The sequence below is a fragment of the Daucus carota genome, chromosome 2 (assembly GCF_001625215.2).
Source record: "Daucus carota subsp. sativus chromosome 2, DH1 v3.0, whole genome shotgun sequence".
Classification (NCBI taxonomy): domain Eukaryota; kingdom Viridiplantae; phylum Streptophyta; class Magnoliopsida; order Apiales; family Apiaceae; genus Daucus; species Daucus carota.
In genome coordinates this window covers 54,224,274-54,296,362 of record NC_030382.2, presented here as the reverse complement: position 1 = coordinate 54,296,362, position 72,089 = coordinate 54,224,274, and the positions used below count along the sequence as shown (strand labels likewise).

The following is a 72,089-nucleotide window of genomic DNA, read 5'->3' as shown; positions in this document are numbered from 1 at the left end:
ATATAACCATTGATGTGAAGCTAAATGGTGATAGATGCGGACATGCAGGAGCATTAAGAAATATGAAACACGAAGTTAGGTAACCATGTTTTTACTCTTATAACTTAGTGGAAACATGATTGTGTATATATCGGTTTTCAGAAATTTCTGATATGAGTTAGAATCGAACTCAAGACCCGAGAAAATAAATTTTATTTTTTTATTAATTGAACACTAATAAAAACAAAATTTAGTATGTGACCAGCAGAATTAGAAGTTTAGAACAAGTTTAATATTTGATGAGAACCATTGATAATTATAAATTTCAATTATACAGACCTGATCAACTTATCTTAGTCACCAATGATCTGTGGTACAGTACAAGATTAATGTATACATGCTGTAGTATGATAATACGTAACATACCGTCCTAAAAATAATTTCATTTCACGTTGAAGAGAAGAAAATGACATTGTGGTCCTCACAGAGACACTTGCTACTTTTCAAACGTCCACTTTCTTCTCAATTTTGGCTTGCACACTGTTCTGTGCTAACTTACTTTGCAGAAATGGAAATCACTAAGCAGGAAGGGGGTAAGCGCAAGAAGGAAATAAATGAAGAAGAAAAATATGAAGACGAAGATGAACAAGAAGATGATAACGAGAAGAAAAAAGCACAGAGTTACTCTGTCAGTAAAGAAGCCGGGGGAGGGTCAACGCAAGCTTGTTGTCAGGTCGAGTACTGCACGGCAGATATGGGTAATGCCAAGTCATACCACCGGAGGCACAAAGTATGTGAATTTCATGCAAAGGCACCAGATGCTCTGATTGCTGGACTTCCGCAGCGTTTCTGTCAGCAATGCAGCAGGTTTCCTTTCTCTAATTTTTTTTCTGAAATTTAAGCATGACATATTGATTAGTTTTTGTGATCTGTGATATTTAATTTACTTGGAATTATACACCTACTGATAATAAAAAGACAGCATATCCACACTGAAGCACGTAGATGAAAGAAAGACTAGTTTCTCCAGAGACCAGCCAAATTTTGTGTCAATGATATTAGATCAGTTTAGTGGCTTCTTCCAAATAAAGACCTTCTGGATTGGGAAGTGTTACTAAAATGGTATCTGAGCTCAGGTTTAGGAGAGGTTTCAAGTCCGGACCTTTCCCTTTAGTGATGTTTGGGTAGAATTGGTATCATAACAGATATCAGTTCTATAAACTATTCTGTAAAAGAAAGGCAAAGACATATCTATGCAAATAAGAAAATGGACAATAGCAAAATTGACAGCATAGTGGTGTTCAAATAATCATAATTTTGCACATGTGAGTAATGCTTGATTTCAATCTGTGCATATCAATATGATATGAATTATACCAAAGATGATGGTGCAAGAACATACAATTCTTATACTAGTAACAACATATACTTTCTAGAATCATCATGTTAATTAGCGAGATTACACGAAAGAATTGTCTTGATCAGGAATAATAAAGAGCTGTATTCCCTTTGCTTGAGTTTTGGTAATGTACATGGGGTTCTACAGGTTCCACGAGCTGCCAGAGTTTGATGATTCCAAGAGGAGTTGCCGCAGGCATTTGCTAGGCCATAACCAACGTCGTCGCAAGGTCTCATATCATTTCCAGGGAGAGGAGTGACATGAATATAATAGAACTATCAACTACTAGCAGATTATCGAAGTCAACTAAACGACTCTCTCCAGTTTCACCTCTCCCAGTTCAGTTCAGATAATACCGTGATCGCTCTCTATCTTCTGTCAATTCTCAAATAAGTTCTTCCCTTCAGCTATATGGAAATCATTATACCAGTGGTGCGCATTATAGTTCCCGTAATATTGGGATCACTGGTATGCTCTCTGTCTTCTGTCAATCCTCAGACTCCTTCAAAACTTTTACCATTTAGGTGATCAAGTTCGACTGCTTTCGAATAAAAGGCACAATGCCATCGATGTAACTACTCATTTCCAGAACTCCTAAATTAGCGAAAGTTAACATAGCAGACTAGCAATGTAACCTGTCTCATTTTCTAGTGAAAGATGTTCTGGTCTAATTACCTCGAGGAATATGATTATTTTTAGAAGGCATAATTTAAGGGAGGGAAAATGCTAGGTACCCAAAAACTGTTCCCGATTTTTTTCCCCAAATCCAAGTGGCAATGTATAATTGGTTCCCAATTAAAAATAATCATATGTCTGCCACGTCATTTGGTAAAAAAATTCGGAAACAAATTTTGGGGTGCGTAGCATTCGGGCTTGGCTTCGCTATCGCTCATGACTTGTATTGTAGTCTTGTATCCCCTTTTTGGCACGGTTGAAACTAAAATGTCCAAATTTCCAAAATGATAGCACAAATCTTCATGCACATTGAATGTAATACTCCCTCCATCCCGATTTATTTGTCTTGACTTTTTATAGTCAAGTTGACCAAACTTTGACTGAAATTCACATATATAAAATAATTAAAAAAATTTTAAAAAATATATTAGTAGAATATACATCTATTCTACTTTAAAATGTTTTTTTTTCGATTTTCATGATGATTCATGAATAATTACTAATTATCAATCAAAGTTTGGTAATTCGGTGACAAAAAGTTAAACAAGACGGATTGGGACGAAGGGAATAGATGAATACTAAATTGAAAGCAGATCCTACATTCACAATTGGAGAATACACCTGGTTTATAATGGAAAACATCCAACGGCTATATGCTAGAATTATGGCTGATTGATCATATCAGGGGATATGCTAACAGCTGTGTTTGCTATATATAGTAATTAATTTACTTCACTGATATCTGCCATGATTATTCCTTCCTTTTCGACAATCATCAGTCAGAATCCTTTCACCCCTTCAAGGTTGGCGATATGCCAGATATGGGAATGCATACGCCAAGCTTGTTACAGATAAAGAACTAAAAGAGAATTTCGGCAATTGCTTTAGTAAACACATCAGCAATCTGTTTCGCGCTAGGAATGTAACAAATATCAATTGCTCCACTTGTGGCCTTCTCACGAATAAAAATCATAAAAGTGTAATCGATTTCGTTGTGTTTCGTGCGAGCATGAAAAACAGGATTATGTGACATGTGAATAGCACTCTTATTATTGCAAATGAGTTTTGGACGCCTTTGAAAAGAAATCCCAAGATCTTGAAAGAAATACTGAAGCCAGGTTAATTCTGCAGCTGTTGTAGCTAGAGAGCCAACATGTTAATATGTTATATGCCCAAAACAGTGTCCCCTAACACTAAAACAAATACACCAATATTCTCTCTGTTCAGTAAAATTAATTGACAGACAAGCACTGCTCGAAAGAAATGGTGATTATACAAACAGAGGAATTTTAAGAAAGAGTGTAAGTACTGTTACCTGCTAAAAAGATTCAATGAAAATTACACCAAAAGTGAAGCTCCTTGCCAAAAGATCTCCCTTTTCAATAAGAGTGAAAATTCTCGTCTTCAACAAAAACTTGAAACTAATGATCAAACTTTTACTCTCCAGATTAATAGGCTGAAAAAGACCAAGCAAGAGGAAATTGTAAGGTTGTACATTGATCATATGACCCGATATCTATAAACTACTATGCTTATGTCGTAAGAGTCTTAAGAGGGATGGATTGGGATTTTAAAGCATTTTTTTGCATTCATGAAATCATTAGATTAGGATCTAGAGGTATTCAATTGAGATTTCAAATTATGCTACAAAATCAATTGGGATTTTAAATCATGCTTTAAAATCCGATAGTATTCAATTGAGATTGTTTAAAATCCATTAAAATCTGATGGTATTCAAATGCTGATGGATTTTTTTTTCATTTTATAAAATGATGGATTTTGTGGCATTCTTTAGTGTATTTTAAGTTTTTTGAAATCCCACCAAAATCAATGGGATTTTGAAGCATTGTACCTAAATCCTATCAACACTACGACATTTTATTAAGAATCCGCAAAAGATCAAAATCCCATGACATTTTATCAAGAATCCGCAAAAAATCAAAATCTCATACAATCCATTAAAATCCGTAGACTAAAAATAATCCATTAAAAACCCGTTAACAGATACATTGGAAATACCTCTAAAGTGTCAAAGGACTCTTCCTTTTTACTTCCTTCGGGAGTTTTACACCTCTGTTTTCCGTCTCTTCAGGGTTCAGGCAAAAGTACCAAACATACCGAACACTGAACAGAACTTACAGATTAGATTTAGAAAAAAAAAAAAAAAAACATACAAATTATTATTATTTTATTTAGAATAAAAAATGTAATAAGAATTTAACTTGTGGGAAATATTGAATAATAAGAATAATAATTTTTCGTATACCATCAAAATACTTAAAAATCTCGTCTTAACTATCAAAATTTCATATACCGAAAATATTATGACAACACATATGATATTTATTTTTAAGAGTTTATATGTTTTTAAAAGAGATTTATTATATATTTTTTTAATAGGTGACCTTTTCTTCTAGTTCATGGTTTAACTAAACTAATCTCTTTAAGTTATATTTAAATTTATTTTTTAAGTTTTGTATTATTATATATTTAGTTGTATGTAAATTTTATTTTCACGGCTCATAAAATTATTTATCCTATCAAAGTTTTTTATATCTTCCGAGGTGGTATTTAAGTTTAAATTTAAATTCTGCAAATAATTTTATAATTTGTACGTATTATTAGTTTACTCAAATATATTTAAATACTTATATATTTTTATGATCACCCTTCCCAAAATGATTTGGTTATATTATTTATATAATTAATTCAACGTAATTTATTATTATTACACTGCATATATTATTTTTCAAAATATTCACTACATATATTACACTATATTTCAAAATTTCATACTCAAATAAATATATTGTAACAAAATTATCATATATATTCAAATAAAATTTCATAATATAAAATCTTTTATTTCTTATTCGATGAATTAAATATATATATTGAGATATTGTCTACATAAGAATAACATAGTGTTAATAATCAAATCCGAACCTAACGTTAGTGACAAAAAAAAAAATCCGAACCTAATATTAGTGGCAAAAAAGAAAAAATTTATAATTCAAGGGTAGGTTTCTAAACAAATAATAAGTCGGGTGGCAAAAAAATCTATTTTCCCTAAATAATAAGGAAGAATATAGATATACAATGCATCGAGAAATAAGAAAAATAAGTATAAAAACACCACGGGAAGCCCACAGTGCTGCCTCTGCTCATCCGCCTCTCCCATATAACAACCCTCTCTCTCTCAAACGCACACAATTAGTCGCTGTGCGTATCGTATCGATCTCCGGCGCATCTCGGTCGCTACGCCACCGTCACTATAGATACACATACAATGCCTGCACAGAAGCGTTCTGTGAACAGTCCTGCTGGCTCTGACGATGATAATACAAACCAAAACAACAACAATTCTTCCGTACAGCGTAACCAGAACAGCGATGAGCAGCCTCAAGAAGAGCAATCAGGTTTATTAACTCGAGATACGTGATAAATTTGTCTGATTTCAGTCAACATTTCTTGCTTATTTGTTATCTCTAGTCTTTTGTTTCTGTTTTTGAATTTTTTGTTTTGCGATTGTTTTGTTACAGATTCAAACGGAAGCCGTTCTTCGAGTCCCGCTGGCGACGATGAAGAGTATGATTTCTGTTTTAGATATGTGTATATGTGTTGTGTGTGCGTTTTGTTGAGTGTTCCATTATGTCGAGTGTTTTCGTGTTTTGAGTTTATTCTGTTGTGGTGATTGTTAATATGATCGATGTGTGTGCGGATCTGCATGTGTTAAGTGTGGTTGATTGACTGTGTTGCTGCACTTTTACGAGTGAGTTGTATAGGAGTTGTTGTGGACGGTTTCGGAGGATTTTGTGTGTTTTGTTTGCATCTTGCCACAGGGATTGGTTGTTTAAGGGAGTTGAAGATAGTAATTTGTTGTTGAACGTTTTTTCTTCTGGTTTTTGTGAAGTTGCTGTACATCCGATGGAGTGAAAAAGGTCTTTTTCTTTTTTAACACGTGTGATTGTTTTATCAGTGTGAACTGTGAAGTGTTCGAATTCCAGCTGGAATATTGTTCGTGATGGTGTGTTTTCCTTGTGCAATGTTTCAATTGACGGTTTTTATTGTTTTTGATCATTAATGGGGTCTACTTAACAATAAAAGTCTAAAAGAACTGTCTCCGTACTTGGTTTCATAATTGTGATATCGCTCCAATCTGTTTTCTCTTTTTGTTAGTATGATGGTCAAAATTCGTTTCCTCAAGGAAGGAGCATCTGAATATGCTATATAACCTATACATGTCTGTGTGATGTCAACTTAAATGAAATTTAGTGGCTCAACGTGCAAACAGTAAAGTGGTGAACTATAGAATTCTAGTAGCATGGTCTAGATGATTTTTTACTATTGAACTTGTATCCTGTATTTCTAATGTAATTTTACAATCTTAAAGCTTGTCCATGTGAAAATTTTCTATTTAATTCGTGCATACTATCTCATCAGGTGACATGAATTTGCATCTCTGGCATCAATCCATGTTTTGCTTCAGTGTAACAGTTATCCTAATGACTTGTGTTGATTTAACTGTGTCTGTCTTTAAACCACTGTTAGTGCTGGCGCACATGGGGTGGTGCTTTTAGAGGAGAAGTGGAATCATGTACTTGTAATTCAAGGATCGCTATCATTCTATAGTATTTTGTACTTTAGTACCTGTGCCTGTTAAAGTCATGTTGTTTGTAAATTCTAAGTTTTTAATCATGAGTGGTGTTGGATGGTTGGTTCGGGATTCTTTAGTTTCAGACCGAGTGTCTGTACATACTTGAGAACATCTTCAGAAACTTAATTTATCAACATTAATTCATTATCTCGTAAAAAGGCATCCGTTTCTATGCATCTTATATACTCCGCAATCTGCATGGTGCCTTGTATTGCAAATTGTGCTTACTCTGTTTGCTGGTGTTTCAGATATATTATTGTTCATTTGCCTGATATACGCAAGGAAGTACAATGTCCAATTTGTCTAGGTACTCTTTTGGCTCTTTGATATAAATGATCATCTGGTATTTAATGTGGCGGAGCATGATGTTCTGTACTGTACTGGAATCTTGTTAGAACTACTTGTACTATACACAAGTAAAAAGCTGTTTATCTTCTTGTTTGACAGTAGGCTTAAAAGATTTGTTTGATAATATACTCCCTCCATTCCATTTTAAGTGTCATTTTTCGACTCGGCACAACTATTAAGATGTGCAATTATTAGGTTATATTGTCATTAATGTAAGTTTTATTTTCTAATTTTATCCATCAAACTACCATGAATAAATTTTAATGAGAGTTTCAAAGGTAAGGGTATTGAGGTAAAAGGAATATACATTTGTATTGAGAACATAAATAATTGTCTTGAAAATATAAATGTGACACTTAATTTGGAATTCAAACCCAGTCAAAAAATGACACTTAAAAAGGAATGGAGGGAGTATATATATATATGTGTGTATACATGTGTGTGTGTGTGTGTGTGTGTGTGTGTGTATTAGGGACGTTAAAGCAGGGTTACAAAATATTACACACTATACAATAATTTGAATAGGGTGAGCCGGAAATTATTATTATTGGTATGAGGGTGTGGATCTTATATATGAATTCTTATAATCTATGTTGATTTTGTGTTATATTTCCCAGATCTGAATTGTATTTAGCAGTCTTAACTCATGAGTTCACATAAGTTATTGAGATGCGGAGATTGATGACAAAAAAGAGACATTATTGTATTGTAATTTTTGCAGAAAAAGAACAACTCTTTCTCTTCATTTCCAAGACAACTATGACTGCTTGCACTTCTTGTATTAATCTTCAAGAAATCCGATACCCTTAAGTATGCCTTTAACCTGGTTGATGAAATGCTCTACACTCCATCTAATCTATTTAACCAAATTACTCTCAACTAAAAAGTACCACCAAGTCGAACAATTATGATTCTGTTTTTGTTTAAAGAAAGTGTGAGTCTTGTGACTGCTGATTAGTTTTTTCACTATGACCATTGGTATCAAATTTAATTGTAACTTACCTTCACACATTATTTTGGTTTGAAAAATGATTGCATGTGTTACAGCCCGAATTTTCGGACCATTAATTACAACTGAATATCAAAATCAAGTATGAACAATATCAAACTTAAACTAAAAAAGGGACAATAATAATTTTAATGAATAAAAGTAGTTTGAAAATCTCCAATTGACACTACATAAAAGAAAGTCTGAAATCAATCAACTGAATTCATCCATAAATTATGTTAAATAATCTAAGACTACAACCAAAAACTAGATGACACTCGTCTCAAGGCCCGCTTACTCCTGATTACCTGCCGAAAAGAAATAATATGCATGGCCAAAATGCCCAGTACAAATATAATTTAAAGGAATGCAAAAACTATTATAACTGAGTGGATTGTATCTTACCAACCCAAGGTAACAAGCCAAATATCAGAACAAAAGGAGATGAAGTTGATTAGACAACGAGAAGATAACCACAATATATCCAAAATAAAATGGACCAAATAAGACGGAGTATACATAAGGCTGAATCAAGAAAGGTATGTATACAAAAGGGTCTCTTATGCAATTATGTACTTGCAGAAAACAAAGCACAAAACAGAGAGTTCTCCTCCGGTAATCCACGAGAAGAGTTGACATGAAATGCACAAAGCATTTCTATAAACAGAGAATCATTCTCCGATAATTCACGAGAAGAAAACATATAATAGTGATCATGATCAATACATCATCTCATACTCTAGAGACGTGCTCGTATACACACAGGACATATACGAGTAAGTGCCGAGTTCATCAGACACTCCAAAGTCCTTGAACTCGTATGTGATTTAACCACACCAATAGGTTTAAGAGCCCGCACACATAGGTTATAAAGTGTTGCCAACTCACTCAACAAAACGGATCAATGTCGCAAAACAAATGCGAAACAATAGAGATAAATATTAATGAGTTGAGAATAATAATTCCAACAATAAGGATACGAGATGAATAAAACAGTGTGTGCCAGAATGTTGACGATAAATATGACGAGCAATAAAAATATAAATCAAAAGAAAAGAAGAATAAAATTCGTATCTGAAACAATAATAATTAATTGCTCAATATCAGAATAGCTTCCGCGGGCACATGACACTTTTATTCCTTCCACTCACATCTAAAGAATAGTATAATAATATAATCAATAAAATTATCCAAAAGTGCACATGTCAATATTTTATTCTAATTAAAATACTAAAATTGATCATTGTGATAATAATATAGATTACCAAAATATTTTAGGACTAACATAAGGGTGAGCTCCACACAAACCAAACAACTAGTCTTGCACCATTAATATAAAACAACCAGCAGAGTACTTGTAGAGTGGTATATAATATATTAGCATGAGCTAAATATAATTACCATCATTAACTAGTCATTAATATGCTCCTTAACATTAACAATAAATTCTTTATTCTAATACAACTACTACACCTTGTAAATTACATGCACGCGTATATGAATTTAATAACCTTCATAACTATTAGCTTAGCTTACAGAACTACAAGCTTAGTCAGTGTATTTAATGCCGCATGTTATTAATAATATTAAATGAGTGCTATTATATTTACACAAAAAATGTCACAGGTTTCTATATATCATATTTAGGATGATTAAAATCAATTTACATAACAATAATGACAAATCAATTTATTTGAATATCAAAGTAAAATTATCAACGATTTATTAACTCATCCCAAGCTAAATAAGTACATGTACAAGGAAGAATGGTTACAAGTTCTACTAATAAAAACATGAAGATAATGAGTATATAAATAGAAGACACCTAAACACGCCCAGATTGTTTAACCTGAACTGCTGCGTAGCAAAAGATAGTTTCCTTCTCTTTTCTCTCTTCGTTGTTCACCTCTATTTTTTATTATTGTTCTTTGAGGTCTCGAGCTATGGACCTCTTACGTCTCTCTTCTCTCCTGCTACTAGTCTTGTACATGTATTTATAATACACTTGTAGGGTCGCGCTCAAGAGAGAACCAATGCTTAAAATAGAACCATTGAACCACTAAGGTTCTGCTGCAAAATCCGATATTTTTCATAGATTTTCAAGATCTAAATCTAAATACATGGTTTTTTGCATTGTTGTGTGTGTTCAAAAGTAATTTCAAAATATAATACATAAATAAGACATTTTTTTCATGTGCAGTTCGGCTGCAAAATCCTAACTAATACTAGAAATAAGGTAGTGGTTCTAAGGGTTCTCTTCCTAATGGTTCTCTCTAGAACATGACCCTACAATTGTATTCTTTTTATAAAAATATCAATATTTAGATAAGTCTTTTGATTAAGATAAACCAAAATTGTGTATATACAGTTTCCCACTAATCCCACATATATAGATTTATAAACAAACCACGTAACCATACCTATCCACATCTAACAAATTCACCGATCAAATAATCAGGGACGGAACCAGAAATTTGGATTGGGGTGGGCTTGACAAGTCAATAACGAACAAAAATATACCCACCGGTATATTTATGAGGTCGAAAGACCTCATGTGCTGAGATCTAATAGAGATATACTCACTCTGCACTATACTAGGGATCGAAAAAAATAAAACTCCACCTAGTTACTCCACATTTTCTATTCTATTCCCTGTATCTAGTTGATTATATTGATGGGCAGGACCTAATTGATAGTGGGATTGGATTCAAGTAACACATAAATTGCATAATATATATAACTACTAGACTTTTTTTTCAAAAACTACCCTGGGCTTAAGCCCAGGTTAGCCCTTGAGTAGTTTCGTCTCTGCAAATAATATTCATCAATTCTATATTTTAAAATTAAATATGAAAAAATATTAATTAATTAATTTAATATGTGAAATCACTGGATGTTGCAGCATGATTGTAGAACATTTTACCATCCAATTTTAATTTTTTTTTTGTATACGAGTGCTTGAGGTGCATCCAAAGAACTTCAAAAGGCACGTCTTTCCTTCTGCTTAACTTTCATCTAATTCTAATTCTATATGGCGTGCACGTGCACGATAATCTTATCACTCAGTAAAATGCAGATCTCTTTCAACACTGAAATATAAGTTCAACAAAGCATTTTTTTTAATAAAATATTTTTGCTAAATTTGAACAGGTGTGTTATGTTTTAGGTTAGGAATTATGTATTTGATTTATCCTAATATGTAAGAAATATTATATTCTTCTCAACTCATTATACATATCTATACTATCTTATTAAAGCCAAACATGCAAAAGTTGTTCGTTGGTTTGTAGCCCGATACAATGCAATGGATCACTTAAATCAAATTGATGAGAACCGTTAGATTGAATTTTTTATATTTAACTAAGATGCTACTACAACTCAAAGGTTGGAATCCTGCCAACAACATACTAAAACAAATTATTAGTTTAAACATATATAAAAAATTTATTAACTAAAATACACCCATGCATCGCACGGGTTAAGGCTAGTATTATATAATTGTATAATTATATATAAATTCTCAGTTCCGTAACTCTATCCAAAATGAATTATTTACTTGATGACTAATTATATTAGGAGGCAATAATGTCATCTTCATCATTATAAACTCCTTGCTTATCATTTGCAGTTAACTGATATTGTAGAATGCTGATATAGTGGTTGTTCTGGTCAATTGTATTATCCAATATAATAAAAAAATTGAACTCTCTCTATGTTCTAATTCAGAGAAACAATGGTGTACCTATGAGTCTTACTGGAGATCATTGAGACATCATGACACAAACTTTGATATATTTCTTGCATTAAAGCAGCTGGCTGGTTATTAGTATCTATAGACCCTCATGGATTCATGCTGTTTAGAGATGTGCAAGACTGCAAATCAGATCTATGCAATTATTAATACTTGAAATGGAATGCTCTATGTAATCTCTAGTATGAATTAATATAAAATAGAAACAAAATGATTTATAGTTTTGATTCATGTACATATCAGTTGCTGTGCTTAGTTTCTGAAATCTGAAGTCCATATGCACTTTATTGTCATAAACGATGCTTATCTATGCTATGAACTACCTGGAAAAAGTTTAAAAACATTTTATATCACGTAGTAGAAGAATATTTTTTTTCCTATCTGAATCGAGCGGTTTGTAAATAAGTTCAACAAACTAAACTTAAAGAAATTCTGTTTGCCCCTTGTTCTCAAGAGTACAGCGAGCATGTTTCAGGAACTGTACTCTCTTTCTTGCCAATATATATTTTTTCAAAGGAAAATATTTGATATCTATTATGATTGATGGATAGGGATTATAAGGAAGACAAGAACGGTTATGGAATGTTTGCATCGCTTTTGCAGGGAATGCATCGACAAATCAATGAGACTGGGGTAAGCTGAAAAGCAGCAGGTGTAAATTATTTTGTGTAAAAAATATAATCTCTCTTATTTAATTTTGCTGCAACTCCTGTTTAGAAACAATGAGTGCCCTGCATGCCGTACGCATTGTGCAAGTCGTCGTTCTCTGAGAGATGACCCAAAGTATGATGCACTCATTTCTGCTCTTTATCCGGACATTGACAAGTATGAAGAGGAGGTATGACTTGGCTGATGCTTAAAGTACACAGTTTTTAGTACTAGTCAAATTCCTACTTTTTTATCCCACTACTTTCACCCCTCGATCAGGAACTAGCTTTTCATGAAGAGGAGAGGACTCGCTATAAGCAGGTGAGTTATATTGGTTCATGCTTAAAGTCAAAATCCTTATGTTATTCCAAATATTTTCTTTTTTGTATGTGCGCTGAAGAAGATGGGTGGGGGGTTGATGACTGTAATCTACTTCCATTGAACTAGTCCATGTACTCTGAGGTCATGTTGCAGACTGTAATGTTGGCATACAGTGAACTATATACATTTTTATTTGTGTTCTCATGCATATACTCATGCTTGGGCAGATCCAAGATTCAATTGCCCAGACTCAGCGCCGACAATCTGAGGCACTAGGCAAGAAACGCTCAAGTGCTAGAGCAACAGCTGCTGCATTCGTGAGGAGATCACAGGTGTATCGCAATTCCAGAGGAAGGAGGATCCAAAGGGAGCAGGAGGCATCTGATGAGGAGAATTATGCTAATGGCCGTGATAGAGGTAAGGATCCTTCTACTGTTGATGAGTAGGTGACCGAAGTCAAACCAAAACAATATAAGAGATGGTGAGGTTTCAAAATTCTCAGATCTCTTTAGTGCCAGGGAGTGCAGATAGAGGAGATGAAAATGATGCTGAAGTTAACAGAGATTCCTTGGGCGCATCCGCTGGACTTGTTGTAAACTCTGAAATGCTTGCTTGGGGTAGAGGGGGCATGCGGAGCAACACTCGCCACAGCAATCAGAGTGCTGGGAATATAAAGATTGCAAGGAGCAACCGCTTGTCTAAGCTGCTTGAAAGTCTCCAAGATACAGTGGAAGAAGATGCGGTAATAATGAGATGCAGAACTGAGTGTTCACTTTCTCACACACCTGTCATATGCCTTAGTTCCTCATACTTGGTTGTGAACTGCTAAACATGGCTGTAGTCCCAATCAAATGAAGAATGTTTCCCTTTGTGGCAGTTATTTTTTTCATTGTGATACTATATCAAAGAGACAAAGATCACCCTCTTCAAATTAATGCTTATTCTTTCAAGGAAGCACATACTGATTCTATCTCTTAAACTTTCCTCAGTTGAAAATACATCTCATTCTCATGCCCTTGGACGAACAAAGACTACCAAGTTTGCAGCAACCACACATGCGTTGTGAACCCACTGCAACGGTTAGAAAACTATGCCAGGTATGATCTTTATACAAATCCAAATCGATTTTGCCATTAATAATCATCATTAAATTAATTTTGGTACTTTCCTCTACTAAGAAATTCTGGTAAAGATGTTGCTAATCGATTGTTATAACAGATGTTTTTGTGAAATGTTTTTGCTTATGTTTTTGCAGTATGTTGCTTCGTACACTGCTGCTGAAGTTCATGAAATTGAAATTTTTCTGGTGCAACAAAGCAACAAAGATGTATTGCGTATCCTGGAGGGGCATGAAACTTTGGCAGAACTTCGAGCTATGTATAGCATTACTCAGCATGATATGGTGAGCTATCTGATGAGTAAAATTGGTATGTTTAGCATGCAATTCCCTGATCATTGTAATTTTTGGACGTGACATTGTTTGTCTTTTTTCCAGCGTTTTGCATACAGGCAGAAGTTACCAGCTTCAATGAATTCCGTTCGAACTTGATTATGTACGGCATCGAGGATGAACGTTTATAATGATCAGGCAAGAATGGTGAATGGAAATATACTCTTGGAGAGGATATTAGCTACTGCAGGTTTAGGACCAGAAAAGAGGGTTGTTATTCTTGGTTCTTAAATTTTAGTTGAGGTTACAAAATTTACCATCACTTATATGCGAAGCATCTAGGAAAACATATTAGCGAGTTGCTTCTGCTGCTCGTGGAAGTCCCGGCCTCCATCCGTCTTGAAAGCATCTTGGTGCATAAAGACCAATCGAAACTCATCTTAGATTAATGAAACAAAAGACAGGCCAACAAAATTATAAACGATTACATAAGTCCATTTCCTTCCAGTCTCCAGCTATGCATGTACACTAATGAATGCTTCTGTTGAATTGCTGAAAACAGCACAAAAGTTAATATAAATATAAAGAGATGATGATGGTCCAAATAGCTCATGTACAATATCAAGAGGTGAGTGGGCCTTGAGAAAATTCAATAGTATTGCCCAAGCGAGCTCAAAGGCGCTTGGCTATTATTATACAATATTGTGCTCAATTGTTATTCTTGGTTCTTAATTTTTAGCTGAAGTTACAAAATTTACCATCACTTATATGCGAAGCATCTCGGAAAACATGAAATTATTATGATTAATTTGAAAGGAAAACATCTGATCTCTATGTCTTCTTTTTAATCTAAATATCTTCTTTTTAATCTAAATATGAGACTCTGAACTCCTTACTTGGAAAGCCTTCAAGTGACCAGTACCAAAGTTAAAGTTACAGGTATGTAGCAAAATCAAACTATTTATGCTGGATCAAGTTGAACACATTTCATTAATAGAATTTTAGAAAATTTTCATAACAAATTTGGTTTTTTAGATTCAATAGCCACTTATATTTTTTATAAATTATAATCATTTAACCTTCTTGATGAACTTATACATTGATAATCACTTTAACTTATTATATAATTTTAAAAATTAAAAAAAATTAAAAAAAAATAAAAATGAGTCATATTTTAACTATCATTTAATACATTTTAACATGAAAAATAGGATTATTTATAACGAAATATATGAGTATATATAAACTAAAATTAAAAACAATTATTAATTCACGCAAGTTTTGATTTCATTGAACATTATAATTATTAAATTTTAATACATGTCTAACAATCGAAGATAACAAATTAACATTTTGACATATTGTATAAAATATATTTTAAAATTATCTAAAAGAAATAATTCTAAATATATAAACTATTAATAGTTTCATAAGTAAATGCTATCTAGTATATAATAAATGGTTAATATTAAATTAAAAAAAATAAAATAAATGGTTAATATTTTATAAAAATATTCAATTTAAATAAATTTAAATACTAATAAAATAACGTATATTTGTGTGTATATCATTTGATGAATGACGACAAAGGAAAAAAAAAATTGACCAACACAATTTTATTTTTTTATATAATACATTTTAAAAAAGAGATATAGTAACCATAATTTCTACTGTGGTGATTTATTTAAATAAAATCATGAAATTCTTTATAAAATATATGTTTGATTTTCATTAATATATATTAATTATATATGTAATTCTAAAACATTACATAATTTTATAATAATAAAACTATATTTAGATATAAAAAATAAATGAATTATTGTATTATTAAACTTATTATGTCATATTAAATTATATGAACATATGAAAAATGAAAAGAGTCCAGGAATTTTTCTCATAATAATACTCAGTTTTTCTTCTTAGTTATTCTAAATAATTAACAAATAATATGAAATTTAATAGAATATTGTATAAAATATGTGTCATTTAATAATTATATTATATTTTCATGTATGATAGCTTAACTTAAATTATTTCGATAGATTTGAATTATGTGTAATAAATGTTTTCTGATTCATTTGTTTTGGAGTTATTTAATAAGAAAGAGTACAATATAATTATACAATTCAACAAAATAATTTAATAAAACATATTATAAATATGCATGATTATATTTATAAATATAACTTTTATTTTGTTACCAACTTGACTTAAAGTTATCATAAAATATCAATTGATTATAATATTGAATATGTTAAGAAAATGTGTAAGCGGAAAACAAAGTTTTATAATATTATTTTTGTTAAAATAATTAAGTCGCTTAAGTTATAGTTATAAAAAATAATTAGTATAAAGATAAAACTAACTATTATAGATAAATTTATTATAGATAAAACATTTAAAATCTGTGTGGGGTATGTTTATATGATTTAATTAATTTAAAATAATCCTCCAACCATGATCTTGCTTCTATCCATATCGTAACTAAAATTTTATATAAATTATCTTTTTAAAAAGGTATTTATCAATAATTAATATTAGTTATAATTTGAAATTTTAAAATATCAATCAATTAATTATTTTATTAATTAATGATATTCTTAAATATTATATAATAAGATGATATTGTTTTTAAATAAAGTGATATCTCCAAAGCCATATTACGGGATCTTAAATAATATATTAATATAATAATAATATTTTTATATTAAAATAATGTCTTTAAAACAATATTGATAATTCACATTCTTGATAATTTAAATTCATAATGATAATTTAAAATATAAATATTCTATTATAAGAGTTTACCTCACATTTTGAACATTAGAGAATATTGTTAAAACAATAAATAATCTAACAAATTTAACAATGTCCTCTTAAAACATAACATCATATGTTGATTAGGTGATCTTCTTTGTTAATTAGGTTATAGGTGGAGCGCTGAACTTGCTTAACAATTACGTTATAGTTGAGTTAAATTACGGGGAGAGCAGTTTAGATCGGCGTTGAACTTATTTAACAATTAGGTTATAATTAGGTCAGTTATAAACTGTGTTTGTGAGGGCAGCGCTGAACTTACTTAACCATTACGACGTTATAGTTGAGTTAAATTACGGAGAGCAGTTTAGATCAGCGTTGAACTTACTTAACAATTAGGTTATAATTAGGTCAGTTATAAACTGTGCTTGCAGAGCAGCGGTGAACTTTAACCATTACGTTATGATTACGGTCAGTTTATAACTGTGTTACGATTAGGGTCAGTTTATAACTGTGTTTGTGAGAGCAGTTTAGAGCAGCGCTGAACTTATTACGTTACAATTAGGTCATTTTATAACTATGTTTGTGAGACTTAAAAATTACGTTACAATTAGGTCAGTTTATAAATGTGTTGAGTTAAATTATCATATAGACTACAGTTCAGTCAGTTAGTTCGTTAAAATGTAATTGTGTTAAAGCAGAATAAACCCTATACCTATATTTACAGTTGAGTTAGACTATTAAAAAAATACATGGATCAACATAATAATTAAATTACAAGCATGCTGGATCAAGATATACTTTTTCAATTAAATTACAAACAAATATATTTTAAAAATCATATCGATCTTACTTAGCAATTAGGTTATACTTGAGATGAGTTATATTATGAAGATAGTTATAAGTTCAATTCAATTAGAGAAGTGAACTTACTTCATAATTAGGTTACAAATAAGTTGAATATCAAAAACACACGTGTTAATTAATACGATAATCAAGTCACAATAAAAATAGATAGACTTTAAAAATCATATCATCTTATTTTGTGTAGGTCAAAAATTATCACTATAGATAAACTATATATATAAGATTATATATTACATCAAAGTTAAATTTTTGCTTAATTAATTTTAACAAACTCTTGAAAATAATTCGAACCATATCCAACATTAAAAACATATTCGAAAGAACATAACTCAACAAAAGAAATTCATAAATAAATAAACAAGGTAGAACACATGTATAGATGCATCGAGAAAAAGAGAAAATAAGTATAAATTACGAGCAAACACCACGGGGCAACCAGCAGCACTTCCTCTACTCATCCGCCTCTCCCATATAACAAGCCCCCCCTCACACAATCAATCACTTTGTGTATCTCTCTCCACCGCATCTCCGCCTCTACGCCACCGTCACTAAAGATACACACACAATGCCTGCACAGAAGCGTCCTGCTAGCACTCCTGCTGGCACTGATGATGATAACACCAACCAAAACAACAACAATTCTTCCGTGCATCGTAATCAGAACAGCGATGAGCAGCCTCAGGGAGAGCAATCAGGTTTGTTACCTCGAGATACGTGATAAATTTGTTTGATTTTAGTCAACATTTCTTGCTTATATCTCGTGTTTTGTTGTTGTTTTTGATGTTTTTGTGATTGTTTTGTCACAGATTCGAATGGAAGCCGTTCTCCGAGTCCTGATGGCGACGACGAAGAGTATGATTTCTGTCTTTGATATGTGTATATGTGTTGTGTGTTTTCGAGTTTTTTCTGTTGCGGTGATTATTGATTTGATTGATGTGTGTATGGATCTGCATGTGTTATGTGTGGTTGATTGACTGTGTTGCTGCATTTTCACGAGTGCTTGTAAAGGACTTGTTGTGGTCATGGTTTCGGAGGATTTTGTGTTTTTTTGTTTATATTTCGCTTTTGTTTCGTCTTGCTATGGGGATTGTTGTTTATGGGAGTTGAAGATTAGAATTTCTTATTGCACGTTTTTTTTTTTTTTTTGGTTTTTTGAAGTTGCTGTACATCCGATGGAGTGAAACTGGTCTATTTTTTAAGTTGCTGTACATCAGATAGAGAGGAACTGGTCTTTTTTTTAACCCGTGTGATTGTTTTATATGTGTTGTTTGTGTGTGCGTGTTATGTTGAGTTTTTCGTGTTCCGAGTTTCTTCTGCTGTGGTGATAGTTGATTTGATTGATGTGTGTATTGATCTGCATGTGTTATGTGTGGTAGATTGACTTGGTTGCTGCATTTTTGCGAGTGAGTTGTAGAGGAGCAGTTGTGGACGCGGTCCGGAGGATTTTGTGTGTTTTGTTTGTATTTCCTTTCTTTTCGTCTTGCTACGGGGTTTGGTTGTGTAAGGGAGTTGAAGATCAGAGTTTGTTGTTGAATGTCATGTGTTTCTGGTCCTTTGAAAGTTGCTGTACATCTGACGAGTAAAACTAGCCTCTCTTTTTTTTTTGGATCTGTTTGCTTGTTTTATTGGTGTGGTGTGTTGGAGTATTGTTCGTGATAGTATGTTCCCTTGTAAAATGTTTCAAATGACGGTCACACTTCTTCTTATCATATTTTTAATCATTAACGGGCTATTTTTACAATGAAAGTCTAAAAGAATCGTGTTCTTACCTGTTTCCATAATTATGATATCCCCCCAATCTGTTTCCTCTTTTTGTTTATATGTGGGTCAAAATTCATTTGCTCATGGAATGAGCATCTGAATATGCTATATACGTGTGATGTCAACTTAAAAAAAAATTAGTGCCTCAAAATGCAAACAGTAAAGTGGTGAACTATAGAATTCAAGTAGCGTGGCTTAGATGATTTTGTTAGTATTAAAATTGTATCATGTATTTCCAATGTAATTTCACAATCTTTAAGCTTGTCCATGTGAAAATTGTTGCATATTATCTCATCAGGTTACATTTAATTTGCATCTCTGAGATCAATCAGTGTTTACAGTAGTCATAATGACTTATGTTGAACCACTTGTGTCTGTTTCGAACCACTGATAGTGCTGGTGCACATGGGGTGGTGCTTTTAGAGAAGGGGAGTCATGTACATGTAATTTAAGGATCGGTATCATTCTATAGTGTTTGTACTTTAGTACTTGTGCAAGTGCCTGTCATATTTGAAAGTCATGTTGTTTGTATATTCCAAGTTCTTAATCATGAGTGATGTAGGATGGGTGGTCAGGGATTCTTCAGTTTTGGACTAAGTGTCTGCTCATACTAGAGGACATCTTTGAAAACTCATTTTTTTCAACTTTATATCATAATCTTGTAAAAAGGCATCTGTGTTTATGCATCTTATATACTCCGCAATCTGCATGCATATTTGTACTTATCAGTAGTTTGGTGCCTTGCATTGCAAATTGTGCTTACTCTGTTTGCTTGTGTTTCAGATATATTATTGTTCATTTGCCTGATATACGCAAGGAAGTACAATGTCCAATTTGTCTAGGTACTCTTTTGGCTCCTTGATATAAATGATTATCTGGTACTTAATGTGGTCGAAGCATGATGTTCCTATATTACACTGCAATCTTTTCGGAACTACTTGTACTATACACAAGTAAAAAGTTGTTTATCTTCTCGTTTAAATCGTCTCGAATATGTAGACCGAAGTGAAGCCAAGTCTGAGTTTAATAAAAAAAGTATTATGAAAACCACCCCTGCTAACCATGAATTGATTTATCTCTAGTCTCTACCATCGTAGAGATTTTGGTCAATTCTACTAATCTACTTTGTTGATGTGCTTATAGAACTTTACCAGTGACAACCAATCTTATATTTTATTAATAAATGATATTTGACAATTATTTACTCTTTCCGCATCAACAAAGATAACAAACTATAATAGTTAAGTATCAAGTTGCTTGATTACTTGTTCTCATCATGTGTAGGCCGGAGGGGGTTGAGTTTGTGCCTTTGATGTGCAGTTTTACTAAACTTTTATCAGTCTACCACTCTACATTTCCAAAGAAAAGTTCCTCTCTAGTCCAGTCTTTGTGTATTGAATATTGATAATCCTTAAGTGAACACTGTTCTTTCGTATTTTCTTTACATGTTTTTACTGCTTTGTGCCATGGTGGATCTTGTCAAGTATACTGAAACTGCAAGCAGTATTATAACTTTTTACTCCATTAAGATAAGGCTGTCTCTTGATGCTTTTGCATCAGGTTAGGATTAAGCTCATAAAAAAATGAAGTATGCTAAGGCCTCAAACTTCTGAAAACCCTCCGGCCTCTGCCTATTATTTCATTATCATTGTTGTTGAAGGTTTGACCACGATTTCTCCTAAGCAAGAAGCCCAGTAAACTTGCCTCACCTTGCCAGAGGTGAGTTAAAGGAGGTTTGCGCCTCACCTGACGAGGCACAAGGCAAAGCATGTCTATTGAAGCGAGGTCCATTTTTAATTATTTTAAAAGAGATAGTTGTGGTCTTGCCCTTTCTTTTAACTCTTCTTACCATTGCACAAGCTTCCTATTTCTTCCTATCTTTTTCTTCGCCGCCTCTTATTATGATTGTTCTTTTTGATAATTTCTATATGTATTAAATCTTTAATCTACAAGTATTTATAATAGTATTATATAGCATGAACAAATCTTATAGGTTACAGTATGTATTTAATTATTGCAGACTTGCATTATACATACTTATTTAACTGTACACCTTAAAGATTTGTTTGATAATATATATATATATATATATATATATATATATATATATATGATAGGGATATAAAAGTAGCGCTACAAAATCTCACATACTATACAGTAATTTGAATAGTTTTGAGCTGAAAACTATTATTGTTGTCTTGGCACGTGTTCGCTTGTCCATATAGTTTAAGATTATGCTCTATATAGATTAAGTTTGTGTTAAAGAATACGTATTATTGTTGTTATTAGAGTCGTAATGTTTAAAGCTAATTATTTTTTTTTATTCTACAAGTCCAAAAGCTAATCGTGTTTGTACTATTTTGGTTCAGAATAAATTTTTTATATGCTTAATTTGTTACTTTCTGCACTAGCATTTTTATTTATACGCATATAATAGTTTTTGCTTATTTATTGCAATTCTTGCACCTCTCTTTAAAGGGGTCCGCGCCTCGCCTCATTTGAACCTTCACTTTTCATCTTCCTCTTCATCTTGCGAGCTTCTGCTAATGGATACTTTTCTCTTTACCATTTTTCTCGTACTTTTTCATTTTTTGAAATCGATGCTGTTCTTGTGTTATTATGATCCTAATTATCTTCTTTCCCCCTTCCCTGATTGGGTTAATTTCAGGTAAACCATCTGGAATTCTCTCTCACTTTCCAATAATTTGTTTGCTGTTCCATTCCCAAAATTTGTGTCTTTTGTATATTTGTTTCTATATTCAATCTCCTCCCTTTGTGGTTTATATCTAAATGCACATCAAGTTCAACAAGTAGAAGTTGAAGAATATTGAGCTGTTTTCTCTATTGTGAATGATTTGTCTAAAAATTTGTGTTTAGGGCTTTGATATTGGGATCCGGTGTTGGTTGTATAGATCTATATAGATCGGACTCTTCTTTGGTCTATGTATTGACTTTCTATGGATCACGTCTGACTTGGGTATAGATGTTTATAAGTTCTTATGTTCTATGTTTATGTTGATTATTATTGTGATCAGATGTTCGTTATATAGATCGATTTTTTTTTAGTTTTTATTTTCGACTTGGTATGACTGACTTGGGTGTAGATCTTGTTTATACATTTTTGCGATCTATGTTTATGTTGAATTTGTTTTATACTTTCCAGATCTAAATTGTTTTTAGCAGTCTCATTAGTCGTAACTCATGAATTCACGTGAGTTAAAGTTATTCAAATGTGGAGATCGATGACAGAATTGAAACACCATTGTTTCATAATTTTAGGTGCAGAAAAAGAACAACTCTTCTGTTCATCTTCAAGCTAATTACTACTGCTTCCAATTCTTGTATATAATTCTTGTATTAGTATGCAACAAAAATACCCTTAATCATGCCTTTAACCTGTTTGATGAGATGCTCCACAGGCAGCGTATTCCTTCTGTAATCCATTTAACCAAGTTAATCACCACTAGCAAGTAGCAATCACCCAAGAAGAACAATTATGATTTAGTTCTTATATTATCAAAGAAAGTGTATTTTACTTTGACCATTGGTATCAAATGTGGTTGTGACTTCCCAATACACATGAACTCCACACATTATTTTGGTCTGCTTAGAAACATGATTGTAGGGATTTCAGCATCTCTCTCTCTCTCTCTCTGTGTGTGTGTGTGTGTGTGTGTTTGAGGTGCATCGAATTATCTTTAACAGGCATGTCTTATTCTATATGGCCTGCATAATAAGCTGATCTCTGCAATAAAATGCAAACCTTCTTCAACACTGAAATACAAGTTAAACAGCATTTTTTTTAATAAATATTTGTGCTGAATTCGAATAATTGAGTTATGTTTTCGGTCATGAATTTTGTGTTTGATTGATCTGATATGTGAGGATTATTATATTCGCGTCAACTTGTTATATATATATATATATATATATATATATATAAGCATACAAGTATATATATATATATATATATAAGCATACAAGTATAAATAAATCCTCAGTTCTGTAACTCTATCCAAAATGAATTATTTACTTGATGACTAATTATGTAGGGAGGCGGCGAGGATTTTTCGTCATTATAAACTCCTTGCTCATTATTTGCTGTTAACTGATATTGTACTATGCTGATATGTTTGTTGTTCCTGTTCCATTGCATTATCCAATATAATGAATCCTGTTCTTTTGAACTCTCTCTATATTCTAATTTAGAGCAACAACGGTTTATATATGTGTCTTGTTACTGGAGATCAGTGAGACACCATGACGCAGACTTTCATATTTCTTTTGCTTTAAAGCAGCTGCATAGGCTATTAGTATCTATAGACCCATATTGTCATGGAATCATGCTCTTAGAGATGTGCAAGACTGCAAATCAGATCTATGCAATCAATTTTAAAAAACAGAATGCTCTGCTTCTGGCATGAATTAGTATTTAAAAAAAAAAGGAACAAAATAATCTATAGTTTTTGTCCATGTACATATCCGTTGTGGGTCCCTTGCTTATTATGAGATGCTGCTGCCTAGTTTTTGAAATGCTTTCAGACTTGATTGTCATAGGCGGTGCTTATTTATGCTATCACCTAACAGGCAAAAGTCTAACAACATTTTACATCACGTAGAAGAAGATTTTCCATCTGAAATGATTTTTATAAAATTTCAACAAACTAACTTTAATAAAATCTGTTCGCTTCTTGTTCTTAAGAATACATGGAGCATGTGCTAGTCAAAAATCTTAAATCTGTATAATCGAACTAATTATTTTCAGGAATTGTACACTTTTTCTTTACCAATAATTTTCTATCGAATGACAAATTTGATATTTATTTTGATTGATGGATAGGGATTATAAGAAAAACCAGGACCGTCATGGACTGCTTGCATCGCTTTTGCAGGGAATGCATCGACAAGTCGATGAGACTGGGGTAAGTTAAAAAGCCAGCAGGTGTAAAAATATTTCGTGTACAAAATATAATATCTCTAATCAAATTTTGCTGCAACTCTTTTAGAAACAATGAGTGCCCTGCATGCCGTACGCATTGTGCCAGTCGTCGTTCGCTGAGGGATGATCCAAAGTATGATAGACTCATTTCTACTCTGTATCCGGACGTTGAGAAGTATGAAGAGGAGGTATGACTTGGCTGATTCTTGAAGTACACAATTTTAAGTACTAGTATAATGCTTTTTTTTTTATTATTATTTTATTTATCTCATTACTTTTACCCTTTGTCCAGGAACTGGCTTTCCATGAAGAGGAGAGGACGCGCTATAAGCAGGTTAGTTATATTGGTGCCTGCTTAAAGTCAAATTCTCATGTTTTTTTAAACATTTTTTTCCTTTGTATGTGCACTGAAGAAGGGCGGGGTAGTAGAGCCTTCTCTTTGCTTAATGTGTCCCTTTGAGAAGGGGCACATTCATGACCGTAATGTACATTCAGTGTACTAGTCCATGTACTCTGCGGGACATTTTACAGGCTGTAATGTTGACATATGGTGAACTATATACATTTTTCTTTGTGTACTCATATATTTATTATGTTTGGGCAGATCCAAGATTCCATTGCCCAGACTCAGCGCAGACAATCTGAGGCACTAGGCAAGAAACGCTCAAGTGCTAGAGCAACAGCTGCTGCAATTATGAGGAGATCACAGGTGCACCAAACTTCCAGAGGAAGGAGGAACCAAAGAGCTACTGGGCAGGCAGGATCTGATGAGGAGAATTATGCTAATGGCCGTAGTAGAGGTAATGATTCTTCTTCTGTTGATGAGTTGGTGATTGAAGTCAAACCAAAACAATATAAGAGATGGGGAGGATTTCGATATTCTCTGACCTCTTTAGTGCCAGGGAGTGCAGATAGAGGAGATGAAAATGATGCTGAGGTTAACAGAGATTCCTTGGGCGCATTCGCTGGACTTGCTATAAACTCTGAAATGCTTGCTTGGGGTAGAGGTGGCATGCGGAGCAACACTCGCCATAGCAATCAGAGTGCTGGGAATATAAAGCTTGCAAGGAGCAACCGCATGCCTAAGCTACTTGAAAGTTGCCAAGATACAGTAGAAAGAGATGCGGTAATAATAAATGCAGAACTGATGGTTCACTTGCTCACACATCTGTCATATGCCTTGGTTCCTCATATTTGGTTGTGAACTGCTAAATGGCTTTAGTTCAACCAAATAAGGAATGTTCCCCTTTGCGGCTGTTGTGTTCTTCTTTGTGATACTATTATCTTATTTTTTCCTCTTTAAATTATTTTCGTAACTCCTAGGAAGCACCTACTGATTTTATCTGTTAACAACCTTTTTCTCAGTTGGATATTCAATTCATGCTTGTGCCCTTTGACGAACAAAGTTTACCAAGTTTGGAGCGTCGACACATGCGTTGTGAACCCACTGTAACAGTTAGAAAGCTCATCGAGGTAAGATCTTTATAGAAACACAAACCTGCTTTTGCCATTATTAATTGTCATTTTTAAACTAATTTTACCTCTACTAAAAAATTCTGGTAAAGATGGTGCTAATCGATTATTATCACAAATGTCTTTGTGAGCTTTGATATTAAGTTTTTGCCTAATCTGCAGTATGTTGCCAAGAACACTGCTGCTAAAGCTGAAGAAGTTGAAATTTTACTGGTGCAAAACGGAGATGTATTGTGCAAATTGGAGGGGCAGGAAACAGTGGCAGAACTTCAAGCTATGTCCAGCGTTACTCAGCATGATATGGTGAGCTATCTGTTGAATAAATTTGGTATGTTTAGCATGTATACTGTGCTCATGGTAATATTTCAATGTGACATTGTTGGCCTTTTTTTCAGCGTTTGGCTTACAGGCTGAAGTCACAGGTTCGATGAATTCCGTTTGAAGCTGATATATATGACATCCAGGATGAACAGTTATAATGTTCAGTCAAGAAAAGTGAATAGAAAAATACTTTGGGGGAAGGAAATTAGCTAGTGCAGGTTTAGGGCCAGAAAAGAGAGATATTTTTTTTGGTTCTTAAACTTTAATATAAGTTATAAAATTGTTTCTAGTTCATAAGAGTTTAGAATGTTTAACTGTTTGTTCTTGGATCTTGGTTTGGTCCAATTGTATCCTAAAGTTGTGAATTTATGGGAACTAAAAGCATGGAGACTTCTTTGGATTGATAAGCATAATTTTACTTTGTCAGTTTATGCATTTCAAAGCTGAAACCTCATTGCTTTAGCAAACTGAAGCGTTGCTAGCTTTGTTTCGCCAATGCAACTGTATGTGGAGGTAAGGAGTTGATCATGCTCTCTCATTAAATGGGTCTATTGTTTATAGGGTGCCTGACTTGCCTAGTGCACATAGACTTCCTCTTGACCTCGATAACTAATGTTGCTCTTCCTGGATGATTTGTCATTACTTAATTTAAAAGTTAGGTCAAGATCTACTTGTTTATCTTTGTGTCTGCATGATGGGTGATTCCAGCCCGCTCTATGTTTGTAGTAGTAGTAATCCTTAAGCACATATTGCAGATCTGCATAATAGGTAAAATCTAAGCAGGTTACCAGTATCTATGTCTTTCATTCATACCATATGTTTGGATTTATTTGATTTTGGATCGGTTGAGTATGATTGATAGCTGGGTGTCGCTTATCCGATCTCAGTTCATGATATTAGGGTTTTTGGTTGTCAATGCTTTTGTCTTGACTGTATTATTATTAATGAAATTATTATTAATGAAAGTGGTTTTATTTTGTGGCAAAAAAAATAATAAAGAATAATTCTTTAAAGTGCGGTTTATAATGAAATCTTGATAAAGATGATAACGAAATCTCGATAAAGAAGCGAAGCTATGATTAACTAGATCTAATAGGTAAAAGAAAGTTACCAATAGCCTATAGGTCAATATTTATATAACTTATTTTTCCTGAATGAAAGGCAATATTTTTATTGCCGGAGACGTTCAGTTGAACTCTGTTAGACTTGTATAGGTAGATCTTGGATCAGGGGGGACCTGATGTTATTTGGGTATAATACCATAGATATTTTTAATTCTAAGATTCTTAAAATCTTCGGATGTGTGTTTCTGCCTTTCTGGGGTAGAGTTTGAGTTTAAACCTGGGCTAAGGTAAATAAACATGTTGCGTTTACTCTTTTTTTTTTTTTTTTTTTCTACACTTGATACTTGAATTGAATGGAATGATGTGAATTTAGATTGAATGGAATGAAATGAAATTTGTACTCTAAATCGTAATTTAAATTGAGGGGATGAAAGAATATATATATAATTTTCATTCATTCGATCTTTCCATATGAACTAATATATTTCTAATCATGATTTTTTATAATTTTCATCAAACTATATGAACTAGCTTCTTTTTAATCATGTTACGTTATGATTTTCATCACAAAAGATGTAAACTTACCTATATTTAGTCAATATTTGTTCATACACCTTTTTTTATGCATAAACTTTCATTTCATTATGTACTTATTCTATTCCATAATACACGCTAACAATATTATACTATTATTCAGTAGTGTATCATAGTTTCCTAATTTATTTCAGAAAGATAAAGAAAGTGTTCTAAATAATTTAGCATGTCTTAAAACATTGCCTAACGGATTTCTAAATCATTTTTTTTAATATATGAATTGTATATTGAATATCATGACAATTTCAACCTAGACTTTATCTCTTTATCTACATATTCAATAGGAGAAAAGAGACTATTAAATTTTGAAAAAACTGTTAAGAGTTTATTGAAGCACTATTTTCTCATATTTATTTGAAGAGTACATCTGTGATATAACTTAACTGATCAAAACACGTAAAAACAACAAATTATTTACCTGAACAAAAGAATAAATCTTAATATATCTTATTCAAAGTCTTAAACGCTAGATACAACGACACGTATAGAGCTTTATTTTTCTGGTAAATTTTATAGATGGCGATAAAAAGTAACTGGAGACCGGAAAACAGAGTTTTCACAGGTGGCTAAAAATAAAAGCGAAGAAATATAGATTATTTACATGCAAGGGTAACCAGCAATCCCATGTCTTAAAAAGGTAAATTTAGCGATGCTTGCTCTTTGTCTCTCCGCTGTAGAGCCTGAAATGTATATTTAAATATGTTAAAAGACCTTTTGCATACATATATATTTGATCTAGGTGTATATATGTAATTTAAATTGGGATTTACCAGTCATAAACGGTGGGAGAATTGGGCTCTGGTTTGTCATACACTTGGGAACCAATGCCCCTGGTGGCAGGATTGCTGCGGGGTTCAGTCATCCTCCACACATTATCCCTGTGCACCGGCCCCAGGCCCGGTGACATGGGAGTAGTTGGTGTTGTTGGTGTTGCTGGTGCTTCTGGGCTTGTTGGCGTCGACAACGACCTCTGCAAGCTACTGCTACCTTCTCCTTCCCCTTCTCATTACAAATAAAAAAACCCTAATTTAATCATATGATCAGCTGTAATATATTTATAATTTGTACAGAATCAAAAACACAATCAAAAACCACAAGAGTGAAAAAAGGCCATCTGCAACATGAGTTTGAGTATCTGAACTAATCGAGCCTAAATTCTTACCCGAACTCGACTCGCCGAGTCGAGCCGGCTCGTTTAGCTAAACGAGCCGGTTTTAACGAGTCGAGCGAGCCAGCTCGCATAATTTTACACTTAATCGAGCCCAAACCTCTACCCGAACTCGGCTCGTTTAATTTCACGAGTCGAGTCGAGCCGGCTCGTTGCTCGTTTAATTAAACGAGCCGAAACCTTTGCCCGAACTCGGCTCGTTTAACGAGTCGAGTCGAGCCGAGCCCACTTAAACGAGTTCGAGCCGGACGAGCTCGCGAGCTGCCCGACTCGAATTACAGCTCTAAGTATCTGTTCTAATAACCAGGGTACCCCGGGACAACAAAGGATTAACCCCTTACTTGGGCTATCGAATCGTGCTCGCTAGCCAGGTATTTGTAACATGTCAATGTCAATGTCACCATATGATCAATCAACATATGTATACGTATCTGAGAATCAGAAGATGGCGAATATGTTAAGAAGAAGCAGTACCATTTGTCTTGGTTTTTATCTTCCTGAATCTGCCAAGTCCGCGTTCAGGTTGTGGACCGGCCATAACATCATCCCAGAGCTTATCCATCAATCCCATCTTTTCTAGATTTTCTTTCTAAACAATTTTCTTAATCAAGTTTAGGAATGAATATATAGAGAGATACTTGGCTGTAATTAGATTTGTGGTTCAAACTCTCCCTTTATTGGAACAAGTCAAGGTGAGGTAGATTAATATATCATGGTATAACAAGAGTATAAGATATCAAGGACGAAGAACCGAGTAAAATGGAGGATCCACCTTTTCTGACTCTTCTATAAGAAAGGGTTGTAAATAGGCACAAGTGTCCCCGTTTTTAAACAAATTAAGCTTTTCCAATTTTTCTGGGGAAAAAGATCTGAGGCTAGGAAGTCAATTAAGTTATAACTTTTCATGCATAAAACTTATAACTCATAATTCAAAAAAATGCATAAAAAGTTGTAGTAATTTTTTTTCTGGGATTAATATTAAAATAATCAATCGTTTCATTCAAATATATCAAATTAGTCATTCATTTCAAAATGAACTCAATTTGCTTATCAATTTGAAAATTAGTACTATAATTGTGATCATTAAAAAGTTAAAAATTTGTAACTATTTAATCACATAATTTATTTGATACAAAATTTTAAGTTAATGACTAGATTGAGTCAATTTGAAGTTAGTGACTAATTTATTATATTTGTACTAAACGAGCAATAACTTTAATATCTACTCGATCTTTTTTATTAATAATAATATTTATTTGTACATATAAATATTTTTATATAATTATAAAAAATTTCAAAAGAATAAAAATATAATATCAAAAATGATACTCTCAACTTTCCATATACACCTCTTTTCTTGAATTCCAAAAACTCATATAGAAGAGATCTGAGGTATGATGAGAAGGAAAACACAACTCAATTGAGTTGTGAGTTTGCTGAATTTCATAATCTGCATATGGGAGGCCTATAAACAAGCCACACAGGGCCTCTAAAATCTCTGGACCCATTATATAGGTATGTCAGTATAAGTATATGGATACAGTCAAATTTGAAATTTATTAATCTAATAAAGCCCATGCAACAAACACATTTACATATGCGTATATTTTTCTCACAAATTGAAAGAGTTAATATTCGAGTGAGTCACCAAAGTGGGCTAAAATTATCAAGTTGGTCACCGAACTCAAAACGGTCTCAAATTGGTCATTCAAGTCAGTTATATGTATCTATCTGTAAATATGAGTTGAAGGAGTAAGTATATTATTTATAGAGATTTACACATTATTCTTGAATGTTAGCAGAACTAAGTATAAGATTATGACTTCTAGTATTTATGGTATAATATATTTAGATTTTATGAAGTTATTTACTATATATTTTTAATTAAAACAAAGAAAATAACTATATAATAAAAAATAAATAGTAAATCAATTTGATAAAATCTAAATATATTTTCACAAATACTAGAAGTCATAACCTTGTATTTAGTTGTGGTAACATTCAAAAATAATGTGTAAACCTCTATAAATAATATCTTTACTCCTTGAATTCATATTTACAGATACATATAACTGACTTGAGTGACCAATTTGAGATCGTTTTGAGTTCGGTGACCAACTTGATATATCGAGTTCACTTTGGTGACTCACTTGATTATTAACCCAAAATTGAAAATGTGTACATTTTTTCTTCCAAATTCTCAAGTTTCCACTAATCTTCAACACCTAATTCTCGGCAATCTTGCCCATTCATATGTAATTTATTTTGTATGTTTGTGTTTCACCACACAAAGTTTTTTTTCATTTAACACAGAGCCTTCAATATTGTACGTTGAGACGGATCTGCATACCACTGCTCAATCTTAATTCTGCATACCACTCAACTATGAATTTAATGAATTTCATGCTCAAACAAGCTTTCAGATACCACCCAATCAAACGACCCCTAAAACAACTTCTCACAGTAAATTCATACTCATACATGATTTGGGATACTCCCCAACCAAAAGATCCTAAAACAACTCTTCACGGTGCCTTCGAAAGTTTATACACCATTTTAACTTTGACGAGTAGTGCTAGCGCCTAGCAGTCCGAGTTGCTGAAAGTTTACATCATTACAAATGATGCGACAAATTGGATGTTTTAACTGATGCATGCATTTCAGAAAATATTCGGAAACCAATTTGAGACCCCCAACAATTTTCCTTAAACTTCCACAGAGAAACATTTATTCAATCAAAAATTCAGCAATGGTATATACCTTGTTAATCAGTAAAATAAAGCAAGTGCAGGACGTAACGCTTACAAAGTTGCCAAAACTATATTGACATTTAAAAGAAATCTGTTTTGAACTGGATGTAAAATAATGATACATCACAAACATGTATCTTACATTAGTATTTTTCAGGTATGGATGGTGAAATATGCACAAGGACGAACTATAGAAGCTCAAAATTTTGTTTAAAACGCTTCATATAATTTGCTGCTTCAACCAGATGAGCACCAATCACCCATCATAAAGATGCTTCCATTGGCTGCAGAAGATGTTCCGTTTATAAGCTGCTTCACTCTTATCTGCTGCCTGCTAGAAGTTGAAGCAAATGTTTGGAGTTCGGCATCAGAAGCAGTGTTGATGAATACTTCAACATTTCATACTCACACCCTGAAAGTAGTTAAAGAATTGGTGATTGTATTGCTCATCTTCTGATGCTTTAAACAACATTTCCATACATGATGTGCCATTCTCGGATGCCCAGCTTATATTATAAGCAACCCCGACATCTGGTTGCAACAAGACAGCCACAGAAGCAATATAGTATGGCCTTTCCAGGACTTCTGAGGTCACCATGGAACAACAAGAAGATACACTGGCAGTGAAGAAGATACAAATTAATCTGCAAGGAAAGCAAAGTAAGAAACAAATCAAACTAGGCAGGACAACCCCTTACAATAGCAATCCTGAACAGAAAAATTGGCAATATCTTTATAAACTGTCATCTTACACAGCAATAGAAGAGCTTGTGTGTGTGATGTAGGGATTACAACTCAAGTACCAATTTAATATATGAACTTGAATGAATACACAGTATGAACTGAACCTATACATAGACAAGTAATCAAGGTTGATAATATTCCACAGTAGACAAAAAACACGGAGCTTGTAATTCCAATGTCGTCAGTAGGATTATCTGGATGCAGTAGATTTGTGGATGCATGTACTAGATTATGTAACTTATTACACCAAGTGCAGCTGACTTGTAACAGTCAAAATATTTGCACTTAGCATCACTGGGGTGAAAAAAAATGGTTCACTCATCAATGAGTTTACCGACAGCCATATGTGCAAATCATACACCATGAACCACTACTTGTATAGAAAAAGCGCATAAAATATTCTCTTGAGCAATGAATTCTCTATATATCAATTCTATCTTATCCTGGAAACTATTTACAGTCTAGAGGCTAGAGGTGCAGAGTTGCCATAGGTGAAAGGACGGTTAGCATAACGGCTACCATGTAGGGGAGTGCTGTGTGCGAAGAAGAGTTCCTAAGATTAAATACAAGTACTGCATGTAAAGAAAGTTCTCATTTATTTTTACAATTAAAAATTATAGTATTCAGGTATGTTAACAAGGCATTATAGGTCAGTCATATTCAGTTGACGAGTTTAAAAATGTTTATACGCTATAACTGTCATACACCAGAATAAGTACACAAAACTAGCAAACCTTTAGTGATGCGAGATATTCCAAGAGGAACATAACTAATGCATGATGTGCAAAGAACACAGGGGAACCTAATCTAGTCTTCACTCAGCAAACACAACAGCAAACAATCATGATATTGAGTTCACCAGCAAACAGTGGCAGAAGGAGCGTTGGGCCTGCCGGGTTGGATGCCCACACGTGACCGAAGATTTTTGTTCTTGTGACTTTAAAACACCAGCAACAAAAACAGTGATATATCATATCCAAGCTTTAAATTTAACGACTACAAATTCCTCTGACTTCTAAGACTTGCGGCAGCAGAGCATATATATTAATTTTCACTTTCATTATTTTCTGACCAGCAATCATAATCTACCGCATTTTTTGACTGAATATACAGGCGTCGGCGCAAAGTGAATTGAAAATTAAGAAAAATAAGGTAAAAATAACTAAAAAAGATTTGGATATCTAAGAACTGGGAAAAAATAATTGATTATTGATGCCAGGTTTTAGGTTGGGCAAACATAAGCACACATATCTATGTTGCACATTTTGTGGGCATTAAGGGCCAACCACCCTGCTAATCATGTCAAAAAATTATCATTTGACGAGATTATTTATTTACCGAGTTTATATTGTAATCATAACCACTAAATTAAAATATATATATATATATATATATATATATATATATATATCTCATATTATATTAAAATTAAAATAATTATTGAGATGCATATACTTCTTATTCACTTCAACTCAAATAATTAAGACTCCCTCCACCCGTTTTTATTGTGCATCAAATAAAATCCCTCTTCTATTCAATTATAAGCAATAAGCCATATGTTACCAAAAATGTGTGTTATTTTATCTTCAAATAATTAACAATTTTAACATGTAATCTTCCGTATTAACTTATTGCAGAAAATTTTTTGGAACAAAGAAACAAGAAAATGAGAACAATATAAACGGAGAGGATGGAGTATTAACTTTAAACAAAATATTTAATTGACTCTATTATCTTTTATAGTGTAACTTATGTGTAAATTTCTCATTTTGCAATTACATGTATACATATTTTCTGCACATATCTTTTTTATTTTCATTATATATATTGGAAAAATAAACGAATAATCGAATTAAAATTCAAAATTTATAAATAAAATAAATGATTTTTATCATTATATATATATATATATATATATATATATATATATATATATAGGCTCATGATCAAATACAAACAAATTTTAAAATAAAAACTAAAAACCACTATTCAAACTCCTTTAATTACTAAAGGCACACTCAGCTACACTATTAACCAAGCATGACAACCCCCACTCAGATCTGCCCCATATCTCTCCCCTCCTTCCACCTCTGCTGTCACACCTAGACCAACACTACCACCCACCTCACCGCTCTGATTTCACCATCATCTTCACCAACTATGTCTCTCCCTCTCCCCGTCATCACTATCCTCGTCGTCTCTCTGCCATCACCAACTGCTGTACATTTTAGTGATATTCGCTTTAGATATTAGTGATATTCATTGTAGAAATTAGTGATATTCATTGTAGTCTCCAGAACTTGATGAAAACTTTAAGATCTGTTCTTGTTTGTTGATTCTAGTGTTGGTGGCAGGGTGGAGATGGAGGTGGTAGACATGGAGGGGGTGGGGGCGGGGGCGGGGGCATGGAGGATGCGTGAGTGGGGGTTGAGATGGAGGAGGTGGAGGTAGAGGTAGATGTATGGCAGAGGTATGGGCTGAGATAACGCGCGGAGGTGAAGGTGGTGTTGGTAGGAGTCGAGGTGGAGGTGGTGGTGGCAGAGGTCGAGATAAGCTGGTGGAAGAGGTGGAGGTGGGGTGGCTGTTGATATAGTTATAGAAATCGATGATTTATGTTGTGCAAATTAGTGATATTCGCTTTACAAATTAGTGATATTCGCTTTATAAATTAGTGATATCGGTGAACTCCAGAGCCGAAACTCAGATTTGTTGTCTTTCAAAACGAAAAACACCTGTAAACGAGTATATTAGACTCTAAAACACATAAATTTTGCTCAAAACACCAATAACATGTTGTAATTACATCTTGAAATCGAAGAAGGCGAAGAATGGAGAGAAAGTGGGTTTGTGTTAATATGTAAGAGTTTGTATGTAATTCGTGTATATTTCAGGTGCTAGCTATGTTATAGCGATGGGCGCCAGTTATAATAGTAATGGGCTGGGCTGATAATTGTGTGGGTTGGGCTGTAGTTTTTAGTTTGTAGATTAAGATGGTTTGTATTAGAACAAGACTATATATATATATTGGAAAAGTAAAAGAATAATCGAATTAAAATTTAAAGTTTATAAATAAAATAAATAAATATTTAATTAAAAATATGACTTGATTTGAAGGCTTGTGCGACTTTTATGCTAGTTGTCAGTTCAACACTTACAAATTTGGAAAAAAAATTGATTTTCGAAACTAGTTCTACAATAGAATAATTACGGATAATGAATGTTATGTTGTAAAATCATGTTGGCCTATTGTATAATTTTCAATAATTTTTGGATTAAAAAGAATAATTTCTTTTTCGATTTAATAAATAAAATTTATAATTATATTTCATAAAAAATATGATAAAAATATGTATCATATATGTATTTATAATGGTGTATTACAGAACTCATATAGCAGGGGGTATTCACTAGAGTGTCACGCTACATATGTGTGTGTATACCGGTTTCGATTCCAATAAGGTGGGTGGTTGTGGCGTTCTGGTTGATAAGGTATTAGAAAAAAAAATCTTTATATTCATTCTATTTAATTTGAGCTAGTTTTTGCACTAGTTGATTGACTAGACTAGTCAACAAGTAGTCCAACCAGTCGCGCAAGTCCACCGATCATGCAACAAATAGCAAATTGAGCTCTTCAATCCGATTTCTTCCTTCAACTTGTTGACGACTAGTCAACCGCCATGATAAGAGTGATAGTTCCTCTCCCAGTACCGAACACTTTCATTGCTTTGATTTGGGTATTGGGCCACCAAAGATATGACTTTTGACACAACTTACGAAGATAAGCAAGATAAGAAATGTTAAATTGTTAATATAGTAAGTCGGACCATTTGACTATTTAGTATGTTATCAATAATTGTATTTGCTTCGTTTAACATATTACAAGGAAATAGATAAATTTGTAACTAAAAGGCCAAGAGATTCGGCAGATTCAAGTAGTAACATATGTTCCACTTCGACTTCTACTTCCCTTACTACTACTCCTACTCTAAACGATGAATTGATGATCCATGCAGGATTGTATAAACAAATCATTGTGTTTGATATTCGTAGCATAGATGTAGATGGTTTTCACAGAGAATATAGATGGTTGACATGATTTTCCCGATAACTATTTGTAAACCAAAAGGACATGATTTTCTCAAAAATTAAATTTGGAGACCGACTCAGAAGCTCATGTATAAAAGAATGGTATAAAAGAATAATTGGCTGAAATATAGTATAGTGATTGCTCGCGCTTATGTTTTAAATGTTATTTTTCAAGCCAATTAACGTCACACGCTTTGGGAATAAAACATACATGAAAAATGGGCTTTGGGGATAAAACATACATGAAAAATGGATTTTAAAACCGGAAGAGATTAATTGAAAATTCAATGAGTATGCTGATGGTGTTGGTGGCCCGCATCATAATACTAGAGTATAATTTGAAGCTTCTAAAAATGAAAGACAAAGTTCGCCTCAATATCATCTACAAGCGTGAGATGAGAATTGCTTATCACACTCGTTTGATGACGACTTTAGATGCGGCATTGTTATTTTGTCTTCACATTAATATAATAGTCCTCAACTTCATTGAAATAAGTCGTATAAGAGCATCTCCAAAGTTATTAGCTAAATTGGTTAGTCAAAATAATATAAATAGAATTACAATATCATGTAATTGATTTTAAGCCAATGGATCACGAGGATAGTACTTTAACTTTCTAATTTGGCGGGAACTGATGTGGCAATTATAAAAAATAGCATTCCAATCTACAAATACGAAGGATCATTAAGAATTATCTAAAAATTTACCTAAAAGGCTGTTCACTTAAAAAAGAGGAAATGAAGACCATTGTGTATAATGTTGTCCACACAGGTTATGGGTCAGAGATGCTTTAACACGAAATAAAGAGGTAGCCAATGTTGTTACTTAATTGCGCCCAGAAATAATCAAATGTCTTCTTTGTATATTTATAAGTAATGGTCAATGTTTATGCTATAAAGACTACATTTGAAATATTAAAAGATAACAATGATGATTTAATAATTATTTTATTTGATGAGTCTCGTGATTTCTTGATATCATAATACAAGAATAGATGGTGGTCGTTCACGTAGAAGAAACTTCATCGAAATGTTTAGAACATGTTGTGATACCTCATGCCTTTGAAGTTATAACATGGGCTAATTCTGTCTAAATTGTAGGGTCAAGAATATGATCATGCCTCAAAATATGGAAGGACAATTTTATGCATTGAAGTCTCTTATTTTGAATGAAATGTTTGTGCTTGGTATGTTCATTGTTTCGTTCATAAACTTCAATTAATGGTTATTATAGTGCCAAAACAAATCGAGTGGATAGTTCAATCTCATTGGCTCGAATGTGAACATGAGTGGACCATCTTCTAAGAGGATTGATAACTTTGACAAAATGAGCATGATCGGATAATTATACACCTCGAGACAAGAAAAAGTAACAACGGTATGGTAAAAAATCAAGAAAAATGATATGCAAGCCTATGTGACACTAAATAGCATCCCACTATATAACTTTACTAGGCCTAACTTCAGCACGACCTTTCATGATAAAATTTCTTGAAAATTTGTTTGATAATGACAGTAATAGTTATACACGATGTATATCTAAGACTTTCAAATGTAAAGCTATGGCAATGTGTTCATATTTCACAAGACTTGTGAAATATATGCTTGGCTAAACAAATGATTTGTCGGTTATTCTTTGCAATCGAAAGTCCAAAATATAATGTACACTATGAATTTAATTGTTAGCGTGAAGGAGCTATTGCAAAAAATTTGACAAGGGACAAGGAATATATCACTCAATGAAGAAATTTGAAAAAAGAAAAAAGAAAAATGGAAACATTACTAGACAAAGTTGAATTTTTTGTTTCAATAGATAATATTTTAATATGGGAGATATCACAAAGTCTCATGCTTAATGAAGTTATATGGACAAAGAGATACTAAAATTATCATCATTATTTGGTTGACATTTTTTATGAGGTAATTAAAATAATTTTCATGTCGATTACATTAGCTCGCTCTTTCATTGCTTTAATCTATTTCTTCTTGGTGACCTAGGTTATTGATTTAATTTTTGGATGCTTCTTTTCCAAAAATTGGCACACACTTTTTTTATAGCATTAATTCTTTTTTAGCATGTCTTGTACCTAGGTATTTGTATTCTAACTTTCATGTTGATAAGTTGGTACATTTTGGTGAACTTTATCCAAATGATATCTCTTGGACTAAGCTTTTGATGATTCATTATTATGTAAAAAAAATGAATTTGTCAACATCGAAGATTTAGGAAGTCTTACAAAGAAGATAATTACATCTTGGAAAGCTCAAGTTTTTCGATTGGTGGGTGCTTTGTACTCATCACTACAACTTCTGTCAAGATGAATTTATAAAATCGAATAGGTAATGAATGTTTAATGATAGTTTGGTAGTAAATATTGAAAAGGAAATATTTGAAAAATTGACAATGACACCATTTTATGTTGTGTTTTAAACATGATGTCTCATAGTATTCAATCACCATCTTTTTGCAAATGTGTGATTAAGTGTCGAGATCTAGTGGTATTATTATATTGTAATAAGTTAATTTGCAGATTTTAAGACAAATTTCTATATTTAAATACCCTCCCCCAAAAATAATATTGCTTACTAATGGGCGTAAATGAGCCAAAATGGTTGTTAGGAGTTTGGCTCTTAATTTATTCAATTATCGAGTTGAGCATGAGCTATTTGAACACTAATCGAGCCGAACTCGATTTCTAAAGTACTCTACTTGAGAGAGTAATCAAGCATTTATTTAATATTATTATTTATTGTAGATTAATGGTGTACATATTAGGTGTGAACTAGAGAAGAGAAATGTCAATATCTTTGACTTGTTTTTATCTATGATTCTTAGGACTTTTGTTCTTAGGATTTGTTGTACCCCTCATTTAAGGAGTTGTGCAACAATATGTGTGTTGTAATTTGCCTATTAACAAGTAGTTCATATGACATAATGAAATATCATTGTACCAATTTCACATGGTATCAGAGCATCTCTTATTCATAATCCTTCTTTTTTATGATTCTATTCAAGCATCCTTCATCATGGTTGCTGAAAAGCAAAGCCTAAAATTTGATGCATCCTCTCATACCACCACCATCTCTAATCCAGTTATATCTGTTGGTTTTTCCACTCATTGTGTTGAGGTTGTTTTCTGTTACCAGCCACAAATTCAACAACCATAACTATCTTCAGTGGTCTCGGTCTATGATGATGTTCATTGGCGGAAAAGGAAAAGAAGAAGATCTTGCAAGGGAAATTAACATTCTAAAATCAACTTATACAAACCATAAAGCATGGAAAGCGGATAATCACATGATTAAATCATGGCTAATTGGTTCCATGAGTAATGATATTGGAGAAAACTTTCTTCTTTATTCAACAATCAAGGAACTTTAGGATGCTATTAAGGATCCATATTCAAGTTCTGAAAACATATCAAAATTATTTGAAATTAAAGCTGCTCTTTATGATCTTCGTCAAGAAGATACATTAGTCACACAATATTTCAACACTCTTACTCATTTCTGGCAACAATTAGATTTGTCTGAAATCTATTCTTGGGGATGTGCAGAAGACGCCAATCTATACAAAAGTATTATGGTGAAAAAGAGAACTTTCAAGTTTCATCATGGCCTTAACAAGGATCTTGATGCAATTCAAAGAAACATGCCGGAAACTTCATGGAAAGTCCGTTGATCGAAAGTCAAAGTCATGGAAAGACAAGGAGAGCCATGGCAACGTTGCTTCCACTTCAAATATCAGTGTTAAAAGACAAATGGATGAATTGGACTCATCACCATTCAACAAAGCACAACCAGAGGCACATCAGACACTTCTAAGTCAGTCCCAAATAACCTCACATGTGAATACTGCTATGAACGGTAATCATCCACTAGCTCTTTTTGTAAATAAAAGACCTAACACATGGATTCTTGATTCGGGAGCCTCGAATCATATGACAGGAAATGCAAATATTTTTTTTAAATTTCAGTATGAGACTGGTGCCGAGCATCATCTGTATAAATAGCGGACGACACATCCTTGAAGGCTGAGGGTTTAGGTTCAGTGAAAGTAAATAAGAACCTAACTCTCGATTCCGTTCTTTATGTGCCCAAATTGAATTGTAATTTACTATCTATTAGGGTAAATTTACTCATGATCTTCATTGTGAGACTCTGGATAATGTACTTGACAACATAAATGGGGATGCTACAGTATATTGTCATCCCTCTCAACAGCCAAAACCTCTCTCGGAACTCTAGCCACTGCCTACGATCACTCCCAACTCAAATACTAGCCAATCTACCAATCCGCGATACTGCGCTGCCCTAGCCTCTGAACTAACATAAGGGCCAATCTCTCTAGCTCTCTCGATAACAGCCTGGGTCAGGGCCCTCACTCTAGCCTGAATATCGCGAGCAGAGCAGCCACTCCCTGAAAAGGTCTAATGGGCACACGGTCGAGATGATCAGCTAGCTCTGGACTTTGCTCTCGAGAAGAACTCGATCAACTGCCTAGTGAACATGGTGAGGGATTGGAGTGGGGGTACCTAGAGAAGGGGCATATGGCACAAGAGGCCTCACAGAAGATGCCCGGGATCCACAGCCAGGAGGGAAATCACGAACTGCAGACACGGACCTCTGAACCCAACTGGGTCGGATACTCGGACTAGGAGCACAGGGAACAGCAGGGGTCGGGATAACAGGTGGGAGGAAAGGGGTCTTCTCAGCTATAGGCTCTAAAGTCTGCTCCTCGCCCCTCGGGATCCGAATCATCCTCAAAATCTGAGGCATAGCCTCTAGTCGGAGACTCAGACACAGAGGGTGCCACGGAGTCACTAGAAACCCTCAATCGGACGCTGATAGGACACACAACACAACAATGTTAGGATCAGCTACTACTAGAATACTGGTCAATGTTAGGGTCAGCACCACTAACCCTCGACTAGATCTTACTGATCAGCTCCTCCATATGAGTTGCTTGACTCTATCCTTATAAGTTATGCTGATCTAACCCAGGAGGTGTTACATTTCACAGTGGGTATGATTTTGGCTATTTGCTTAACATCTTGACTTGACAGAATTTGCTTGATACTCAAGTTGGATTCTTCTGGCTAATTAATATGTACTTTCCCATGATTTATGATATTAAGCATTTGATGAAGTTCTGCAACAGTTTACATAGTGGATTAATGGGGAGCTTGCTATGATTCCTAACTGAGAGATTGCATAAAAGGTGGAAGGAGATTAAATGGGTTATATAACAATTGGGTCGAGGTCGGGTGTAATGCTTAGATGAGGTCCACACCATGTCAGATCACTCACTCAGCTTTCCATCCATTTTTTAATGTCAGTAACGCTAAATGACCATTTTGAAAATTTTTAAGAGGATGGTGAATTGACGGATTGGGCTTTGAGTTGGATGACCCAACTGAAAGTTAGTATCGAGTTGACTGACCTAAATGTCATTTAACCCATATTTGATTTTGGTTATGACATGTAATGAAAGAAAAAAAAACAATGGAAAACAAAAGGCGGGTTGGGTGGATTATTGGTAAAACTCCAACCATAACATATAAGTACTAACATCATTAAACGGAAAAAGAACGACTATCCCTAGGGTTTCCTTCTAAGAGCATAACAGAGATGATATGATAAATTGCAAACTTCAAAAGTAGAAAAACTATTTAACTTTTTTTTATTGAATAAAATCTAAAATATAATAGTAGATGACAAACTTTGCATGAAGAGATCCGAAAACTATTCGTAATAAAAAGGAATTAAATCCTAATTCATATCTAATTTTGAATACCATGATTCTTATTTTCCTACATGATTTGCCAAATCGACCAAATATTGACATGCTAAATTTATAGTATGTTTATGCATATAATAATATAAGGGTTTTATATCAAACTGCCCACCCATTTCGTCAAAAAATCTCACCTGACCCACCCAAAAAATTTCGGACTCATTTAAGCCACTATAAACAAAATATATATCATCACTATTCATAGCTCTTTACTTAAACATTTATAAAAAATCAACCGTTTGTTTTTTTACTACAAAACCACTTCGAGTACTTTGATAATAGTCCCTAGTATTTATCAAAATAATTTGGGAATTCCTAAAGCAACATAGCTAGGATGATCATATAACTATATCTATAACTATATTTTTTTTCTTAACTACATGGCTATGTTGCTTTAGAAATTCCCAAATTATTTTAATAAATATCAGGGACTATTATGAAAGTACTCGAAGTGGTTTTGTAGTAAAAAAATAAACGGTTAATTTTTTATAAATAATTAAGTAAAAAGGTATAAATAATGAAATGGGTAAAATGATATATATTTGGTTTATAGTGGCTTAAATGAGTCCGAAATTTTTTGGGTGGGTCAAGTGAGATTTTTTGACGAAATGGGTGGCCAGTTTGATATAACCCAATAATATAACTAAGAAAAATAAACTCCAATACTCTATAATCTACAAGTTCATAAATTGTCAACCCACAAATCAATAAATACAGGACAAAAGTCATAAAAAATAAAAACAAATAAAAATTGCCAACTGATACATTTAGATTAAGAACGATTTGAGTAAATAAATAAAAGGAGCAAATCATATTACTAACCTACTACATAGATCTAGAGTATTCGAAATAAATAGTACCACAATAAAACTGAAGTTGACAGCAAAATAATTAAAAATTAGTGGAAATCAATCTCATAATTTCTTGATCTCTATCAAGCCTAGTTTTTCATATTAGGGAGCAAAGAAACAAATCGGTTTCGTTATTAGGCTAATGCTTGGATAAGTGATAATTCGTAGAAATTTGGTTTCTGAATTTAGCGTTAGTGTTTAGTGTTTAGGTCTTTGAATTGTTCAATAAATGAGGATGACTATGCTGAGTAAAAATCTACACAAGGTCAAGGAGGAAAAGCTCCCTAAACAAAATTCTACAGGCCAATGGACCAAAAAAAGGTGAGTGTTCTTTACAATAACCTAGCACCGAGTATATTTGTGCAAAACACTACTATTCGCATCGGAGTTCTCATCTAAGTGTTGGCTCACGAGACAGTTGTGGTTCCCAGAATTCAATCTCTTCGTTGCGTTGTGTTCTCTTACCCGGGCGCTTACAGAGTGGTGTTTGTGGAAACCGTGCTTTATGCAAACATATAGTGCTATTTGTCTAAAAGAGGATACCCTAATACTTGAAGACTATGCTTCCATTCCATTGTGGAGTATAATTAAGTTTTTCTGTTGACTGGGTGTACAGACTTGAGGGATTTAAAGGATTAAGTTTTTGAAAATTTAGTATATCTAAAGGCTTTGATGGCTAACAATTATTTTCTCCTATATTGTATAGTGACCCTTAAAAATCAAAAAAATTCCAACAGGCTTTGGTACTTCTTTTCTGCATTAGGATTGTGTTTTTTGTTTGGTCCTCGATTTGTTTCTTTCATATTTTTCCTTTCAGACTTGAGGATTCTGATTATATTTTAGATGAGGACAATGTCAGGTACCTCCTATTTTTCCAAGAGTTGGATGTCGAAACAATCTAATATTATCTTCAAGGTATACTACTGATTTAACCTCACAACATTTTACTGCAACCACCTCCAAGATTTCAATACTATAGTTACTAATTAGGAATTACTAGCAGAGATTCTGGTACATGGTCAAGAACTACATAGACATTAAAGGAAGAGTTTGAAATTCTATGATCTATGTGGATTGGGGGTAGGTGGTCTATAGAAGTCTAAAACAAAATTAATAAATAAAACGAACCAACAATAGAGCGATTATATTCAACATCAAACAAAACGCCAACTATGAAACATGATTCCTACAGCAAGAAGTCTCAGAACTTGAAATAACACATATCTCATTCTCAGTTGTTTCTTCTCCAACAGTTGTTCCTGAAAGTAATCTTCACCGCTTAAAGTTGTAAAACTTACCAAGTACAGGCAGGTCAAATTTTTCCATACTTGTCAATATAACCCTGCCGAAATGAAATTAATGTTATTCAGCGCATAAAACTAAATTTTACTGATCGGGAAAGCACCAAACTATTAACATCTGAACTAGCCTAGTTTTCCAAAACAAATTATGATCACCAACTCACCTCGACGAGCTTTGAAATTTTCGACTGGGATGAAGAAAGGTAAAGGTCAACTGCTTCTGAAGTAAATGGAATCTGATGAGCTGGTATCGTGCTAAGGACTTTGTCTACTGCTCTTTTAACTATCGTCTTGTGAGCATCCTTGCTCAGGTTACCCTCACGCCAAGTTGGTTTGACCAATTCTTTGACAAATTCTATGAGAGCAGCACGGAAGTGTTTTAGGGCTTTTGTCTCCTTGGCAATATCTTCACTTACCTTAACACCAACCTCCATTTCACTGATTCGTCCAGCCATGTCTCCTGATTTTAACTTCTGTCTTGAGCTATCAGTCTGAGTTGCATATTCATCATTTTCAGTATTTGGTGTATTTCTCTTTTTAATATCTTGAATATACAAGGATTCCAAGAGCTTCTCTTCTTTTGGGGCGGCAACTTTATTTTGCATTTCAGTGATGGCACTCAAAGGAGTTCCTGTTTCAGCTGAAAACAAATCCTTTCCATAGTTTATCTTGTTCAAATTACTGTCAAGGATATTTTGATTCCTGCCAAAAGATTGCTCACCAACATTATAACCTGAGACAATACTCTCTTGACCAGCACCAGAAAATCTAGAATATACATCTGCTAAATTGGACTGTTCAATGCTATCACGGATAGGATCGTATTGGTAAACCGAAGACAACAAACGTTTTGTAAGATCGAACGATGGCCGAAAAGGTGCAGATACCTCCCAACGGAAGGAAGGCACTTCTGTTTTATATCCAGCAGGATGCTGCGAATCACCGGACACGGGCATTCTAGATGGATTATTAGATTCAGAACCTGAGAATGGTGAAGGGGTCTTCTGCAGAGAAGCAGATCTAGAAGCACCATATTCTCTTTCGACGTCTAAGCACTTGTGAGATTTTAGTGGGTCTAAATTCCAAGTAGAACCAAATGGCAAAGATGACTTGGTCCAGCTTGGAACATGAGTTGGTGGTAATTTCCCACTATTGAAGTTTGCTTCCCATGAGCGCCGTAAGGGGGGCATGCGCTCATCAAGTGTGAATTGGCTTCTCGTAGCAGCCAATTCTTCTGAACCATGCTTTCCATGATTGTTCAAGTACCAATTTTCTCCTCTTAGATATTCTCTTCCAGCACTGCTGGAGTTGTCTTTATAAGGGCTCGCCTCCTCTGATTCATTTTTCCATTTTAAACTTTGACCAAGTTCATGTGACAGAAGTCTGTCCAATGATCTGCTTACTGCAGGAGCTACTTCATCAGGAGAAGTAGCCAACCGGGGCTTTTTTGAGGAGCAATCCGATCCTGATAAGGGAAAATGGTGATTAATACAATCAGTATGGTAGAGATGGTTATCTATTATCTTAAGTCTGTAAAACCAATGTATCAGTGTATCACCTTCACTAGTTCGTCGCTCAGTCTTGTGACTAGCATCAGCTTCAGCTCCCGAGTGCTGTTGGGTGGTTTTGTTGCTTACATGAAGGAATCTACAAGATTTTCCCTTAATGCACCAACCTTGGGCAAAAAAATCACAGATAATAGCTGGTTTATCAGTCCCAGCCTTAAACTCCACACCGGGGGACAAGCTACTTGGCTTTAACGTAGGAATTTCCAATCTGGAAAACCTAAAAGATGTTAAGAAGTGATTATAGTTTTAACGTCAAGGGATATGCACCAAAATACTAAAAGAAAGCTACATATAATTTCCAATACATCAGCTTATAATACATATGTGATCCTGTATATGAAACCAACTTCACCACACCTTGTTTCATTGAGCTTAAAATCCTCATTCTGCAAGCTCTGCTTCTTTTTTTCCTCAGAATAGTAAAGAGCGGTAGTCTTCCCACCCAAGTTATCTTTCATTGAAACAGCAGCAGACGATTCGGCACCAGCACTCCTAGCAGACTCAATGGTCTGAGCAGTTAAAATGCCATTGCCATTTGGGAGTGCTGTGTTTTTCTGTTCAACATCGTCTTTATATGTTCTTGATCGTGAATGGGGATTGGGTTCTATATACTTGTGGTCCCCAGTAGCAACCACATCTTTCCCTAATTCTGAACATAGAAAATTCACATGAAGGCTGCTTGAGCCCCTTCTTTCTGATACATCCATTTGAACAGAACTATGCACACCTTTATCACCTTCTACCTCATGCATATCTGTTGATTTTACATTCACAGCATTTTCTTGTGTGAGCAGAACTGGATGTGATTGATCTTCATGTTCCAAGATAACATTGTCGGGGGAAGCATCTACATGGAAGAAAGATTTAAAATCAAGAAAAAAGTCGTACAAAAGTTCCTCCATACATAGCATGAATGGATTTAAACAAATGATGACTTGCATAGAATACTTTAGTCACATAATACCACCAAGATGTGTTACTCTCCTGTAGAATAAAAAGCAAATTCTCGATACACATGAAACACCCGAAACACCCTAATCGATTCTTCCTTCAACAGGGAAGACAGTCATATTCCATGATATTGAACTCAAGAAGACAAGAAACACCTAGAGCCCGATTGGCTGAGCTTATGGCTTATGACTTAATGTGACTTATGTATCTGCTAAGCTGAGAGCTTAAAATGTCTGTTTGGATAATTTTGACTAATTAATTACTTATGAACTATTAAAAATATAACAATAAAAATAAAAGTGATTTATGAGTAATTTATGACTTGGGAGTAATCTTTATCAAAAAAAGAAAATAGTCACTGAAAAAAGTACCTCAAACTAACTTCTGGCTTTAAGTCAAATTCTGACTTATTTCTGACTTTAAGATGACTTCTGACTTATTACACAAACAGACATTTTTCAGCTTAAAGTCAGAGATGACTTAAAGCCCGGGCTTTAAGCCCAAGCAAACAGCCTCCTAAACGAGTTCTCACATGATTTAAATATCAATGTTAGAAGTTAGTGTACATGATCATGTACGTGCAGAGATCTAGACTTAACCAAAAGAAAACTAATCCTAATTCATGTTTGATTCCTATTATAACCCATTATAACTACAAGGCAAAGAAAGGATGTATGTCTCATTCATACGCACTTAGGCTAGCTTTTGTAAAAACCTGTTCGGGTAAAATTAAAAGCAACTTTTGAAGCATTTTTGAACATTTTGGCCTCAAAGCTACTTTCAAAAAAAGCGGTCCCCTACCGTTTGCACTATAAACCCTCACTAAAAACATCAATTTTTATATTATACCTAAACCAATGCACAAATCCAAAAAAATACCACAGTTATCAGTTATCTGATTTCTTCAACAATTTCCTTTACCGACATTTTTCTCACAACAGTACCAGTCTTAACTCTTAAGCTACTAAACTTAACTAAAACCAACTTATCTTGATAAATTAGATATATCAAAGAACACAAACTAGGAGCAAAATTCCAACATATTAAGATATGGCTCAATTCATTGTCGCATCTTCAAACATAAACGCTTGTGAAATCCTTGTTGACCAAGAGGTTAAGCTTCTATAATAGTAACATTAACTTCAATATATACAAAGATCAAATGACATCCTTAAACACAACAAAATCAACATGTTTCAACTCCACACTCTAATCAATGCTATGTTCATTCAAGAATCAAGACAAGCTCCTCCTTCTTCACCAATAGCTTAAATTTCTCATTGTATTAAGCTCAATCTCAACTTCCATTGCAAGTTTAGCCATGTAACACCGCAGTCCCAAAATGAAGCTCCATCAATAACTTATGTTTCTCATTGTATTAAGCTCAATCGCAACTTCTATTGCAAGTTTAGACATGTAAAACTGTAGTCCCGCATATAGAAAAGTGGAGACTTATGTTCTTTTGGTTGGGGTGAATGAAAACCGACAGAATGGAATTTGAACTATAATATAGTTAAATGTCTAAAATTTCACACCTTCCATTATTCCATTCCTATAAAATCCTTAACTAGAGCTCAAACCCCCTCCCTTCTGGGAAGAAATGCTCCATTTTCTATCATCCTATTTTCTACCCAAATTTCATCACAAAACTTTGCAGCCCCTCATTTTTTTTACATGTCTTCCCTTCTAGCCCCTATTATTTCCATTTAATTTTCACTCGTCCCATATTGCTCCATCCAATCACCCCAACCAAATGCAACATTAGACTACATAAGCATATCTAGTACTACGAAGTCTATCAACAATCATGTTCTTTTAGGCTTGTGATGGGCTTGCGGATTACCAAGGTATTGGATATGGGCCATTATTTTGGATTCAAAAAACGGGATTTAACCCGATTTTCGAAAAAGAGTCTAGATTTGTCCGACGTTTACATATATTGTAAAGCAATGCCACATCGAGTCGCGAAGACTTGGGTTCAGTATATAAGCACAAGTAACGCTACTAAGTGCACCAACAAATCATGATGTTTTAAGCTTGTAACGGGCTTGTGGATACATAAGTTGTTGAGTGTACTTCGGCTTCTTTTGGATTCCAAATTATGGACTTGACTGGATGTCACTCAAGTTGTCACTTTCTCATTAACCTGATGCGTCAAATTGCCGCCACTGAAGGTGAAGACACAAAGCCAGATATTATCCCAATTCCCACATGCCACATAGCGAAAGAGGTACGATATCCTATGGGCTATCGAGAGGACGTAAAGGTTACGACACGAAGCTTGATATTATTCCATGACAGCGAGAGATCTGGGCCTATGGGCTATCCGCTGATGTATATGGGGGAGTTTATAGCACCAGAGTCCCCAAATACATCGAGAAGAGTGGAGAATTTAGTTCAGTATATAAGCATATATAATGATTATGATCTTTTGAGGGATGTGGTTAGCTTGTGGTTCATCTTATGTTGGATTCAGAATTCAAGACATGATCCAATTTTTGAAAAAGACTTGACATTTGACTCGGGTTGTCAAAATCCACCTCTAAATTTGATTCAACATTGTAATTCCACTTCATAAACGAACCTAGATGTAAGGGTGCATTTCAAAACTAAGAGGCAAATTCTAGGGCATGTAAAAGAACGGGTCAAATCTTGAGGGTAGACGGAAGACCATTCAATATGTATCGTTTTAATATGAGAGGATGTTACAAACACCATTAGGACCAAAAGCAAACTGAACAAACACTCCCTATAGGTTTAAGCTCTGATACTATAGATAACAAACCAACTCGACCCAAATTACAAATTTTGGTCTAACAGAATTGCAATACTAAAAAAGTCCAATGACGTAATAATAACTGAAGGGTATTCCCTAACACCTACAACATATAGGCAACAAAAAGCAAGTGTAAACCTATATGGTAAAATCCATAAGTAGCTTTGAGAAAAGTACATCGGTGTAAAAGCTAGTGTTGGACAATGCAAGTGGAAAAAGAGTATCAAAACTCATCAATTTTTTATATTACACCCTAAAAAAATTTACTTGAGAAAACAAAATTTTTACGCAGAAAAAATAAATTACGTCGATGTAAAAGCTAGTGTTGGACAATGCAAGCTTACAATTTACTCTTAGTGGTTTGGTGGCTTGGTTTGATTGGGATGTAAATTCTAATTGAATGCACAAACAAAAATATACAAAAAAACAGTTTGAGGTTTTACAGCGCAACACATGCTAATATTAGTTTGACAACTCTTGCCACCACTTTACAACATAATGAGGTTCACTTAGCTTAATGAATGCAAGAAGCCTCAATCCTCGAAAAGTTGAAGGTTGAGATTTGAGAAGTATTCACAAAATACACTATTCTACCGACACGTAATGAGCTCCGCTAGAGCCTAGGTGTTCAAAGTGAAAATCAGGCGATTTGCCTACTTATTCAAAGTGAAAATTGCGCGAAGCACAAAGTGAAACCCACGTTTTCTTAAGAAAAGCACACGACATATAGAACTTATATATTAGACGGATAATTGTTATTTCAACATAATCTTACATATAGTAGTTCAAATAGTTTAAAGACGGTATTAGAATCACAAATACTACTGGTATTAAGTTATTTTCATAAGGATCATCTCCTTCACAAGAAATCTCAAAACCATCATCATAGTTTTTATTTTGATGATTTTAATACTACTGTTTGGCTAATGAACAAGACCTGTTGGGATATCACGCGAGAAATAAAGTTTTTAGAGTTATGAGAACAGGCGCAACTATTGAGATCACACTCAAGGAAAAAAAAATAAAGTATAACGAGGGAATGTTAAAATTCCAGAACAGATGCAACTATTGGAAGATGGTTAACAGAATGTGGTGAATGTCAACAGATCAAGCGAGGGAATGTTAAAAATCCAGAACAGATGCAAATATTGGAAGATGGTTAATGGAATGTGGTGATGTCAACAGATCAAACGAGGGAATGTTAAAATCCAGAACTGCTGACACCATTAAAAGTACCGAGTGAAGCCCGGAGAGGAGTATCTATAGATTTCATAGCTCGGCTGCCAAAGAGTAGATGGTATAAATTAATCTCCGATGGACAGAGATAAAAGTCCACTTATTTTGGGGTTTCCATGAGAAAGTTGAACCGTTTCGTTAAGAAGATTTAATTATTTAATTACCAAGCGGTCGAGGACGGAGATTTGAAAGAACGAGTTGCAACCAGGGAGACTAGTAGACACGACAGGAAAAAAAAAAAAAGATATTGTCCAACATCCCAGTCTATATTATTAAAATTTATAATAAATGATATAATTTTATTTTATAAACTAAATAAATACATATAATATAGTATTATATGTAATGCTACGCGAAATTGGATACAAAATTTTGTACAAAATGATATGATAACTAAAGAGGAATATTTTAATTGGTGTTATTAATGCATATATACATTTATTACAATCAAAACTTAACACACAGTCAATTTTGTACCTAATTTTGTGAATAAAATATTTTTCTAATACTATATAAGTAAAAAAAAATTAAAAATCTAGGAGGGGCAAGGGCCCCCTCTGGACCCCCTAGCTCCGTCTCTGATCTCCATATTAATATGTAGGTTCAGGACACTTTCAAGCCCAAGGTTAAGCTCAATTGTTCTTTCACAACATGAATATGTACTAAATAAATTCGAGCCGCGAGTAAATAAGGACACATTATAAGTACACAAGCACACAAACAATTCAATAAACACATGTTATACATTTTATCAATTGAAAACAAAGCATAACAGTTGAACACAAATTCAAAAAACACATCTACTGCACATTGATCAACAATAATCACATAAACAAAGATAATAAGGGGGGTTTGAGTTGAATCAAATACTAACCACGTGTTTGATCCTGATTGATTGGTGATAAGACTTCGCCAAAGTCGTCTTCTTCTTCTTCGTCTTCGTCATTATCATCAGTTTCATCTTCCTCCACTTCTGTTTCTTCCTCTACCTCGATTTCCTCGTACTCTTCATCGTCGGCTAGGGATTGATGGTCGGATTCGGATTGATTATCGATGGCGGCGGGTCGGTGGTTAGAGACGGGGCTGGGCATTGTAATTGGGGTGGGGTAATTGGGTGTGAGTTTCGGGTGGGTTAAGAAATTAATGAAGCTGTTACTAGCGCCTGCTAGTAATTTCTATGTTTGTTGATATCTTGTTTAAAGAACATTTTGTTTTTGTTTTTTTAAGGAAAAGAACATTTTGTTTTTAAAATGTCCATATAACTAATTTCATACGCATTAATATAATTTAGAGTTTGATTAATTTGTTATTTTTCTAATCATAACTATTAATATTTTCGACTTAAATATATAACAACGCTTAGATATCAGGCTTATAACTCGTGTAACACATGAATATCTTTTTGAAAATATAGATTTATCTTAATAATTTGTATGATGTATGGTTTATAAATTTGTATGATGTATGATATATTTGATTATCATTTGTAAGTTGTCTTAAACATAATTACTGTCTCTGTTTTTTTATTTGATACTTTGACTTTGGACACGTACTTTTAAGTGTTTTGACCGAGTAGTTAAAGATATTATTTTTTTAGTTTTTTCCTTTTAAATAAAAATATATTATCAAAATTTTAATTCATAAAATTTATTTAATATTTTATTATTAAAATGGATCTAGCTTGGATAAATGAACCGAAACCAAATCCAAACTATATATTAATAAATGTGATTATGATATTAGTTTGAATTATGGGTAAATTAGTTTAATAAGTAAAAACAAATATTATATGATGAATGAACAAAAATTAATACAGTCACGTAATAATGTAATGAATACTAAATATAACAATAGCATGTGTGGGTGTGTGAGTTGATGTAGTGGTTCAAAAGTTTCTCCAAGAAGGTCATGAGTTCGAATCACAGGTTGTGCTTGTAACTTTCAAAAAGAAAAAAACACAATAGCGTGAGTGTGTGAAAATTGTGCGTGTGTGAGGAGTTACGAGAAACTTTTAAAAGGAAGACACAAATATAGTTCAAACATAATTAGATCTATGTTTTTTGAGAAATGTCTATTTTTTGAGAAATGTGAGACTAGAAACCAAACCAATCCATTTTCCTAAATGTGATCACACATTGATCCAAATTCACAATTTTGATTTAATTTGGATTGGTCATTGGTTTAATGGTTTTGCAATCATATTACCACCACTGCCACATAGATCGCCTCCCTTGATGACTTGGCAAAAGAATTGTATTAAGCTTGGCCAGTAAATGGATGAATCTCTGTGGAGATGCTGCATTTTTTGAGAGATTGGCCTTAATCTTGGACACAGAGGAGAGGGTGTACTTTTTCTTTTCTTTTTGGGTCAGAAGGAGATGATGTATTTTATACTTCTGCCGAACATTGAAATTTTCCCATTGATATACTGTGATGTTTGGACTCTCCATAAACCCAATCATATCTGTGTTCATCGGACACAATCTTGATTCGTGTAATTATTTGTTATGCCATAGAATATTAATGATAGGTATATATTTATAAGAATTATCGCATTTATCAAATAAAATAGTTGCAGTTTCCAAATCCAAGTGTTGGTAACGTATATCCAAATCTTTAATTTTGTAGTTCGGAAGATCTGATACCGTGACATGTGTCTGTATCAGATCATTCTGAAAGAATATGAGCATTATTAGCACTCAAATCCTTCAGAACATAAATGCATTCTCTAAAATTGGTTGTTCCAAGCATTTTAATCTTTTATTGTGGCTCACAGCAACAGATGCTCCTTATGGTAGTGCAAGTAACGAGTCTTTGCGTGATGCGTAAATGATCAGGAAATTTCAGTCACGGCGTCTTGAGCTGAATGCTCAAGCAACATTGGCATATCCTGGTATGTTGTATTTGTGCAACATTGGCATACAACACTGGTATGTTATGTTGTACTCTTATTTTAAATACGGTTTGTCTTGTGCTAATAGGCACATGCTAAGCGCGAAAATTTTTGTATTTGGGAGATTTTAATTGGTGTGGTTGGTGTATTTGCAGGTTGGTCCACCATTATCAAGAGATAGTAACCAATCAAAATGATCTAAGTACAAAATTTTCTGCGCTTAGCATGTGCCCATGGGCACACCACAGAAAAACCGTTTTAAATATGTGGTTAATCAATAGGTCCATCCGTCCAAGGATCTATTCTTCTACTAGTAGTATATGACAGATCAACATCTGATTGCACCACAACCGACAAGAACCCCCATTCCCAACAGTAAAGATTTGTGCCCACAGGAAACAAATGATTTTCAGGGTAAATCACCCGGACTTTCGATGCTTTGACCTGGTATATTTGTTAAGACGGTGTTTCACCGAATTCATAAGTATATTTCGACTTATAAAATACTTACAGGCACGGGCACCAAGTTGAATTACTGGGAGAAAACAGACTAAGATCTTATCAACAACAGCCATAAGTTTAATCCCGAACAAAACCAAGTATGTCTATAATTTTCAAAATCATCATCAACAACATTTCAGAAAGGTATATACAAAATTAGACTAATTAGTCTCTTAAAAAGGAACAAGAATAACATCAGCTTTGTATTCTACTTGCCCAGCAAGACTGTTAAGGGAGTGCACAATACAGGGCTCATTTGTTTCATAGTTAATGAATCTGGTCAACGGATGTTGAAATTTCAAATCTTTATGTTGATATTTGAATTAGTCATTTTGTGATATGAGATGAAACTCTAGAAAATACTTATTCTCATACTATTCATTCTCATATTCATGATTCTAATTCCGAATTCACATCTATCATTCAAATGTCTTCATATATCTTTGTTTGATGCTCTGTAATTGTAATATACGCATTGACCGAATAATATTTTGCATTGCAAAGGCTGTCGCAATGGATTAAAATAGACGAATATGTTATTGAAACTGCAGAAACCAGAAAATGGGAGCTGTCTCTGAGTAATAATGCGATCTTTTACACACACATATCTCTACACCGCCTGTCCTCATTTGTTACCACGTGGGAACGCCTGACATATGCTCCATTACTCCACAGCTCTGCACACTCCATGCATATGTGTGTGCTTGGCGTTTTGCGACGTACACTCATTTCATTTTATCTTTTATTTACTACTGTAGGCTGTAAAGTAGCAGTACTCGTATTAAGCTCCTCTCAGGAATCCACCACTGCCTAGTAATCAGCTAACAGTGCTGCTATCTGATTGCTTTCACAAGCAGCCATGCTCTGGACTCTGGAGTCGTACCCATTTCTATGTCTACTACACTAAATCAGCCTTTGATAAATGGAATGCTCGTACTTGATGCCTCTATATTATTCATCTCATAGACTAGTATAGTTACTCACAACACTAGATGCCTAGAAGCTAGCGCTGCTGTATGTATAGATATTAGTAGAATCCAGAACATTGACAGGTTTATACGTAAGCGCTGTGCCCCTGCACCGCCTTGATATTTGTACGCACGCAACTCAGCAACCACTGCGACCTCAACCTGTGCTGTGCCTCGCTTCACACGAATCTCTTGAAGTTCTCCACAACTACAGTACTCTTATGCAGAAACATACTCCCTCCGTCCCCTGACTAGTATACACTGGGAAATGGGGACGCGGCACGGACTTTAATGCTCTGTGTAATTTTTTTTTAATTTTTTTTTCTGAATTAAAGTTTGGATGTTATATTTTTATACAGAAAAAGAAAATTTCAAAAATAAGTTATGCAACTATATTTTATAGGAGTATTGAAATGCGTGTCGAGCAGTTAAAAATAAACATATAGAATTAAATGGAACAGAGGGAGTATTTAATATGATTACCGTGTGAAATCAGAATTTGAGTTATTTTTGAAACACCGGTTTAAAGAGTTAACATAAACCAATTTTTTTATTTTCAGCTGCAGTTTAGGATAGAACCTGGATAACATCGTTCGTGATTAATATTATTTTAAACATATAATCAAGTAGTATAATCAAAGTTAATTAAGAACGTGGTCCTGTATTAAGTTGGTTGGCATAGAGTGATACACTGTACACGCGTATATCTAGAAACATAAACGTGCACATGATAATAAAACAATCCTGTATGTGACTGTAGATAAATGAACATGAAGCTATTGAATTCAATTAAAAATACAGTTTAACGTTATATAAACAAATACTCATATCAAAGCCCCTCCAATCATTTTCACCATGCTTGAAAATTTCAAACAAAATACAATACACACGTTTTAACGTACACAAGAGTCCCCATGTAATGATAAACATATGCATCAATAATTACCAGTGATCAAATCCAACGGCCGAGATCAAGTAACCTAGACGACCCGAGCTGCAGAGAATAATAACTCACGAGTCACAAGTCACGCTTTACTATATGTCTATATATATAGAGACACATGAAAGGAGTATAAGCTTGAGTATGAGTTCTTGCCGTCCAGTCCAGCCGACGATTACGGGTGACTAAGTAGGCCCACTTTTATACTATACTAAATATTCTCCTTAAAAACGATGTCGTCCAGAGAAGTTCATTACAGAGGAGTCAGAAAGCGTCCATGGGGTCGCTACGCCGCCGAAATACGTGACCCGTGGAAGAAAACTAGGGTTTGGCTAGGCACTTTCGACACGCCGGAGGAAGCTGCGCTAGCATACGACGGCGCCGCCAGGTCACTTAGAGGTCCGAAAGCCAAGACTAATTTTCCGGCGCCGGAACTCGGGGCGTCTCTTGATCTTAACTTGCCGTCCGATCCTCGGTGGGTTATGGGAGAGTTTCTACAGACATCTATTATCAAGGACCCTGGAGAAAACGCTAGTGTCTCGGGATGTGTGAGCCGCCGTGATGGGGATGCTCACGGTGAAACTCCGTTGCTGGAGAGTTCGGAAACGGCGGCATATTTAGGGATTGTGCGCCGAGGGTTGCCTATAGATTTGAACGAGCCTCCACCTACGTGGCTTGCATAAGTAGTAGGGTTTCATTTGTGTTCTTTTTTCAAGGTCATGTACTCATGTTATCCGGTGGAGTAGTATATATTTCACTCTTGTATAATTAACATGTTTATTAGTGAGTTGTTTACTTGTTCGTAATGAAACATCGTAGTGAAACACCATCGGAAGGCGAGAAAACATAAGCAAACTTGCCTAGTAAACATGGTTGTTGGACATGTGTTTTGAAACGGAGGAAGTAACAAATAATAAGTGTAAAAAATTCCAACATATGTGTAATGTAAATGGTCAATTTTTTAGAGTAAGTTAAACAATGTTTTAGTTTAAAATTTTAAATATAATATAGGAGTTTACGTTCTAGTGATTTTTGATATTTTTTACTAATTTCAATCTCATAATTTATTATAAAATATAAGATAGGATAAAAAAATGAATATTTAAAAAAACTAAAAAAGGTTATGTTAGTCATATATAGACATCAGGAATATATCATTCTAGATTTAATTTATATTTCAATTATGTCACCATTTTAAATATGAATTTAATTTATCAATATAACTTTTCATCAAAGACCTATTTCACTTTTTGATGAACGGATAATTCCTCATCCACTTTTTATTATATATTAAATACTCCCTCCGTCCCTATTTATCTGTCCACTTTGGAAGTAAAAATTTGTCCCTATTTATCTGTCCATTTATACTTTCAAAACTATATTTAATGATAGTTTTTCAAATATATCTCCATAATTTCAAATTTCAAGGCTTGGCTTATTTAAAACTTGGTTGAATTCATGTTTTCAAGACATAAAGTAGGGTATTCCACCATTTTCAAGATATTAATTAGAGGTATTTAATGAAAAAGTTCATACAATCAATTATTCCTTGGTATGTGTTTTTTTTTCCAAAATGGACAGATAAAAAGGGACGGAGGGAGTATTAAATAATATTGATGGCCAGCTAGCGAACCGTCCCTCGATTCCTCCAAATATAACAACTCACCCCTACGCTAGCTGCTCCGGTGACCGATCTCCAGAATATAGCAACCCATTTCCCGGAGTTATAGTTCTAAATATCCTCGGCTCATCGCCGAGAAATGGTAGGCGCAATGCAGTAGATGACAACTGATCACATGACCCGCCCTCATAACAGCTGGACATATGGCGATATCTTCTTAGAGCAAGTCCAATAGGTTACCTATCCTATTACTTATAAATAATATAAAATATTTTTAATGTCAATTTCAACAGTAATCCCTATATTTGTTCTTCTAAGATTATTTTAATAATAAATTTGAGAGAGAGAAGGAGAGAATAGACAAAAAAGAGAGAGAGAGATGATTATTTTATTCATAAATATTAAATAAGTAATGGCTAGGGGTGATTTATAAATAGGTAATGGCTAGGAGAATTAAGGTTGTGCTAGTGATTTAGGATACCACTAGAATAATGTCGGAGTGCATTTTTTTGACACATTACCTAAATATGAGTTTAAGACATCATGTTGGTAACCTATTGGACTTGCTCTTATAATGTCATTTCCTAGGACAAGGAACAATTCTCACATGACATTCATAAATCATAGTCATCCTTCTCATCCATCTAAAACATAGGCTAGCCACTTGACTGATCCAGAAAACTCATGTATAAGTAGAAAAAGACAATTCAAGAAAAAAAAATCTAAGAAAACTAAAAAAAATGATGAGCATGATCGCGGCAGACCACTGCTAGAATCCCTGCGCCCGGCAAATATATACTCCCCCGTCCCAACCATTTCCATACATTTGGTTGGGACGTGAGACCAAGAAATAGTGTAAAAAATGAGTAAATGATAAGATGAAAAGTGGGTATAATTATGGGACCAATTTATATTTAATAATAGATTTGTAATAGTGGAGGAAAATAGTGGGTGTAATAGTGTTTATATTATTATAAAAAGGAGATAGTGGAAGAAAGTAGTTGGTGTAATGATATTTTATAGGGAAATTATGAATGGTACCACTGTGTAATTGGCTTTTACAAGTGGTACCACTTCGAGTTTTTGACTTACAAGTGGTACCGTATTTGACAACCTGTTAAAAATAACATTCTGTGAAGCAAACGTTTAAACAGCCGTTAAATCTTAGAAATAGACATGTTCAGTACAGGAAACTTCAAATTTCCCGGGCTTTTAACCAACAATCCAACAAAACATATATGAAGACAGTCTCCAACAAAAACCAAGCATGCAATAGTTTCAAATCCAACAAAAGTAACTACCAGACATCAAAAACATGTTAAATAACATGGAAACTAAATCTGTGATTGAGACTGTGAAGGAGTGCAGCGTGTGGTATTGGTCTGCGATGCCTGAGTTGCTGTTGCTGTGTCCTTTGATGCCTTTGCCGCTTTAGCCGCATTACTTTGATCCCTCACCCTAGGATTTCGAATCAGTAGAGGCTTTCCAGTGGCCTGCATTTCCTTTTTTTGCTTCTCAGTGAGCCCCCCCTTGCAGGTCCTAGCATTGTGTCCATAACACTCACACTTCTTGCACTTGACAGTCTTGGATCTCTTTCCTTTCTGATCTTCCCCCTCTTCTCTTGTGGCGCCCTCCAAACCCGGGTCAGAAGTTTGGGGTCCACACCATAACATAACCTGTAATTAATAATATAAAATATGCAGTGACCCTTAACTGTCCATGGATCGCAACAGGTTAAAGTATAAAACAAGCCACAACACAACTTTAATTATTACAAACCCAAATCCCAAAATATAAACTTAATTCTTACAAACTTACACGTCATTTGTGTCTCATTATTCAAACTAATACATATATAAAAAGTCAGGTGCTGCCGATAGCTCTCTCCATCTCTCAGCCTGGAATCCTGGCCTTACCACTAGCCTGCGGATCATCGTTACCAACCTTCTCTGCTTTCACTGGAAAGAACATAGAGTTTCGCAAGAGTGAGCTAACAAGCTCAGCAAGTATAACAATGTCCATTTAAACATTTATCAAAAGGTGATGGAAATCAGTATTTAAGAGAATCCATCTCAATATCAAAGTTTCTTTTTAGAATTTCAATTAGAATTGGATATTAATTTTATTTTTAAAAACCAAAGGTTAGGCTGCTGATCAGTCAGACACTAACCCCGAGCAGGCCCCGCCATGCTCGTTTACTGGATCCAAGGCACACATTGGCCTAAAGCGACCACTCATCTGGTCTGACCATTCATTTGGTCCATTTCAGAAAAAACTATCCAATTCTATTAGGAATCAGGATAAGCAGCAACATATTTCAATAAACAGAATTAATAATAACATGATAAAATTTTGAAGCAAAAACAGAATGCAATTCAGGAGCATCTTCAAAATATTTCAAAATAAGAATCAGGAATAATTCCACGAGTCAATGGATCAGATATAGCATATCTGGATTTCAGGTATAACAATAGTCGTGGTTTGTATGAAATAAGGTTCCTAGTTTTTGGAAAAGGATTCACATGTCAAAGGGTGTTTTCAAATTCAAAGAAATTAGGTTACTGAAAAGGAATAAAAATTGTAAGGTGTATGGTATTCCAGATAGAATTGACTTCCAGTCAATTGGTTGGGATATCAAGGGTGTACCAAAACACTGGAATGGGGTTTATATGGTATTTATTCAAAAATCCCAAGGTCTGAAGGTTTACAATTGAATAAGGTTTCAAAATAGGTATCAAAGAATCAAATTAGTAGTTCAAGTATCAATGAATGAATGAATAGTTCAAGTGGTATTTAAGGAATCTGATTGATGGTTCAGGAATCAATGAATCAAACAATACAGGATCAGGCTCAATAAGTGTTATGAGTGAATTAGAATGCTCACAAAGCAATCACATCAGGAATCATATCTATATAATTGAAGGAAAGTATCAAGGAAACTTGCCTTATACTGACGATTTCAAATTTCAATCGCTCCTGCTCGATATACTATTCTATATCCAGTTGCTTTTCCCTTTATTACGCCTCGCTTCTCTGCTAATCATCACAACTAATTATCAATAGGTGATCTCATACTATTCTCATCATCTTACATTCGAAACGGGCTTCTATCTACCCTTCGTTTCACCCAAATCCGATTTACGGATCAAAAGATATGTCAAAAACAATTTTATATCAATCACGTAGACACATAACATGTCAATTAGATAGCACATAGCACATATCACATAAAATATTTACTAAAATATATTTTTCAAAAGAGGTTTGAAGTCAAACGGATTTTTCTGGTATTTCTTATGAATTTTTAAACATTTTTCGGAATTAAAACGGGTCAAAGAATCATTTTATAAATAAATAATCAATTTTGGATACTCGAAATCAAGTCCAAAATCATTTGAAATCAATTAACGAGCTTCAATCATATTTTAAAATAATATTTTAAAGCTCGAAACTATTTTTCGGAATTTTAAAATCATTTAAAAATATTTAAAAATAATTAAATCTAATTAATAAATCACTTAAAATCAATTAATAATTAATTAAAACAATTAATCGATTAATAATTAAATTAATTGACTAATTATTATAATTAATTACTAATTAAAATTAATTAATAAATTAAATCAGATTTATTTTTGAATTAATAAATAATTAAAAACAATTTTTGAAATTAAAATAAATGATTTTCGAAATTAAATTTAAATCAGAAATCATTTTTAAAACTTTTTAAAAGTCCAGGGTTTGAATTGCAAGTTTTGAAAACTAGAGGAGGGACTCAACTGAAAATTTGGAAACTTCAGGGACCACAAGTCACCATCTCCAAAAGTCAGGGGGCCAGGTGGTAATTTACCACCGGCGACACCCCTGACCGCCGGAGACGGCGGTGGCCACCTCGGTTCTGCACCAAGAGGTGCAGATCGATTCCCCACTCCCCATGGAGTCCAAATCCAAGCTCACATCCTTAAAACGAGGCCGATATCGGCCGGAATTCCTTGAGGAACAGGGCTCGCCGCCGGCGAGCTTCGTGGCTCCGGCGGGGACGCTCCTGACCTCCAACAGACGCACCCGAGGTGCCAATCAACTCCTCTTGTCATGCTCTACCCATTCCCGGCCTCAAAACACACCCAGATTCACTCAATAAGAAAACCCCAAAATCAATTAAGAACATTCATACTTATATAAACCCTAACTCGAAGATTAAACCTTAATTTCTACATGTTATTGAACTCCAACTCAAGCATGTGATATACCAAAATGATCAGGAGAACATTATCTACAACATACAATCATCAAATCACACAAACAACTTCAAAATCAAAAAGCCCTAATTTGAGCTTATTTATTTCGAATTTAAAACTCAAAATCCAAACCCACCTGATGTTGTTGCACTGATTTTGATGATGAAAATGGATTCTACACGTCGAAACCTTCGATTTGGCTACTTGAACACCAAAATCCGAGTCCGATAACACCTCCAAATCCTCGTTTGAATCTCAAGAACACGAAGAACTCTCTCGGGAATTTCTCGGTTTTAACTGGTTTTATGATTTTCGTAATAAAATAAAGTACAGTTAAGTATATTTATACTTAAGAATAATTAATACCCCTTTGGATCATATATGGCATGAAAATACACTGTTTAGTAGCTTTATACTAATAAAACGGGTCCAATCGGTACCGGTTTTCGAGATAATCATCAAACGGGCTTTTTAATCTGTCATTAATACGCGGGTCCCACCGTCATTATTACAAGATAAGGATGAGAATAAAATATTGTATTTCACGTTTATCGAGACAACTAGATAATTATCTAATACCGAAAAACTCCGCCGGACCGACTCCGGAACAAACCGTACTCCGGATCGAAAAAGTCAAAACATGAAAAATGTCCGGAATGTTCAAATTAAGCTAAAGGTGAATTTTGTTGAAATTTTCGGGAAGTAAAATCTCGGTACCGTTGTAGGTTAACGGTTTTCGAAGAAATCAAAATAATTAATAATTAATTAAAAATATACATAATTAAATCCGTAAATCAAATATAAAATCATCGAACAATACATAAATCGATATGAAAATATCTAAATAAACTATATTTTGTGCTGAACATATAAAAATTGATATTCCTCAAATTTAATCAGAAATACATAACTAAATTAATAGAACTGGAACCAATTAATTCACAGAAATTCATATAAAATTCATATAATATTCATTAATCATTCAGATAATTACACGGATAATCCCAGATGTTACATCCTTCCCCCCTTAAAAGGATTCTGTCCTCAGAATCGCTTAGGTAAACAAATGAGGGTACTTTTCACGCATATCACTTTCTAACTCCCAGGTTGACTCTTCAACCTTCGGGTTTCTCCACAGTACCCTTACTAAGTTAACTACCTTGTTTCTTAACACCTTCTCTTTTCTATCTAAAATTTCCACTGGTCTCTCCACATACGATAAATCTGCCTCGAGTTCTATCGGCTCATACTCTATCACATGTTTCGAATCTGGATTATACTTCTTAAGCATCGATACATGAAAGACGTTATGAATGTGCTCCATGTGCGGGGGTAACGCCAATTCGTACGCTACTTTGCCTACACGTCTCAAGATTTCAAATGGCCCGATATATCGGGGACTTAACTTGCCTTTCTTTCCGAATCTGGATAGCCCTTTCCATGGTGACACCTTCAGTAACACTGCTTCTCCGTCTTCAAATTCTATGTCCTTCCGGAATTGATCTGCATAATTTCGTTGACGACTCTGTGCTGCAATTAGTCGTTTCTGAATGATTTCAACGACTTCCTTTGTTTGCTGTACTAATTCCGGTCCCAATACCTTGCGTTCTCCGACTTCATCCCAATATACTGGTGATCGACATTTTCGTCCGTAAAGAGCTTCATAAGGAGGCATCCCAATACTTGCGTGATAACTATTATTGTATGCAAATTCCACTAAAGGTAGATGCTCATCCCAATTGCCTTTGAAATCGATTGCGCAAACACGTAACATGTCCTCGATCGTCTGAATCGTTCTCTCACTTTGGCCGTCTGTTTGTGGATGATATGCCGTACTCATATTCAATTTAGTGCCCAAGCATTCCTGAAAACTTTTCCAAAATCTCGAATTAAATCGTGGATCTCTATCTGATACAATGGATACAGGAACTCCATGACGAACCACAATCTCTTTCAGGTACATATGAACTAATTTATCCAAAGAGAATCTCTCGTTAATCGGAAGAAAATGCGCTGACTTGGTTAGTCTATCCACTATAACCCAAATGGCATCATGATTTGCTTTAGTCCTTGGTAATCCTACAATAAAATCCATAGCAATATGTTCCCACTTCCATTCTGGAATCTCTAAAGGTTGCAATAATCCACTTGGTCTCTGATGTTCCGCTTTCACTCTTTGACACGTATAACATTTGCTTACCCATTCTGCAATTTCTCTTTTCATGTCTGGCCACCAATAATTCTCCTTTAAATCTCTATACATCTTAGTGCTGCCTGGATGAATTGAATACATAGAATTGTGTGCTTCCTGCAAAATATCATTCTTTAACTCGGTTACCGGTGGAATCCATATCCTGGAAGAAAATCTAAGAATACCTTGATCATCCTTCTGTGTACACAACTCTTCTCCCACTAACTTGTTCACATCCTGATCCATTACCTCTTCCTGACACTTCTTAATCTTTTCTAATAGCTCTGGTTGGAAGGTCATGGTATACAATGCTATCTTTGATGGTTCATGAATTTTTACCTCGATTTCCAACTTTTGAAACTCCTTATATAACTCCTCTGGCACAGTCAATGCATTTAATCTTTCCTTTCTACTTAAAGCATCCGCTACAACATTGGCTTTTCCTGGATGATACTTAATTGTACAATCATAATCCTTAATCAACTCTAACCATCTCCTTTGTCTCATGTTTAGCTCTTTCTGAGTAAAGATGTACTTTAAACTTTTATGGTCTGTATAAATCTCACATTTTTCTCCGTACAAATAATGTCTCCATATTTTCAATGCAAATACAATAGCCGCTAACTCCAGATCATGAGTGGGGTACTTCTGTTCATGAGGTTTAAGTTGTCTCGACGCATACGCAATAACTTTATCATGTTGCATCAATACACATCCTAATCCTTTATACGAGGCATCACTATAAATCACAAAATTCCCTTGATCATCTGGAAGGGACAATACTGGTGCTGACACTAATCTCTTTTTCAACTCCTGAAAACTTTCCTCACACTTCTCATTCCATATGAACTTCTCATTCTTTCTAGTTAACTTGGTCAGTGGGGTTGCAATTCTTGAGAAATCCTGTACAAACCTTCTATAATAACCTGCTAACCCCAAGAAACTTCTGATCTCCGTGGGGGTCTTTGGTCTTTCCCAATTCATTATAGCTTCAATCTTCGATGGATCTACCTTGATTCCTTCACGACTCACTATGTGTCCTAGAAATTGAACTTCTTGTAACCAAAATTCACATTTAGAAAACTTTGCATACAACTTCTCCTTTCTTAATATCTCTAAGGCTGTTCTTAAATGTTCAGCATGCTCCTCAGCTGTCTTAGAATATATCAGAATATCATCTATAAAAACAATCACAAACTTGTCCAAATACTTCTTAAAGACTCTATTCATTAAATCCATAAAAGCTGCTGGTGCATTCGTTAATCCAAAAGCCATCACTAAAAATTCATAATGACCGTACCTTGTTCTAAAAGCTGTCTTAGGTATATCCTCAGGTTTGATTTTTAACTGATGGTAGCCCGACCTAAGGTCAATCTTAGAAAAATACTCTGCTCCTTTCAACTGGTCAAACAAATCGTCAATACGGGGTAAAGGATATTTATTCTTGATAGTAAGCTTATTAAGCTCTCTGTAATCTATACATAACCTCATACTTCCATCTTTCTTCTTTACAAACAACACTGGTGCTCCTCATGGGGATACACTAGGTCTGATCACTCCTTTCTCCAATAACTCTTGTAATTGTTTTGCCAATTCTTTCATCTCTACTGGTGCCATCCTATACGGGGCTTTGGATATTGGCTCCGTTCCAGGTGCTAAGTCAATTGCAAATTCTATCTCTCTATCTGGGGGAAGTCCTGGTAACTCATCCGGAAACACGTCTGGAAATTCATTCACTATAGGAATATTTTCAAGTTTTACTGGTTCCTGCCTTTTATCAATTACATAAGCAATATAGGCTTCACATCCTTGTCGTAACATTCTCTTTGCTTGGATCATGGTTAAAAATTTCCTTACTTGCTTCTGTCCTCTAAATGTTATTACCTCGTCGTCTGGTGATATTAATGTTACCTTCTTATTTTTACAATCTATCTGCGCACTATGTTTAGACAACCAATCCATCCCTAGGATTACATCAAACTCCCCCAACTTGAAAGGTATCAAGTCGGCACAAAACTTATTCCCTAAAATCTCAATTTCACAATCAGGGCAAACTCGATTAACAGAGATACGATCCTGATTAGCTAGTTCTACATTCATAACCTCATTCAACAATTCAACTGGACAATTCAACTTATCAACAAAAGCTTGAGAAATAAATGATCTAGTAGCTCCGGAATCAATTAACACCTTGGCATTTATAGAGTTTACATTAAGCGTACCTGTCACCACATCTGCATCCTGAATAGCATCCTTCACTGACATATCAAAAACTCTTGCCCTAGGAGGTTCATTCACTTCTGGAACAGTTCCCATGATTCTAAGTGCATTGCTAGCAGGGGCTGGTGTCTTGCAGTCCTTAGCCATATGTCCTGGCTTTCCACATTTAAAACATGTATATCCTATGGCTGGAGTCTTACTTGTTGAGCCTCTATTGGTCTGATCCTTTATTGCTGGCTGGTTCTGACATTCTCTAGAGTAGTGTCCTTTCTGGTTGCATTTAAAACATACCACATTCAGTTTGTTACATACTCCTCCATGTCTCTTGCCACACGTTTGACATTCCGGCATTGAAGACCTTTGCTGAATGGCCTGACTTCCCGTAAGAAAACGTCCTCCCTGTCCACCACTGCCTATTTTCTTAAAATTAGAACTTCCTCCTGCTTGAAATTTCCCTTTCTTCTGAAATTTTCCTTGATGAGATGATCCTCCTCTTCTCTTCTTATCCTCTTTAGATTTCTGAAACAACTCATTCTCAGCCTCCGCAATCATTGCCTTCTCAACCACTGCCGCATACGTTTCTAATTGCAAAATAGCTAACTTGCTTCTAATCCAAGGCTTCAGACCTTGTTGGAATCTTTTTGCTTTCTGCCTATCTGTCTCTACATAAGTTGGCACAAACCTAGCCAATTCCGCAAACTTATTCTCATATTCCACCACAGACATATTTCCTTGTTTCAACTCTAAAAAGTTCAACTCCATTTGATCTTGAAGAAACCTAGGAAAATACTTCTCTAAAAACAATTCCTTAAACCTCTCCCAAGTCATCTCAACTGTACCTTCCATACTCTTCACAGATTCCCACCAATACGTTGCTTCATTCTTTAAGTAGTGACTAGCAAACTTTGTTTTCTGATCCTCACTTGCTGGAACTAATGCAAAACACTTTTCCATTTCTTTTAACCATGTTTGGGCTGCAACCGGATCTGCTGAGCCCTTAAACTCTGGAGGATTAACTGCCTGAAAAGTTTTAAAAGTTACCCTAGGATTCTCTTGATGTTGCTGTTGTCGGGTAAGATGAGCAGTTTGTTGAGCCAAAATTTGAATGAGTTGGGCCACAGCAGGATCTACTGGGCCTATGTTGACATTCTGGTTATCATTGTTATCATTGATGCTGTTGGTGCCTTCAGGATCACTGTTGGCACGAGTATGTCTTGTTGGAATCATTCTGTAAAGAAGAAACAATTTACTTAGTCGTTTTAAATCAAATTCTCTTTTTATAAAAAGTTTTTAAGAAAACAGAATTATACATTTTTGAAAACATTTTTGAGATTGTTTAACTAAATAAATTGCATGCTTCTTTACAGAATGTAAAACATTAAAAGAAAGGTTGCAATATTATCACAAGAGTTTATGATCGGTACTGAAAGTAAAGTAAAGTAAAGTAGAACAAGTGCGATAAAGTAAAGGACAAGACTGTAAAGTAAAAGATGCTGATATATATAAGTCAGTGCTAAGGATACAAGCGTCAAGCGCTTCATCAAAAGTAAGGTACAACAACAGCAACAACAAGGCTATCCAGTCAACTCAGCTAGTCTATATATACATGTCAAAATCTGCTGATGATCATAACAACATACACATCATCTGGCCAGCTCCGCTAGTTTATATGTACATGTCAAAATCTGCTGACCTGATACAACTACTCACTATGCTGCATCATACACACTACTCACTATAGTACTGATCATCTCCAACATCTGATACACTCCAGACCTAGGGAAAGTCTGGTCCTCCGATAACGTCCAGTCGCTCCAAGACCCAACGAGCCCAATCTATAATATCTCCAGGGGTACCCAGTGGTGCGGTGATCCCACATAACCTCTCTACTGCCTCTGTCCTAAAAGCACGTATCTCCTCTCTCAGCTGTCGCTCTGCTCTGCTGGGGTCTAACTCCCCCATCGCCTGTGTCAACTCTCTAATCTGGCCCAACAGCTCCTCTCTCTCCATCAAAAGTGCCTGATAGTAGTGATAGGGTACTGAAAGAGGGGAACACGGATAAGAGGGTCCGACACCTGAAAATCCTGAAGACTCATGCTCTGGTGGGGGTCCACGGATAGGAGGTCGTACAATGGGAGCAGGTGGGGGTACCATCCTAAGGGGTATAGGTGCAATAGGGGTCTGTCCACTACGAGGGTATCCAGGTGGACGTGAAGGTCCAGCTACAGGTGGGGGTGTAAGTGCCCTGGGTGAAGATACTGGTACAACTCCTGGACGGGGTGGAAGTCCCTCAACTGTCGACTCTGAATGATCAGAATGAACCGGGGTACTGGGGCCTGACATACCTGATAGTCTGAGAATCAACATAAACAAACACGTATGAGCATCTGCATCCACTACCAACATCAACCCTAAATCTATTACGAATAATCCTCAACCTCTCAACGTTCTATCTACCTATCACTCATTTCTAGTCCTAAACTTCTACCCAACCTAACAATCTAGGCTTGTTTCATTGACTTAAACCTGTCGCTCTGATACCAACCTGTGGCGCCCTCCAAACCCGGGTCAGAAGTTTGGGGTCCACACCATAACATAACCTGTAATTAATAATATAAAATATGCAGTGACCCTTAACTGTCCATGGATCGCAACAGGTTAAAGTATAAAACAAGCCACAACACAACTTTAATTATTACAAACCCAAATCCCAAAATATAAACTTAATTCTTACAAACTTACACGTCATTTGTGTCTCATTATTCAAACTAATACATATATAAAAAGTCAGGTGCTGCCGATAGCTCTCTCCATCTCTCAGCCTGGAATCCTGGCCTTACCACTAGCCTGCGGATCATCGTTACCAACCTTCTCTGCTTTCACAGGAAAGAACATAGAGTTTCGCAAGAGTGAGCTAACAAGCTCAGCAAGTATAACAATGTCCATTTAAACATTTATCAAAAGGTGATGGAAATCAGTATTTAAGAGAATCCATCTCAATATCAAAGTTTCTTTTTAGAATTTCAATTAGAATTGGATATTAATTTTATTTTTAAAAACCAAAGGTTAGGCTGCTGATCAGTCAGACACTAACCCCGAGCAGGCCCCGCCATGCTCGTTTACTGGATCCAAGGCACACATTGGCCTAAAGCGACCACTCATCTGGTCTGACCATTCATTTGGTCCATTTCAGAAAAAACTATCCAATTCTATTAGGAATCAGGATAAGCAGCAACATATTTCAATAAACAGAATTAATAATAACATGATAAAATTTTGAAGCAAAAACAGAATGCAATTCAGGAGCATCTTCAAAATATTTCAAAATAAGAATCAGGAATAATTCCACGAGTCAATGGATCAGATATAGCATATCTGGATTTCAGGTATAACAATAGTCGTGGTTTGTATGAAATAAGGTTCCTAGTTTTTGGAAAAGGATTCACATGTCAAAGGGTGTTTTCAAATTCAAAGAAATTAGGTTACTGAAAAGGAATAAAAATTGTAAGGTGTATGGTATTCCAGATAGAATTGACTTCCAGTCAATTGGTTGGGATATCAAGGGTGTACCAAAACACTGGAATGGGGTTTATATGGTATTTATTCAAAAATCCCAAGGTCTGAAGGTTTACAATTGAATAAGGTTTCAAAATAGGTATCAAAGAATCAAATTAGTAGTTCAAGTATCAATGAATGAATGAATAGTTCAAGTGGTATTTAAGGAATCTGATTGATGGTTCAGGAATCAATGAATCAAACAATACAGGATCAGGCTCAATAAGTGTTATGAGTGAATTAGAATGCTCACAAAGCAATCACATCAGGAATCATATCTATATAATTGAAGGAAAGTATCAAGGAAACTTGCCTTATACTGACGATTTCAAATTTCAATCGCTCCTGCTCGATATACTATTCTATATCCAGTTGCTTTTCCCTTTATTACGCCTCGCTTCTCTGCTAATCATCACAACTAATTATCAATAGGTGATCTCATACTATTCTCATCATCTTACATTCGAAACGGGCTTCTATCTACCCTTCGTTTCACCCAAATCCGATTTACGGATCAAAAGATATGTCAAAAACAATTTTATATCAATCACGTAGACACATAACATGTCAATTAGATAGCACATAGCACATATCACATAAAATATTTACTAAAATATATTTTTCAAAAGAGGTTTGAAGTCAAACGGATTTTTCTGGTATTTCTTATGAATTTTTAAACATTTTTCGGAATTAAAACGGGTCAAAGAATCATTTTATAAATAAATAATCAATTTTGGATACTCGAAATCAAGTCCAAAATCATTTGAAATCAATTAACGAGCTTCAATCATATTTTAAAATAATATTTTAAAGCTCGAAACTATTTTTCGGAATTTTAAAATCATTTAAAAATATTTAAAAATAATTAAATCTAATTAATAAATCACTTAAAATCAATTAATAATTAATTAAAACAATTAATCGATTAATAATTAAATTAATTGACTAATTATTATAATTAATTACTAATTAAAATTAATTAATAAATTAAATCAGATTTATTTTTGAATTAATAAATAATTAAAAACAATTTTTGAAATTAAAATAAATGATTTTCGAAATTAAATTTAAATCAGAAATCATTTTTAAAACTTTTTAAAAGTCCAGGGTTTGAATTGCAAGTTTTGAAAACTAGAGGAGGGACTCAACTGAAAATTTGGAAACTTCAGGGACCACAAGTCACCATCTCCAAAAGTCAGGGGGCCAGGTGGTAATTTACCACCGGCGACACCCCTGACCGCCGGAGACGGCGGTGGCCACCTCGGTTCTGCACCAAGAGGTGCAGATCGATTCCCCACTCCCCATGGAGTCCAAATCCAAGCTCACATCCTTAAAACGAGGCCGATATCGGCCGGAATTCCTTGAGGAACAGGGCTCGCCGCCGGCGAGCTTCGTGGCTCCGGCGGGGACGCTCCTGACCTCCAACAGACGCACCCGAGGTGCCAATCAACTCCTCTTGTCATGCTCTACCCATTCCCGGCCTCAAAACACACCCAGATTCACTCAATAAGAAAACCCCAAAATCAATTAAGAACATTCATACTTATATAAACCCTAACTCGAAGATTAAACCTTAATTTCTACATGTTATTGAACTCCAACTCAAGCATGTGATATACCAAAATGATCAGGAGAACATTATCTACAACATACAATCATCAAATCACACAAACAACTTCAAAATCAAAAAGCCCTAATTTGAGCTTATTTATTTCGAATTTAAAACTCAAAATCCAAACCCACCTGATGTTGCTGCACTGATTTTGATGATGAAAATGGATTCTACACGTCGAAACCTT

General features: G+C 34.4%; 7 protein-coding genes across 14 annotated transcripts; 4 read left to right on the top strand and 3 right to left on the bottom strand.

Moving 5' to 3' along the window:
- The first annotated feature begins 417 nt into the window (after positions 1-417).
- LOC108209674 (squamosa promoter-binding protein 1) lies at positions 418-1,901 on the top strand. Its single transcript, XM_017380716.2, has 2 exons — positions 418-846; positions 1,526-1,901. Exons 1-2 carry the CDS (start codon positions 446-448, stop codon positions 1,635-1,637), a joined length of 513 nt encoding a protein of 170 aa, XP_017236205.1. The 5' UTR covers positions 418-445; the 3' UTR covers positions 1,638-1,901.
- Positions 1,902-5,175: 3,274 nt separating this feature from the next.
- LOC108209673 (putative E3 ubiquitin-protein ligase RING1a) lies at positions 5,176-14,868 on the top strand. Of its 3 annotated transcripts, none has more exons than XM_017380714.2 (11): positions 5,176-5,472; positions 5,596-5,641; positions 6,959-7,017; positions 12,349-12,430; positions 12,515-12,635; positions 12,725-12,766; positions 12,994-13,183; positions 13,285-13,508; positions 13,756-13,863; positions 14,022-14,168; positions 14,262-14,868. In XM_017380714.2, exons 1-11 carry the CDS (start codon positions 5,343-5,345, stop codon positions 14,313-14,315), a joined length of 1,203 nt encoding a protein of 400 aa, XP_017236203.1. In that variant the 5' UTR covers positions 5,176-5,342; the 3' UTR covers positions 14,316-14,868. The 3 variants fall into 3 exon arrangements, with proteins under 3 accessions (XP_017236203.1, XP_017236202.1, XP_017236204.1); XM_017380713.2 differs by having other exon boundaries at positions 5,203-5,472; positions 13,279-13,508; XM_017380715.2 differs by having other exon boundaries at positions 5,203-5,472; positions 13,294-13,508; positions 14,262-14,856.
- Positions 14,869-18,158: 3,290 nt separating this feature from the next.
- Positions 18,159-26,703, top strand: LOC108206308 (putative E3 ubiquitin-protein ligase RING1a). Of its 4 annotated transcripts, none has more exons than XM_017376562.2 (11): positions 18,159-18,478; positions 18,590-18,635; positions 20,328-20,386; positions 24,385-24,466; positions 24,551-24,671; positions 24,776-24,817; positions 25,088-25,283; positions 25,395-25,609; positions 25,849-25,956; positions 26,119-26,259; positions 26,352-26,703. In XM_017376562.2, exons 1-11 carry the CDS (start codon positions 18,349-18,351, stop codon positions 26,385-26,387), a joined length of 1,176 nt encoding a protein of 391 aa, XP_017232051.1. In that variant the 5' UTR covers positions 18,159-18,348; the 3' UTR covers positions 26,388-26,703. The 4 variants fall into 4 exon arrangements, with proteins under 4 accessions (XP_017232051.1, XP_017232050.1, XP_063944332.1 ...); XM_017376561.2 differs by having other exon boundaries at positions 18,167-18,478; positions 25,386-25,609; XM_064088262.1 differs by having other exon boundaries at positions 18,206-18,478; positions 25,088-25,609; positions 26,352-26,525.
- A 1,651-nt stretch (positions 26,704-28,354) lies between these two features.
- LOC108208319 (dormancy-associated protein 1) lies at positions 28,355-29,822 on the bottom strand. The gene is made up of 3 exons (XM_017378835.2): positions 29,578-29,822; positions 28,706-28,934; positions 28,355-28,615 (listed from the first exon to the last, which is right to left on the bottom strand). The coding sequence occupies exons 1-3, from the start codon at positions 29,672-29,674 to the stop codon at positions 28,579-28,581; spliced, it is 363 nt and encodes a 120-aa protein (XP_017234324.1). The 5' UTR covers positions 29,675-29,822; the 3' UTR covers positions 28,355-28,578.
- A 2,007-nt stretch (positions 29,823-31,829) lies between these two features.
- Positions 31,830-52,352, bottom strand: LOC108209148 (protein FRIGIDA-ESSENTIAL 1). Of its 3 annotated transcripts, XM_064088260.1 has the most exons (6): positions 52,038-52,340; positions 46,558-47,047; positions 46,191-46,417; positions 44,797-46,097; positions 44,630-44,673; positions 31,830-32,497 (listed from the first exon to the last, which is right to left on the bottom strand). In XM_064088260.1, exons 1-5 carry the CDS (start codon positions 52,252-52,254, stop codon positions 44,644-44,646), a joined length of 2,265 nt encoding a protein of 754 aa, XP_063944330.1. In that variant the 5' UTR covers positions 52,255-52,340; the 3' UTR covers positions 31,830-32,497; positions 44,630-44,643. The 3 variants fall into 3 exon arrangements, with proteins under 3 accessions (XP_063944330.1, XP_063944331.1, XP_063944329.1); XM_064088261.1 differs by having other exon boundaries at positions 31,913-44,673; positions 46,191-46,408; positions 52,038-52,352; XM_064088259.1 differs by having other exon boundaries at positions 31,913-44,673.
- A 4,346-nt stretch (positions 52,353-56,698) lies between these two features.
- On the top strand, positions 56,699-57,148 carry LOC108208041 (ethylene-responsive transcription factor 12). The gene has a single exon (XM_017378516.2). It carries the CDS (start codon positions 56,699-56,701, stop codon positions 57,146-57,148), a length of 450 nt encoding a protein of 149 aa, XP_017234005.1.
- Positions 57,149-68,511: 11,363 nt separating this feature from the next.
- LOC135150560 (uncharacterized) lies at positions 68,512-69,078 on the bottom strand. Its single transcript, XM_064086938.1, has one exon. The coding sequence runs from the start codon at positions 69,076-69,078 to the stop codon at positions 68,512-68,514; it is 567 nt and encodes a 188-aa protein (XP_063943008.1).
- Between the last annotated feature and the right edge of the window lie 3,011 nt (positions 69,079-72,089).

Coding starts and splice junctions, on each gene's coding strand:
- LOC108209674 (XM_017380716.2), top strand. CDS start 446: ATGACATTGTGGTCCTCACAGAGACACTTGCTACTTTTCAAACGTCCA. Junction 847..1,525: donor TTCTGTCAGCAATGCAGCAG/GTTTCCTTTCTC, acceptor GGGGTTCTACAG/GTTCCACGAGCTGCCAGAGT.
- LOC108209673 (XM_017380713.2), top strand. CDS start 5,343: ATGCCTGCACAGAAGCGTTCTGTGAACAGTCCTGCTGGCTCTGACGAT. Junction 7,018..12,348: donor ACAATGTCCAATTTGTCTAG/GTACTCTTTTGG, acceptor ATTGATGGATAG/GGATTATAAGGAAGACAAGA. Junction 13,184..13,278: donor TGCTAATGGCCGTGATAGAG/GTAAGGATCCTT, acceptor AGATCTCTTTAG/TGCCAGGGAGTGCAGATAGA.
- LOC108206308 (XM_064088262.1), top strand. CDS start 18,349: ATGCCTGCACAGAAGCGTCCTGCTAGCACTCCTGCTGGCACTGATGAT. Junction 20,387..24,384: donor ACAATGTCCAATTTGTCTAG/GTACTCTTTTGG, acceptor ATTGATGGATAG/GGATTATAAGAAAAACCAGG. Junction 24,467..24,550: donor GACAAGTCGATGAGACTGGG/GTAAGTTAAAAA, acceptor CAACTCTTTTAG/AAACAATGAGTGCCCTGCAT.
- LOC108208319 (XM_017378835.2), bottom strand. CDS start 29,674: ATGGGATTGATGGATAAGCTCTGGGATGATGTTATGGCCGGTCCACAA. Junction 28,935..29,577: donor GATAAAAACCAAGACAAATG/GTACTGCTTCTT, acceptor TGTAATGAGAAG/GGGAAGGAGAAGGTAGCAGT. Junction 28,616..28,705: donor TCTCCCACCGTTTATGACTG/GTAAATCCCAAT, acceptor TATACATTTCAG/GCTCTACAGCGGAGAGACAA.
- LOC108209148 (XM_064088260.1), bottom strand. CDS start 52,254: ATGCCCAGCCCCGTCTCTAACCACCGACCCGCCGCCATCGATAATCAA. Junction 46,418..46,557: donor TTTAAGCTCAATGAAACAAG/GTGTGGTGAAGT, acceptor AACATCTTTTAG/GTTTTCCAGATTGGAAATTC. Junction 44,674..44,796: donor AAATTTCAAAGCTCGTCGAG/GTGAGTTGGTGA, acceptor TCATTTCGGCAG/GGTTATATTGACAAGTATGG.
- LOC108208041 (XM_017378516.2), top strand. CDS start 56,699: ATGTCGTCCAGAGAAGTTCATTACAGAGGAGTCAGAAAGCGTCCATGG.
- LOC135150560 (XM_064086938.1), bottom strand. CDS start 69,078: ATGTCAGGCCCCAGTACCCCGGTTCATTCTGATCATTCAGAGTCGACA.